The following is a 72,089-nucleotide window of genomic DNA, read 5'->3' as shown; positions in this document are numbered from 1 at the left end:
GAAATTTATTGAAAATATTGTAACTCATGAGTCAAACCATTTTCACCCATGACCAATGGATAGCATGGATTAATGAGAAAAAAGATTAGAAAATTAGGAGAGAATTTTATGCTAGGATTGAATGTAGTTAGGACAACTAAGCATCATTATTTTTATTTATTAGTATAGTAAGATAGTAAGATAAGATAAGATAAGATTTACTTACCATCTACCCTTGTAACATATGGTACAATACTTTGTTTACAATTAATCCATAAAAGCCTAAAATAAACTTTTGAATTAAAATTGTAAATCAAACAAGGGTTGATGGCGAGTAAATAAAGCAATATATATGTATTTGAACGTATTTTAGGCCAAGATTAATCCGAACTCATGAAATATTCACAGACATTCCCAACTTTGAACGTATTTTCCTTCAACAATCCTAGTGTTACTTTTCGGTTAGTACTAGATTACTAGAGGAAAATACGTTCAAAGTTACTAACTATTCACCCATCAGCTGATGTCTAATAATGACTCAACCATCACGCCGATGCTCCAACAACTAGATACTCATTATTTACTATTCAGCCAAGTGAAGAAGTAAAGAACCCTTTTGAGAAAACACGACAAAAGTTGGATGCTTATGGCACATAAGGAAACAAAATTCGAAAATTCATGTTACATATGTAGACATTTTTACTTATGACATTAAAATGAAAACACGAATTCGAAATAGGTGAATAAATGTGGCATAATACCTGGAGAGACGTGAATTTAGATTTGCCTTATTGCAACATGTTAACTAGTCAGGGATAGTGATGATGTGCTTATAGACGTGTTTATTTGTTCACTTTCTGTAACGTCCGACTTTTAGAAATAATAAATAAAGTAATATTTAAATAAAGTTTGTTATTTAATCGTCGTATAATAATAAGTCATAAATTAAAATGAGAGATGGTAGGCTTAAATGGATATGGACTTAAAAAAAATAAAACATGGACTTAGTAAATTAATGGGCCAAAGGTCCATGAGATAAGGGTATAAGTACTCATTAAACCTTCCCTAAAACCCAAGATCTCATAATTCCCTACCTTTCCATTTTTACCAACACACACTCTCCATACTTTGAACGAGATCCAAGTCATTTTAGTGATTTCCGCATCCAAACAACAAGAAGAATCAAGATCTAGCTCGTGTCAAGATTAAGCTCTAAAACGAATTTCGCTATATGTACGTTTGTAGTGTAAAGGTGGTTCATTTGGTGTCGGTTCACCATGAAAATTGGTAGAACAAAGGATCGGGGCCTAAAGGTTAATAAAAATATAAACTTGACGTAAAAATGTGAACTTTGAGGGTCGGATTCGTTTAACTCGTTAGTTAAGTTCGGCTCGTTCATGACTTGTAGATCTAACGCGAGTTTGGCTCTTTGCAAGCCTAGAATATAATATTTGAAGCTTGAAACTAACCAAGTTTATATTTTAGTTGTTAATATTAATAGAAATAAATTAATAAAAGTATTAATAATAATACTAATAATAATATAATAATAATAATTCCCGTAAACAAAGAAGAAAGAAGAAGGAAAAAGAAAGGAAAAGAGAAAGAAAAGAAAAAAAGGGAAAAAGAAAGGAAAAGAAGCTCATGATAAGCAGCCAATGTGTGTATAAAAGGTTGGGAAGGTAAACATTAAACACACACACATGCTGGCTGGGTGGATAAGACACGAGCATGGGAACCGGAGGTCACGGGATCAAATCCCAGCTTTCGCGCGAAATCTTTTTATGCGAAGAAGGCTATGCGAAACAGACCAGGTCCAAGTGAAGCGAAAAGGTTCATGCGAACTGGGCCATGCGAAGTTGGGCTGCAAAGAGAATGGAATTGGCCCAGCTACTAATATAGTTCTGATGGGCTTGTTCTAGCCAAGCCCAAGGGTTAATAGGCATATTCTCTAGCTAATCCAAGATGAACCAACAAAATAAACTAACCAACCTCGTCACCCCCGTATAACCCGATATATATATATATATTTTAGGAGAAATAATCTGTTAAAGCAAAGAAATATAATTATATATATATATATATAAGATTAAATTAAAAGAAAGGTGTATATATATATATAATAATGGGAGGATATGAACGCAAAACAAAGACCGTCATTAAATGAAGTTATTTCGTTAGATTTGTTAGCCCAAACAAACGAGCCTAGCTTATCAAGTACGCAAGATTAATAAATACAAATTTAATTAATTATGTTAGTACATGGTTAATTAATGAATATATATATGTTAAACAGTTAGTCGCGCACAACTCAAGAAGGGAATTACTATAAACAGTGAACGTAACAGGATCCAGGTGAGTTCTAGCCCCTTTTATGTGTTATGTTTTCGGGGCTGTGTGCATACTACGATGTGTTTAGAATTATACACTTAACTTAAATGGTAAATGTATATTAGATATATGTTTGTGTATGAATGTGAATGTTATGGATTGATTAACTAGTATGCACGTAATGTTATATTAGTTATGATTGAAGGAATTAGAAAGGATATGTAATGAAGTTAAAATGATATGGTATGTTAGAGGGCACCGGGCCCTAATAATAACCGAGGTATGTAGGGCACTGGACCCTTATAATATCCAATGTAGATAGGGCTGGACTCTGAGGAGATCCAAGGTATGAAGGACACCGGATCCTTCTAAATTCCGAGATATGTAGGGCACTGGACCCTTATAATATCCAAGGTAAGTGAGGACCGGATCTTTGTAGTATTCGAGGTATGTTGCTAGTAAGAAATATGAATGTATGAATGTATGTATGTATGTACGTATGTATGATTGAATGATAGACGAATGAGTAAATATCAATACGTATCTTCGGACGGTATTGGTAAGTAAGTGAATGTAATGTACGTTAATTAACTAGAACTCACTCAGCGTAGCTGACTTTTAGTATGCATGCATGCATGTAGAATGAGGCAAATTGCTTGAGGGGGACACATGGCAATAAGAGGAAGACTGGCATCGCTATGAAGAAGACACCCGTGTCGTTTACATTTTATGTTTCAGACTTATGTTATGTTATTTTAAGACAAGATGTTTATAATATGTTTGAATGAATGATTTTTAATTCCGCGAAATATTTTAATTAACTCTGATTTTACGAATTACGTGAATGAGTAAATCCAACCAGCGAGAAAGTAGGGCACCCGGGTCGGGGGCCTTACACTTTCATGGTAAAGATTTCTTATCTTCATGATTCAAACTCACATCACCTAAGCTTTGCAAGTGATTGAGATGATGCAATGCTATGGTGGAACCAAGGAAGAGTTAAGAGGGTTCATTGCTATGTGAGCGAGTTGGCTTTTTTATCGGAGAAAAAAATTTAAGCTAGACAGACCCTTTAAATTGTCATATGAGAAAACATTTTACATTATTCATCATAATATTCTACTACCCTTATGAGGAAAATGTACGTAATTATGTTTTGGAGAAAAATATTAAACTTTTATATACAATACATAACATAAAATTGTATGCCAAGTTTTTTAATTAGGTGAAGAGGTAGGTCCCAGCAGAGCCGAGTTGGACCCGCAAGACTCACCTTGAAGAGGGACGTCTGCGCAAAGACCAACTGGTTCCGCAGGACCCACCAGGCTCAGAGAGATGAAGACCTTACGCGCAGTACGCCAGCTGTTCCCGCAGGAAAAGCCTCCTAATGGTGAAGTACCCCGCCTGTTCCCGCAGCTGCGGATACAAGCCATCAGGGAAGGTTACCCGCACTAATAGCAAGGCTACGCGCACAAGGCACTAACTCTCAATAATTCAGTAGTCACCTGAAGAATGAATGAGCAAGGCGAGAATACTCCCGCCCAAATGAGCCAGTCCGTACGCTTCTGGAAGATCTTTTGTACTATACCTACCAAGGTATGGACAAAATAGACAAGATCTGACCAAAGCAGCCCATGAACCAATCACAGGGTGACAGCTCACCGACAACAGTACGAGGAGGAGCACGCTCTAGTACAAAATGTCACTATCAGCCGCTGCCTACTCACCAACCCTTGTTGTGGCACGTACATAGCCTGCAGTTGGTGGAAAAGGAATAGTACACAGCCGGCCATGTCACTATCAGCCGCTGCCTACCCACCAACCACCAGCATGGCACGTGCGTAGCCCACAGTTGGTAGAAAAGGAATAGTATACAGCTGGCTGTACCTGCTTGGAAACCTGCCTTCGGCTATAAATACTCTAACACCTTGGAACGGTATGATCATCTCATACTCACATATCTGCTCTAGCTATTTCTCTTAATATACACTTATATTCAGAGCAATCTAGTCTGATTCTCACGCCGGAGGGTGGTCACAAGGAGGAACCCCCCCCCCCCTTCTCAGTGACGAGCTCACGGTGTCTGTTTTGCAGGTCATCAGAAAAACAACCATTTTTGCCAGACCTAACCCTCGTGGGAAACATCTACTTAACCCCCAGATTATCCATAATCTGCCGGAGTCACTTAGTGTTTCTTCATTGGCGCCATCCGTGCATAGAAGCTAGAACTAATTCTTCTTCACTTTTTTTCAAAACCTCTGGAAAGATGGTTAAGGTTACTCCGGTTCCAAGGCCAGCGAGTGACCAAGAAACTCCGGTAACCACAACCCCAGCTACTGGGGGGAACACCAGCGAATACACAATTTTTACGAACACTACCCCGGTTACCCAAGCCGGGGCAAGTGCAGTAAACAATCCTCCACTGGGATTCACCGATACCCAGTTGGAGAGACAACAGACGAGGCTCCCCCGCCAAACACTTGATCAAGTTAAAGCGTGGGCGGAAGCACGTCAGAAGGAATTCCAAGCTGAGTTGGATGAACGCTTACGTTCACTCCAACAGGCTGACGAATTCGGAAGCACTCGACAACAGCTCAACATGAGCAATGAGTGCGAATACTTGGACGATGATTGGGAGGAGTCCGACAGTGACGCAAACCCTCGTCATAGGGCGAAAGGGAAGCGTAAGGAAACGGACTTCCAACCAAGAAGGAATTTTGGAGAAACCTTCAAACCAAGGAACGCGGGGGGAAACCCACGTGACTTCTCCAAAACCTTTAGACCAACTGTTGCAAATGCGGGAACGTCCAAGTTTGCAAGGGACATTGCGGAAGCAATCGCCCCGAAGAGTGCCAAACAGATGTCCAACATCGGCACTTATGATGGTATATCCGACCCAGACGATCACTTGAACAGATTCATAGCGGGGGCAACCGTCAGCAACTGGACGGAACCCACGTGGTGTTATATGTTCCAAATGACGCTGGTTGGAGCGGCCAGGGCGTGGTTTGATCGTTTACCGGTCCACCACATCTATGATTGGGCGGATTTCCAACACAAGTTCAGCCAGCACTTCAGTCAACAGAGGAAATATAATGAAGAGCAGTGGACGATCCTCAACTGCGTTAGAGAGGAGGATGAATCTTTACTAGACTTCATCACTCGCTTCAACTCGAAGAAGCTGAGTCTGGGCACCATAAGCGAATATCTTGTTCGCGCCGCTTTCATCCAGGGCACCGAATACCCAGAGCTTATCCGCACGTTGACGGGTAAAGACGGCATGCCATCCACATGGGATGCCATCATGACAGCAGCTAAATGTTTCGCGGAAACGGAAAAGCAACTGGGTAGAGATCTTCCCCAGAGCACAAACCTTTACACGCAGAGGACTAGAGAAAACAATGTCCGGACCGCCCGGCACAACAAAAAGAGGAAGCTAGGTATTTGGCAGTCAAGGGTAAACTTTGACACCTCATCCGGCTCACACCCTCGGTTAGGCGGAAGGGATAACATGCAGTTGTCGAACCGGAACTCCAGATGGACGCCACTCACCAAAAGCGTCACCGAGATATTCGCCACCGAGAAGCTCCCATGGCCAGATGCTCCAATTATCCGACAGCGTCCAAACGCTGATCAAAGCAAATCCTGTGACTTCCACAGGACAAAAGGCCACACCACCGAGGAATGCTTAGACTTGAAGGACGTCATCAAAGCATTTGTCAGAGATGGGAAACTCACGCACCTCGTGGCGCAATGAACGCTGAGCAGGCTAATGCGTGTAGAACCCCAGTTGGGGAAAACACGAATGAAACTGCAGCTTCAATGTTGGAGACTACACACTGCGTAAACAACGAGATTCCGAACCAGGTGCATATCGGCTCGAAAGGCTCGATGACACCCCCATCCCAAGAACATGGAAGGGAGCTCAATTACACAGGTTGCATGTAGATCAATTCCAAACTTGTAAAGAAAAGGCCCAGAGCCACTTCTAATGGAAATGATTCTCCTTATTACATTGACGCTGATGGTTTTACATTTATACTTATTAACATTCCACACTGATGCCGGTATTCACCGCATAAATAAGTGGGGAAGTAAGTCGTTGCGTGTGGACGGCGGCAAAACCCGCATAAACACAAAACGGCAAAAATTTCTAAGAGATGAGGACAACCTTCACGCAGGTCAGTTATAGGTAAAGTTTGGTCATCCCACTAAATGAAAGTGACGGTCCTACCCGCACAATCATGATAGAGGAAACTGAACATTAACCTATTGACAACCGCGCGTCGAAAGGTTTAACTTATTCAAAACACTGATATGCCGGTATTCACCGCATAAATAAGTGGGGAAGTCGTTGCGTGTGGACGGCGGCAAAACCCGCATAAACACAAAAAACGTCAAAATTTTCTAAGGAAAAGATGAGGAAAACCTTCACGTAGGTCAGCTATAGGTGAAGATTGGTCATCCCACTAAATGAAAGTGACGGTCCTACCCGCACACTCATGATAGAGGAAACTGAACACTAACCTATTGACAACCACGGGTAGAAAGGTTAACTTATCCAAAACACTTGGAAAATTGCTAAGTTAAACTAAAGTATGCACGAGCGAATCATATATTGTTTATGAGGCACAAGTGCCAAATTAAACTATAATATGCATGAGCAAGTCATATAACGTTTATAAAGCAAGTCATTAAGTGAAAGTGACGGTCCTACCCGCACAAACATTTATATTTCATAAAAAATTCAAACATTACAAGAATGGCCAGGTATCTACCCGCCTACAGTAATGTAAATCTATCCTAACGGTGGGAAGGGATCTCAAGGTTCAAACTTCAGGACCACTCCCTCCAAACCCACTCGAACCCGCACCATCAGTTGGCTGTGGCGGTTCAAGGAAAGTCTTGAGAATGGTTAGCCCATCATCAGCAGCAACAATTTCGTTCACCTTCTCCACCACTGGATGCGGGAAGGCAGCATACTGGTTCACTGCTTGGTCATAGGCAGCTTCAGTGTCCACGTCATAAAGAGGGAAGTTGGAAGGCGGGATGCCCTTCTCAACAAACCCCAGACCAAGCAGGAAACCAGCCTTTTCCCCATCCTCATGGGAAGCGTTGAGGGCTGCGCTCATGGCATCGTCATAAGATGTGTTCGTGAAGATCCGATGCACAACCTACAAAAATATATATATATATATAAAACTTTTCTAAGTATAAAGAAAAGCGTAAAGACATTATGAAGCTACGCATACCTGCGACAACGCTTCTCGTAGAAGCCATTCCTTGGTGATCAGAGCTTCCTGGAGGGCAGCTTGAAGCTACGCATACCTGGTCACGGGCGCGTTCGGCTTCACTTTTGTTAAGGTTGGCAAGCAACACTTCCTTAGCAGCAGCCTCTTCAACGCCCTTCAGCTTACGCTCAGTGTGGTCAAGCATACCCCTCTGGTCCAAAATCTCTTGGAGCTTCTTGGCGTCTTCCATGGCCAAGGCATCATGAGCCTGCTGGAGCCTCTCTAGTTTGGCTTTAAGCTCCTCATTCTCGGCGCCCAGAGGCTCAGCAACAGCTTCAGCTTTGATGACCCTCTCGGTCGCATTCCGCGCAGTTTCCTTAGCCAACCTAAGCTGTTCGTTAACAGCTTGGGTAGCCTTGGAACGGGCCTCGAGCCGGGCCTGAACTTCAACCTCGAGGGCCTTGAAGGCCTTTTCCTTATCCGCAGCAATAGCGGCAAGTCTCCTGTTCTCCTCCCGGATAGCCCGCGCCTGAGCCACTTCCTGGCTACGAGCCGTCTTTAACTTGTCGTTTTTACGACAAAGCAACTCGACGCGCGGCTGCATCCGGGCAAGGAGAATCCGAAGCTCATTTGTCAGCCTACCCTCCTGGTAGCTAGACATGGCTTCCCCCAACGCACCACTTGGGGCTGCGTGACGCGCCCACTCGACTCAGTCCACAGCTGTTCGAAGGGTTGTTCCCCGGCGGATGTTCCACCGTGGAACATACACCTCATTGGAATCCGAAACTGTAAAAACAAAAAACAGTTAGTAAAAGATGATATAAAAAAAATAATAATATTAATAAGCCAAAATAACCCTACGCACCTGTAGGGTCGACAACAGGCCGGGAGCCGCCAAACCCATCACCCGAACCTAAGGGATATCCATCCAAGAGGTCAGGGAGATGGGAAGGAGGCAAAGATTGGCTAGAAGCCCCAACCCTGAACGCACCTGAGGGACCGGCCGTAGTCGCCGGCGCTGGAGGAGGCATTGTAGAGGCCCCTGCGGTAGAAACCAACGGAGGTGAACTCACTGGAGGTGAACTCACAACCGTGGCCGTAGCTGCGGAAGAACCCGCAGGATAAACCACCGCCGGCTCAGTGAAGGATTCCGTTAAGATGGCACTGACAGCCGGCGGGGATGATGTTACAGTTGGAACAGTTGCCTCAACGGGATGAGCAACTGAATCAATGCTGCAAACAGGCGCAACCGCCTGTGTCATCGCCTCGGGTAGGTTGACCAAACCTACCGTCATGGGTCCAGAGACGCTCCTTCCCGCTCCACTCGGGAATGCGGTTGCATCCACGCCTGCACGAAGACGATATATAAGTATGATGGCGGAAAGATATGCAGTTAAGCTGAATATAATTTATACTTATGAGTTTTCTTAAGCTTGAAGGTTCTGACAGGCGGGGACGAACCCGATGAAGCCGGCCTCTTCATGCCGGTCATCGTCGTCGTACTGGGCTGCCCGGAGGTGGCAGCTGTCTCAATCTCCGGAACAGTGGTCTCACCACCCCCAGGGTTCCCCGCCGCCTCCTCGCTTTCAGTCTCGGAGTCAAACTGATTTCCTAGGTCGACGGCGGAGGTAACCTTCGCCTTGCCCTTCGCGCCAGTAGCCTTCTTATTCCTCACGAAGAAAGGACCATCTGCGGATTCCTCATCGGAATATGACAAAATTAGAGGAATTCCAGCAGAGGTTTGAGCATTGAGAGGGCGAGGGTTAAAGAGTCCCTTGCCTGGCCGCGTGGCGCTCAGAATCTCGTGGTCCGGAGGGTAGACCTCCACAAACCGATCCGCCGTTTGCTCCAGGATGGGCAACTCGTTCTCGTCAAGATCACGAGTACACAACCGAGCGGGACCACCGCTCTCCCGCGGCTGCAGAAGAGACTGCAAGTTGTTTCCCTCTGAAAATAAAAAGAAAGAAATGGTTAGAACAAAAACCCTAAATTAGCAAATAATATGAAGCATACCGTAAGGGATAGAGTTCAAACCGTATTCGAGGACGATGGGAATCTGTGGCGCCTCTGCCCCAGCATCTTTCCACACCCGGCTCATACCGAGCATCACCATCCCAGACTCCGCAAAGCGGTAAACCGGAGTCTGGATCTGGGAGATCTTGGTGAACCATTCCGCCTCTTGGTAATTGGAGGCGTGAAGGCTAGGGAGCGCCCTCCCGTTCTTGAACGTCATCGCAATGGGGACGACGCGAGCGAAGATGTAGAAAAACTCCCGCTTCCAAGACCGAAGACTGCGCTCGGTAGCGCATATCTTCAAACCCTTGATCCGAGTGACCAAGGTATACCAGCCTTGGATGCACCTCCAGGAGTAGAAGGTCATCAGGCGGTCGACGCGGGGCTCAACGCCCAGAATATGGCACACCCATTCAAAGTGGCGAACCTTAGCGATCGCCATCGGGTGCACCTCCGTCAAATGTACACCGTGTCTCTCCAGAACACGGTATACGAACTTCGTTAATGGGAATCTGAGATTCCCATATATGAAGAATGAGGCATAATCCCCTATCTTTCCCTTGGGGGCATCGTACACCGTCTGGTGAGGCTCAGGAAACTCAGGCTCGAAAGGCTCGAGCATGAACTTCTTGATGATGTACTGGTACAGGTCGACGGTAAGAGCACACTGGCACTCGCCAGCAGTACTCTTATCGTCCTTATCAGACGCGGACATTGGGTTCTCGGTGTACACCTCAGACTCCTCGGTAGTAGCCTCAGGATCATGAATGGAAGACATGTTTTGGATGTAAAGAACGATTTCAGGAGAATGCTCGACGGAAAAGTTAGAGTATTCGCCGGAAATCGTTTAGAAGAAGAGTGAAGTGAATGTGTGGATTAAGATGCACCCTCTCCCCCTTTATATACTCATCGCAATGAATGCGATGAATTTAATGCGGAGGAGAGAGAAAGCGCAGGTGCAATGAAACTATGACACGTGGAAAGAGCAAGCTGGCAACAGCTGTTGAAAGGACGCGTGCCGTAAAATTCGCGCCCACGCGCCTGAAAAAGCGTCTGGAATGACCATATACCGTCACGTCACTATAACTTCCTGCACGTCCTGAAACTGTCAGAAGAAACCGTCGGACGACGCTAACGTCCCTTCAACAGTTTGGACTGTTCTTATCCTTTCACCAACTCTTCGAATTTCAAAAACATTCAAAAAGATTTAAAGATTCAAAAATAAGAGGGAATATACCCTTACCTTGGAAAGCGAGAAACCATAAGACGAGTGCGGGTATAGTGTCAAGGCGAAACCCTTCACATACTTAGCACTTGCAGGGAATCAAAGCTAACAAGATACCTTGGGAAACAAGAAACCGTAAGACAAGTGCGGGTACAGTGTCAAGGCGAAACCCTTCAAATACTTAGCACTTGCAGGGAATTGAAGCCAAGAAGGATCTTATGGACCATGCTTGCGGAAAGGGAAATAGTACCTCCGCATAGCGGGAACGTTGAGAACTAGCTTGTTTGAAACTTCAAGGCGGAATTGGTAGTTTAACATAACTGATCACTATGTCCAAAACTACCAAAACCTCGTGAAGAATCTATGCAAGTGAAACGCAACGCTCCCGACGTGCGAAGGGGTTAAACACCTACCCGCATCATAACCAAAGATCAGGCAGAAAAGTCGGGAATTTCTGCGAGACATTAGGAAAAAACGGCGGGAAGAATCCCCACGGAAAACCTTAAAACTAAAAACCATTTCCAAAACTCTTTGCTTAAATCCAAAAGTTCACCTCATTAACAATTCATGAGAACATTGGACTGGGGGGACTTGAAGAAGTAGGTCCCAGCAGAGCCCAGTTGGACCCGCAAGACTCACCTTGAAGAGGGACGTCTGCGCAAAGACCAACTGGTTCCGCAGGACCCACCAGGCTCAGAGAGATGAAGACCTTACGTGCAGTACGCCAGCTGTTCCCACAGGAAAAGCCTCCCAATGGTGAAGTACCCCGCCTGTTCCCGCAGCTGCGGATACAAGCCATCAGGGAAGGCTACCCGCACTAATAGCAAGGCTACACGCACAAGGCACTAACTCAATAATTCAGTAGTCACCTGAAGAAGGAATGAGCAAGGCGGGAATACTCCCGCCCAAATGAGCCAGTCCGTACGCTTCTGGAAGATCTTTTGTACTATACATGCCAAGGTATGGACAAAATAGACAAGATCTGACCAAAGCAGCCCATGAACTAATCACAGGGTGACAGCTCACCGACAACAGTACGAGGAGGAGCACGCTCTAGTACAAAATGTCACTATCAGCCGCTGCCTACTCACCAACCCTTGTTGTGGCACGTACATAGCCTGCAGTTGGTGGAAAAGGAATAGTACACAGCCGGCCATGTCACTATCAGCCGCTGCCTACCCACCAACCACCAGCATGGCACGTGCGTAGCCCACAGTTGGTAGAAAAGGAATAGTATACAGCTGGCTGTACCTGCTTGGAAACCTACCTTCGGCTATAAATACTCTAACACCTTGGAACGGTATGATCATCTCATACTCACATATCTGCTCTAGCTATTTCTCTTAATATACACTTATATTCAGAGCAATCTAGTCTGATTCTCACGCCGGAGGGTGGTCACAAGGAGGAACCCCCGCCCCCTTCTCAGTGACGAGCTCACGGTGTCTGTTTTGCAGGTCATCAGAAGAACAACCATCTTTGCCAGACCTAACCCTCGTGGGAAACATCTACTTAACCCCCAGATTATCCATAATCTGCCGGGGTCACTTAGTGTTTCTTCATTAGGGATTATGGTTTTGTCAATTATGCAATGCCATCGTTACAAAGGAGTAAAATTTTCATCTTATCACATTTCTTGTAGTGAATACATAAAATGATAACATTGTATGTTAAGTTTTTTAATTAAGGATATTGGTTTCGTTAATTATGCAATGTGATCTCCATAAAGAGTAAAATTTTCATCCTATCATATTTCTAGTAGTGAATAGAGCATCTAGATCCTAGGTATTGTTTTGATATTTGTGATAAAAAAAATTGTGTAATAGGTACGAGATATAAGGAAATTGTGATATCGTAAAGCATAGGTTTTTAACTTTTTATACCAGTTTTCAAATTATTTTAATTAAGTTAAAAAATTTACGGCATAACCAAATAAAATATTATTTTACATGAAAGACATATAGGGATTTCAAAGGTAAAAAAAAAAATAAATATTCTAGCACAGGAAACATATAATATAAAAATGGTGGGTCAACCTCATTTATAACCGAAGCATGGTCAGTACAAACCTTATTGTAATTTAATGTCCCATGCACCACCATTCATTATGCCTTGAGATCTCGAATTCTCGATCACCACCATATTGTGAGGAACACACAAAAATCGATATTTTAAGAGGGAAATTTAAATGTTTCCAAATTTGGCTAGGCAAACTTAATTCTTATTTTGGCTTGTTTTAGAAAATGTTCAGTTTCAAAACTATTTATAGGGCCTCTTAGTATTCGGGAAATCGGGTTGAACTTGATTTGAGTCGTGTCAAGTAACTAGATATCTGACTTGGGATTGACTAGAGAACTGACTGATTAAGCATATTGGGTTTGGCTCTCGTTGCAACTTTTGAGGGTGAATGACTTTGGTCCGGGTTTGGATTCGTCAAGATCAGGATAAAAACTAAAAACCAAAATGTGAAACATTATAGCCTATAAAATATATATTCATTCCAAGCACAAACCAAAAAAGACTGAAACCACCACCTTATATAGCCATATAGGTCCATCTTTGATTTTGATTTTGATTTTAGGTTCGGTTCAGTTTTAACCCAAAGCAAACCCCTACTTACTATTTTAGTTTGCCTTAATAGTTTTTGCTTTCTAAAACTATGTGCTAATAATAAAAATGAAATTAACATCTAGTCATTATATACAATCAAATTGAAATTAGTAATTCAAACTACACGGTCCACTGAACGATAATGATGCATACTGATAATATGACTAATGACATCATATATACTTTTATTTATGTCATTTTATAATTTACAACATTTTGATTGTGATAAAAATCGGTCAGTAGTTAGTTAAGCACATACATTGTTACTTCTATGTAAGATTGTAGAGGTGTGTGCGGTGTGGTTTTAAGCTAACATTGAATCGGATACCAAATTTTGGTTTTTTGTTTTTTCAAAATCGTTCGGTTTCAGCTTACGGGTTCAATTTGGCTATTGGTTCGGTTTTTTCGATGTTGCTAATCGGGCTAGTAGTTTTGGGGCAAGAAATTTGACACATAAATTGGACATACTAGTTAAAAAAATAAATAAATAATATAATATTAAGAGCGGATAAAAGATATTACATTTAAAATAATTTAATCTCACCCGAATTGACAATACACAACCGATGAATGTTAAAAATAAAACAAATATCCAAGTTTATAAAACATAAACGATTCAACAAAAAGTTATTCAGCAAATCATTTTTATAGGTTTGGTTAATTTTTTAGGTTTTTTCACAAACACAAAACCGAACCAAAACTGAACACTCGATTTCTAATTTGGTTTGGTTTTTCAGTTTCGTACACACCCGTATAAGATTGTAATTGTTCTTGATGGCAAAAATGAATGTTTGGGTCACCAATAATCACATTGTCAGTATCAATTATTATTAGCTAGTCGGTAAAAGTTTGAATTATAACTCACTCTAACTTTTAGGTAACTATTTATTCATGAAACTCTTATATATGTAATGCATTAACTATTTATTTATGAAACTTAGAATATTTGTCTGGTGACACTTATTTTGGGATGTAGATGTGATATTTTGGTTTTAAATAAAGTATATAATAACTAGAGATACGTAAATAACATTGAGGTCTTGGTTAGTCTTGGTTAGAATTTATATATCGTAGTACTTGTTAGTTGTGCTAGAATTGTTTTTTAAATATATATAAAAAATTTGTTAGTTTACTAGTGTAAATGTTTTCTTATAAGTTATAAATAGATTAAAATATGTTTTTAAATGAAAAAGGAATTTCACAAACAATTAAAAGATATTATAATTTGAAGAAAAAAACAAACACATATATATAAATCTGAACTTTGATTTAAGGACGCTGTCTAAATTTACTGATGGTGGGATCTGTATTTGACTTCAAATATTATCGGGGCCATATATAATATATAATGGTCCAGAATTTTAACTAATAATAGAACCATTTACGATAACGACTGAAATATAAAGAAATATTATTTGTTAATTTGGTTTGTATTTCGGGAACTAAAAGAAGATATTAATAATTATCAAAAATAGCATGGAAATAATTTTAAGAGAAACTTTTCATGACAATAATAACATTATAAGTGATATATATATTTAGCATGTATATCTTATGTACGTAATGCATGAAATTATTCTGTAAGTTATCAGCATATTACCACAAATAACTTAACATTAAATATGTATTCAAATTTATACACTTAAAATGTAATATAAGGTGATGGTTATACTAAAAATAGTTTAAATTATGAGAAGTCATCAGAGCGAAACATGTGTATCACAAACGGAGTGATAATTCCGTCAGACTAAAAACGTAAAATCTGGTAGTATGTATATATAGTCGACGCATCGTTATAGTCGGTTAGTAATAAAAGGTTAATAATATATAATTTTTAAGATAAATTAATATTATAAACTAAAATTAGTTTTGGCTCAACCAAATATTATTTATGTACTTAATTAATAATTTCTAAGATAAATATTATACACTAAATTTAGTTTTGGCTCAACCAAATATTATTTATGTACTTAATTACTAGATATAAATTAATATCTTGTCCAATATATATCACATAGATTTATTTAAGAAACTGGTTAATGTTGTGATTTTTTACCCAAATATAATCCTTATGAAAAATATGTAACAACCTATCCTCTATTCTTCTCTCTAATATTATTCTCTTGTATCCATTGTTAAAATATTTTTGTTAATATATTATGTCTATACATATCCTTCTTTCTATATTATTTTGGTTCAATTCCCATTTCACATACCCTTAATAATTTTATGAGCTGCCTCGGTCGGTTTCTGATTGCTACCTCTTCTCTCTCTATATCTATATCTATATCTATATATACATATATATCTAACTATATGCACTATATATAATATAAACTCCTCTCACACCAAACACTTGTAATACTTGTGGGTGCATTTATTTTTCGTACCTACATTTCATACCCCCCCCCCCTTTTCTCTTAGATCAAGCTTCTTAGAACTCACAATGGCAGGAAATGATGTAGTCGAACAGCCCGAAGTAGTCGAACCAAACCCGAAAAGAGCGAAGAGGGCACGAGAGAATTCGGATGACAATGCAAATGCGAATACTAGTAGTACTACCCCTAACAAGCCAAACAGCAAAAGCAGCAGCAACAACAGCAACAACAATAATAGTAATAATGGTAAGCATCCGGTTTATAGAGGGGTTCGGATGCGTGCATGGGGTAAATGGGTATCCGAGATCCGAGAACCCAAGAAAAAGTCTCGGATCTGGCTCGGGACGTTTGCTAACCCGGAAATGGCCGCACGTGCACACGACGTTGCCGAACTTTCCATCAAGGGGAACTCGGCCATCCTTAACTTCCCCGAACTCAAACATCTTTTGCCACAACCCGAATCGTGTTCGCCATGTGACATTCAAGCCGCAGCTACCAAAGCCGCCTCGATGGAACACCTTAACCCTACCACCACGGTAAAGTTAAAACTCTTAAGTGTGTAAATATTCAGGGCTCGGCCATCGTCTAGAGCCTGTTTTCAATAGGGCCTAAAACTTTTTTGTAAAACTATATATTTATATGTATTAAAGCAGTAAAAAATTTGGGCCTTTTTTAAACTATAAATAACTTAAGCTCATATTTATAATAAGTAGTAAAGTTCACAATAATTTTACTTGTTTATTATTTTTACAATTATCGACGATTTATATATATTATTATTTTTACTTGAAAGGGCATTCAAAATCTTATAGACAGTCACTATGTGTAATGAATGTGAATTGTATAAAGTTGTATTGATACTTTTATTCATATTTACATAATAATATCTTTTTTCTAATTACATTGTGTCTAGCAGGTAACAACTCTGCCATCAACACCTTCCACGTCATCCTCTTCCTCGTACTCTGCGGCGTCCACGTTGACATCCTCGGCATCTACAACCTCGTTGTTTACATCGGATGAAGTGTCGACAGCACCAGCTGATGAGTTGGGTGAGATAGTTGAATTACCTAGTTTGGGAACGAGTTATGACTCGGTTGAGTCAAGGGATAATTTCGTGTTTGTGGAATCGGTTTGGGACTACTACTCGTCGCCGCCATGGCAGTCGGATTATTATTTTGGCGGCGAGCCGCCATCTACTTCCGGTGGCTTGTTCTTTGATGGCTTGTTATGGCAGCATTAATAAAAGTTAAAAAGAACTCAAAAAGAAAAGATGGTTTTGTGTGCTTTTCTTTTTTCTTTTTGTTTGGTGTTTTCATCTTTTGTTTATTTGATTTGAAGGTTTTGTTGCTAGCTCCACTTTTGTTTCATCTTAACTCTGTGAGTTGTATATATTTATGATTATATTTGACAAAATATATTTGCAATTTGGTATATTATATTTGATTACTTTAATGATCATGACACCAAACTAAAAAAAAAAAGAGATAAATGATATGAGGATAATTATTATTTTGATTCATTATTTAACATAACTATTTTAGATTCTCTCCAAAATAGTGAAACCATGACACCACTAATTTTGTATTACTTTTTTTTTATTTTTAGAATTCGAAATCAAATTCACGTAGTATTTAGTTTTTTTTTTCTAACTGCTAAATTACATTATATCCGTTTACAACGAGGCTTTGACATCGCCCATTTGCTACAATGAGTGACAATGATTTATGGAAAATGAACTTTAAGTGGCATTAACTATTACGAATGACCTAAGTATGAGATTGTGCTAAACATATGGCGTTTTATGAAAGATGAAACTTAGTAAACCAATAAAAATGAGTCTATATATTTATTATTACATGTTTGTTTATAATATTTGGTTAAAAGGTAAGATTTTATGCGATTTTTCTTTTATTATGATATATCATGGTCCATATAAAGACACCATTCCTAAATATAGAAAATATCAATAGCCAAACTTTGTTTTATTCTTTTTTTTTTTTTCATGAAAGCAAAAGTTTCTTTTAGGAACCACCAACATAAAGACTGCTTTTTGTTGCCTTTCAAAAACGGGAAAATACTGAAACCTTTTTATTTGCACGTAGCTAAAAAGCCACATGTCTTCGAAGTTCGTTCTTTGTTACTACCAAAAAAGGAAGCCGAAAGGTATATATTTTTATTTGTCTTGGAAAAACTTATGTTTGATAATTATTTATAGAGGTGGGCAAATAAACCAGTTAACTAAACCGACCCGAAAACTGAACCGAAACCGAACCGGTTTGAAACCAATTACATAGAAACCGGTTTGGAACCGATTAAAACCGTAGGTTAGGAACCGGTTTGTAGTTTTCTCCACCAAAACCGGTTAACCGAACCGAAACCGGACAAAACCGGTCAAAACTCGAACCGAAACCGATCATATCATGGTAAGAAACCGGTTTCAATCCGAACCAAAACCGATCATAAACCGGTTTTAACTTTTGTTGACCAACCCGAACCGGTTTTAACCCGAACCGATTTTAAGTTTTAAACCGATTTGTGCACCTCTAATTATTTGTTTCATAAAAACATTACCCGAGTTCGAACTCCAAGACAAAATTTCAGTTGTCCTTTATTAGCTTGACGCTTCAAGCATATACACTGAGAACCTCCCAAAAAGAAACCCATCTGACTATTTGACCAGAGGCCTAACGTCCGGTTTGCAATTAACTAACCAATGATAAAACTAACTACAAGTACAGTATATAAGAAGGGTTCTTACCCAGCCAACAACCCATTGTAAATCTAGTTTACCACAATAACCAATAACTAATTAAAGACTAAAAAATGATTTTTTTTTTCTTTTTACACAAAATATTATATCATTTCTGAATCGCCACAAAATCTAACAAGCCATCAAACACATAGTCTGGAACACCCGTAAAACAACACTTAATTGTTAAAAAAAATAGTTTTATTCGGGTAAAAGTTTTGTTTATATATTATAAGTTTACTACATTTATATAGCATGCCAATTTGTAGATTACCGTTCATCATTCATCATTATAATGTACGATTTTCTAACCGGGAGAGGTGTTTAACAAAGTTATTGTTCAAAAAAGAATGTCCCGCAAGCGGGTCACCGCTTATCACACAACCGATATTTTGATCCATTACACGGCCTACCTCACGAACCCATTTTGAAAAATAAACAATAACAATTATAATAAGCTAAGCTAATAGTGACACTCGTAGCAGGGTTGAAACTTGGAAGACAAATGTGTCATCTTGTATGCCGACGAATCTCCATGATAGTGATAAATAATAACATTAATAATTCAACTGTCTATATAAAATTTAGTGTTAAAAATATGAATAATTGTATCAAGAATTTCTCCTTAAAAGTTGTATTCATGAAGTGATAAAAATATGTATAGATCTCACAGAATCTATATATATAATTACCTAGAAAAAGAAAAGAAAAAAAATTAGACAGGAGTCTTTCCTCTTACGGATTTGAGTAGCAGCGCGTTCATAGTTAGTCAAAAAAATATTAAAAGTTGCTTGCAAAGTAACCAAGAACGAGAAAACATGTCTTGGCAATCAAAACATGTTTATGCTCTTCACATTCGAAACTTTTGGTTTCCTAGCGTCTAATGCTATGGAACTACTTAGTTGTGTCGAACGGCTCATGCATAGTTTCTATGACCTCCACGATCTATGAATGTTATTTTTTAAACCGCTTAGTTTTCTTATCAACAAAAGGGCTAGTTGCGCAACAATACAAGCGCTCTACGTGCAATCTTTCATTTTCTTTTTATAAGACTTATGTTGCAAAACTTCAACGTACCATATCCAAAAGTTACGTATAACGAATCTAACTATCGCACAAGAGTAGAAGTAATCAGTCCATAACGTTTAATCAGTCCATAATGTTCAAACTTCTTATTAATTCAACACTAAATTACCAAGCAACCCGTTATACATTTTTACTTGATATTTAAAGAGAGTGAAGGTGTTTTATTTGAATGTATCTTCTTAAAGTATTGGGTGGCAAACATTAATGTCCTTGTCTATCATAGGCATTCTCATTCCTTCAAAAGATTCATCATAACAACCATTTTTATAAAAGTCTTTAAGGTAATTATATAATATTCTTCTTATAAAAGTCAGAAGATCGAATAGTTATTTCTTTAGTAATTCAACGGATGTAAGATTTCTATTTTTTTTTCTCACATTTTTCTTCAAAATTGTGTGGTGAGTCAAAGTGACTCTTCGTATCTTACATGTAAAGAAAGAAATATCAAATAATAGATAACACTAAAAGATTTTTCTAAAGTCACTTAACCGTATTCCTGACATTTTGGTACGTCCAAATTCTAGTGTTGATCATAAGCTCATAGCAAGGTTATTAAAGACTCGTATCAAGGATATATGCCACAAGCATGCATTTTTAAAACTTTCTTAAAAGACAATGGTTCGATCCATCACGTCCGTATAAAAGTAGAAGTTTCTATAGTATTGCTTGATTTGTATACGGTTTTATACCAATCTAGTATTTATTCTAATTAAAAATAAACCAAATAACTAAAACCTTTGAAAATTTTCAAATGGTGAAATATAATATGTTTTAAAGTTATTTTATATAGGGTGAGGCATGAGAAGTAAGAAGCAAGTATGTTTAGCCTTACATAGGTTAAGGTTAGATTTAGGAGCATAGGAAATATTATAGAAATTCACATCTGTTTATCAGTACCTTAATAAAAATAGTTCCAGTTTGTTTATTATATTTCACGTTTTGAACTACAATAAAAAAACTAACCAATAAATTCTTTTTATTTAGCATAACAAGGGGATTTCACACGTGGACATTAATTATGAAGTTGACCTTCTCATTTTGATCACCAAGAAGAAGGAATTAATAGGGAATCGCATAGATAATTCACACTTTTCCTCCAAATTTGTGATGCAGAATAAATAATTAAAAGTCCTAATCTAAGAATAAATAATTAAAGGTCCCAACATCAGGTTAATGCCTTTCGGAGATATTTTTTTGTCACGTCATCGTTACTCTTTTCAGTTAAGAATGTGTAATGGCTAATGGTCGTTAATAACCCTTTAAGCATTACCACTTCAAGCCATATACATTAGCCCGCATTTGCTTGCTTTTCGAACTTACTTACGGATTTATACCCAATTTAACTGTCTTCTATTTATTGCATATATAATACAAAATGTGGTATAAGTCACAAATGACAAATGTGTATTGTTCAAATGCAACTAGAAAGTCGACAAGTCAATTTTGATCAACCAAACACGTTGGGTCGGTTTGAGAATGAGTTGTGTGCGCACATCCACTATTTGTAGCCATGGGTCGGCCAACAGAATCATGTGGCCGCTATAGAGAAACTATTGGTAAAATGTCGCTAAACTTTCTCTTTGTAACCCTTCAGTACCATCCCTCTATGGTCCCTCGCGTGGTAGTCAAATCACGTAGGCCTATAATATTTTCGACCCGTTAGGGATATACCCGGGTATTGGGTATATCCTCAGTGAAACCACATAAGTAATATTGGCCTAGGTGATTTGACTACCCGACTATGGCCAATACCCGGGTATTGTGGTGTCACTGAGGGATTACTTATATTTCTTTTTAATATATTTTTTTCTAGTCATGTTTGGAACCATCCCAATACCCAGGCGAGTCTTTCTGAGACAAAATGTCAATCGTCTATATTGATTTTGACGTTTTAAGCCTAACCCACCTGAGAACACCAACTAGAAGGAAACGAACCATTGTGGGAAAAACCCTTGAGTCAGATTCGAATTTGAGACCTTATATTCCAAACCTTAAACGTTACTTCTATGTTATTAGACCAGAAAGCCAGCTACAATTTTACGATAGATCTAAACGCAAAAATGAAATAAAATAAAAGGCCACGTTATTCATGAATTATAAAGCTTCTTAAATGCGCCCACAAAAAGATGGTAAAGCCGGAATTTATGTAGAGTCTTAATACGGTCAAGGTTACTGCTATATCAGAACAACAATATATATTAGGTGTTGTACTTAATTTTCAATACTTTTATGAGCCCACATATTGGTTAGCTATTTTAATAATCTGAGTAACTCGTTAGGTTTTTGGAGCTTGAGTCTGCAGAACATACCATAGCTTTATTGTTGATAAGATTTGCTGAATACGATAATGATGATATAATATATTTTTCATCACTTCCCCTCCAAATCATTACTTCCCCACTGTGGTAAAACCTGAGCTAACGAGCCGAGCTGAGTTTTTTTTCAAGCGATCCACGATCCAATAACACTATCAAGTTCCATGTGTCATGATAATATGTCATATTGGTGGGATGAGTTGGAGATGAAATATTGGTTAATGTATTAATAAAAGTTATCATATAATATGTCTTCACACCCACGATATGCTCTATGGGAAAGAGGGTGGTGCCCTTTAGCGTGGCCATGGAAGCGATGCTTCGCTCCCACAAGGTTGATGTGGCATTTATTCATGTCCACTCACCTATAACGCATAATTTAAGTCATGAAAAATAAAATATAGAACAAAATGGACTCCAACCTGCATTGGACAAAACACAAACTTCTACATACAATGACCGTTCAACTGAAATTAGAGGGAAAACTATGATTTGGGAGGGAGGTTGCAAGGTCTAGAGTTCGAATTTGATTCCAATAGAGTTTTACCTCGGTAGCATTTAGGCGATGGGTTTACCCGAAACAAAAGATAGTGGGTCTGGACTACCGGGCGCTGTCTGTGATCACAGACTAAGTGGCTCACCTTTTGTTATTGGGTTACGCCGGTTATTGGGAAATTATTAGTTGGTCGTTTTAAAATAATAATGATAATAGAAATAGAAAAGCACCGACCTTATAATATTAAAGTAGACCCCTTTCTCTTAACAAATAATTCCATAGTATATGACACCATGCATGACACATTTGTTAATTAATTAGTAGGGTAACACAGTAGTTTTATTTTCTTTGCCTTCATGATAAAAGATGCCTATATTCTTTGTTTTAATGGTAAATTAAATATTTGAATGTTATGCAATAGCACACATTGTGATTTAATATATTATTCTTACCTTTTCTATTATATCTGAAGTAAATTTATTTTCTTATATAAGCATGTGATATTGGTCTTAAAAACGTCTAAAAATGTCTTTAGTCACCTAACAAACAAATAACACACCCGCAATTTGTTTACAAGGAAATAATCCAACCAAAAATATTATTGCAACTTTCACATTATCAATAAATTTAACACGTGTTTTTCGAATACTTAATTTACCACTAAACTTTATTAAAATTCTTTAAAAAATCCTTAGATTTTACAAAGTTAATAAATGCTCACATTTTTTATAAGTTTACAACTTTTAAAAGTCACAGATTTTATAAATTCAATTAAAAAACCGCAACTCACCTTTTAAAAATAAAAAGAAAACATATAAGAAACACAAGAAATAATAATAACAATAATAATAATAGTAATATAATAATAATCATAATTGAAGGGTTCACACATTTCACTTCACAGGCGTCCGCGGTCCGTCCATACGAACGCCATATCCGAACACACCATAAATAGATTCGTTAGAACGGGTATCCGAGGCAAACATTTAATCTAGCCATCTGTGGCTTCTCACAAACAACGTACCCATTATTGATGGTATAAACAAGTTGATCACAAGTCAACCTATTTAAACATAAAACTAATTAAAAAACATAATCTGTAAGCTTAACCAACTTATGAGACATTTGTATAAAAGAATGAGCATCAACACTCATCCTATTTTGATACATATTATAATTATGGGCCCAAGTGCTTAACTATAAAAGGTTAGAGAATTCTTTAGAGGAGTAGGTGCTTTATGATAACACTATTATACTTCTTAGTTTAAGGTACACATGTGTTGGGATCAATATTATGTGCTTGGCTTCAATGCTTCATACATTGTTTTATGACATGTTTCATTCATCTTTTTTGGCTATGTAGCCCTGGTATTTTAATCGCACATATTAGTCTTGTTTATATAACTAGGTTACCTTGTTTCCGCTTGTTTGCTTTGTTTGGCACTTTTTTCCTTTTATGGTTCATGCCAAAAAAGACATCGAATGCAGTTTATTTGTCATTCATTATCTTAAGTTCTTAACATGAACGTGTTACGCATGTTATGTAGATATGAGTTTAAAGCATATTCAGGTTGAGTTGATATCTTTAATAAGAATAACTGTACTAAATCGTGTCTGGATTTATCAGTTCAACGCGTCATCCCGAACCCATTCATTCATCAATTTGAATGATTGAACTTTGGTATCCTATGTCTATGTTTTTATAAATAGTCGATAAATGTATCATAAATTTTCTTAGAAAAAAGTAGCCTGCTTTTTCTTCATTCCATCCTAATCACTCATTTTCTCAAACATCACCGTCACTAATCTCACATCTTCCTTGTCTATGTAACTATCATTACTTTAATTTAGAAGATTAATATTATGTTTTTTTTTTGTGAAAGTAAAATTAAAATAAAAACAATTTTGACTTTAATTATTTTGAAAATTTGTTAAGAAAAGGTATTGTTTATGATGTGTACAATGACTATTTTGTTACACATGTGGCATATGGTTGTATATGCACACAAAAAGGTTGATCGAACGAACAATACTAGAGATGAAATAAAGTAATTGACGAATGCCCTAAAGTCAAACTACATTATTATTTTAAAAATACCTTTTTTGAAAATTTCCCATAAATAATTGATCACATAAAAAGAAATAAAAAGGTGATGTTGATACACAATGTCTACTTCCATACGAGATAGACACTTCTACCACTCTCTTTGCCGACTCTCCTATTTTCCTTCTTTTCAATACAAAATGGAAATTGTTTTTATCAAGGATCCCTAAACATATAAGGAGTATTATCATCGATTGCAGAATTGTAATAGTTCACTGATAAAGACAAAGTCTCTTACTAATATCCAAAAATAATGGATTCATGGTCCAGAAAGTAAAGAAATTTGTTTTTTTAAGAAAACAAATGATGGTCAAAGATTCATTGAGCATTCGATATTATATATTAACAATGGGTTTTTTACTTTTTTAGAAAAAAACATAAGTTGGATCCTTTATATTGTCACTAAGAATAAGCTATTGAAGTTTTAGCAAAAACATGGATTTTAATGGAGGAATGCTTAACTTTTAAAATAAAAACATCAACTTTTAAGCGGATGTGAAAATTTTGAATTCGCAAATTTCAAATTGAAGCGTTAGCATTTTTTATAAATACGACATGAATAAGTTAATATATATTAATTTAAATTTAAACTCGTTAATATATGCTATAAATAATTATTAATTTAAATTAGTTATCATAATTTTGGGAGTTTGATAAGACTTTTGAAGACACCAGTAACAAATTAACGACTGAAATGACATAAGCTGAAAATGAATTGACGGGCTACACCAATGGGGAAACATCGTATGTGTAAATTGTTCGTTAAATAGATGATTAAGACGCTTGGTCGTAAAAGTTTGTACTTGATTGATTAATTAAGAGATGAAATTGACGTTCTTGATTAATTAAGAGATGGAATTGACATGAAAGATTACGTCTTAATGTACTTTAACATTGTGATTTGGTGTGATTTGGTGAGATTACTGTGTGATTTGAGATTATTGTCAAATACATAATTAATATGATTGCCACATATTAGCTTTATAAGGAATGGAAAACATGTACATATAGTTATGGGCATAAAGTTAGGTTCAAACTTATTAGGAAAGGTTCCATACAAACACCAATAATGTATATGTAAAATAGTTGAAGGGGAATAAAATAATATATTATAGTTTATAACTTTATATAAAAATTGAAGTTTTAAATTCATTTAAAATATTTACTATCGTACTCCTCAATTATACAATTAGCCACACAAAATTTGCATACGTTAACTCTTAAATTTCATTAATTACATAATTAATCGTAAACACCTATTTACTTATGATACCCCACAACTTATTAACATGGTAACCCTCAAGTTTCATTACTTACACAATTAATCTCATAACTTTTTATCTGATAACCCTTAACCCCGCAAGTTTTTAACATGACGTGAACTGATACCCACGAACCAAACTAATACCGTAACGAACGAAACCGATATTGACCAAGTTCCCACTAGTAATGTGTGAGTTTAAAGCTAATAGAAAGTACTTGTAATTGAAAAATAAAAGGTTACCATTGCAAACTACAAAGTGTGATCGATGTCATAAGTTGCCATTTTGGACCGAATGAGTTATATGAGAGAAACCACAGCGGTCAAATTCGCAACAAACTGTAGTTTTGAAATCCATGTAAAATATTTGCATATTGTATCCTTCCAATATTGATTACTTACACAATTAATCACACGAAATTTTCATATGCTAAGCCCACACACTTCTTTATAAATGGTACCCCATAACTTCCATTTAATGGCACCATTAACCTTACCTCTTTTTTAATATGGTAACCCCATCTTTCATTAACCTACATAAACAACCATAAAAGTTTTCACTACGGTACAGATTGATACCGACTGAGTTTCTGTCGTATAAAATGCAGGTTTAAAGCAGTCAGTTTAACGACAATTGACAAATCAGTAATCAGAAAATTATTAAAAGAAAAAAATTACCATCACTTATGGCCTAATGGTAAGAGGGTTGGATTCTCTAATGGAAACCCAAGCTCAATCCCCCCACCCCCCAAACACCCCTTGTGGTACTTTTGGTGGATTATGGCAATGAAGGATTTGAGCAAGGCCTTTTGCAATGTTATCACTTATCAATTTGAATCCTGAGCCCACCCGGCTTTTCGTCCCACCGTGATTTACGCTAGAGAATTCTCCTCTTGTGGCAGCACAACGACTGACAAGTAGTAGCCGACTGTCTGGTATCCCGGGGGAACGGCCAAGCCATACTCTGAAGCCAATGCGGGCTCGATTAAAACATATGGTCTGGCCAGAGTAGGGTATTGAGGCTCTCCAAATTCCAGAAGGGCGGTAGCTGAAAGCCTGAAACACAAGAAAGTCACCGTTTTTTTTAAATAAAAAAACCTGCCAAATGGTAAATTTATTAGTCAAACCGACTTAAATGTGAGACTTAATATTACAAGTTTACACTTTACACTAATTTCCAATGAATAACTTTTGAAGGTGGGATAATGACAAAGAAATCAAGCATTGGAACAAATTTGACTAAAAATAAAAAAGGTCAAAGAGATTATATAAGATAAGAGATATATGCATATGGTGGTTGTCGGTAGGGAACAGTGTCGGGTCCTCCACCACTTGGCGTTTTCCGGCGGGCCTTTGCCGCCAAATACATACCACACATTCATGTATCTATTTTTCTAAGGACAACCTGCACGTGCAGACGTGTATAATTCGTCTTGTCTTGTAACAACATGACGGTGGCCGGAGTTAGATGATCTCTGACTGGGATTATTATTATTATTATTATTATTATTATTATTATTATAACTTGTGTTTTAAGTTGAAATAATATTAAGGAAAGTAATTGGACTAATTAATGCAAGGTTAGACTTGATTGGAAAGTTTAAGAGTCTTCATCAACGGAAACCAAAAAAACAAAACTGAATTGAACTGATAATCGATTGTTTCGGTTATGTATTGCTAAAAAATAAGCCATACCGAACTGATCCTATCTCGAAAAATGAATTTTAGCGAACTTGCTTGAATATTCGTTATTGGATTTATGTACAAATTGTTATTGGTCAATAAAAAGTTTAGGTCAGAAGTTAAACATTAATATAAATTGGATGTGGTTCAATGGTAGAGCAACCACTAACTAGTGAGAGGTAGAGAGTTCAAACCTCATTATCACCAATTTATATAGGAGATATGAGGGATGACCCTGGCTTGCCAGGGTTCGAGTCCTGATCTCACCCGGTTTTACCGGCTCCTCACTGTCGTGCCATTTGGCGGGCGTGGGGGTCGGGGTTTATCCGGGGAATCCCTCAATAGGTGGACCGCTAGGGGCTCCGTCCGTCCGGACTCGTGGCCGGCTCGGGCTACCTTTAGCCATTGGGGGCCACGTACGGAGTACCCGACGTTACTTAGTTGGTCGTTCCAAAAAAAAAAAGAAGTTAAACATTAATGATTGGTTAATAAAAAGTTTAGGCTAGAAGTTAAAAGGAGGTTGTGACGCAGCTTGTTGCTCATTTGTCTGCTACTTAATAGCAATCGTTTTGAATTTAATGAGAAATAACAAATTATTTTTGTTGAGAAGTTAAAAGAACAAGAGAATATTTTGCCTAATAGTAACTTATTTTAATAACTACGATATAGCTCGTGTAATACACGGGTGGTTTAAAAAATGCAACAAAAAAATTAAATTTAATAATATACTCCACATAATAGCATATCTTATGGATTCAAATATAAATAATGACAAATAAAATTTTATAGCTTATAATAAATATCTAAAAACCTTATTTAATACAACATTTAAAGTTATATTTGTAACTTTGTTAGTAATTATATAGATAAATGGTAATTGTATTAAAATTAAATAGCTTATCAGGTGTAAATTATAATTTTAGAAATTGTTAAGGTGCAATCCTATATAAATAGCTTAATTAAATATAATGTGGAAACTATATTTTGTTTTAATATAGCAGTTAGATGTTTTAGTTATTAATGTCACCAACTTTTTATTTTCTAACTAGAAAACCACTGAAGTTGTTGGATGTGATCATCGAGTCTGAATTTGCACCTGACATGAGAATGAGAATGTCAAAATTGCTAGAAATATTGATGTGATATTAGTCTTTTGGGATCATGCAAAGTCTTTAAAAATTCCTTTTCAAGTAACGTTGCACCTTAATTCTCAAAATCAAAATAGAAACGTCTTAAGCGTTTAAGTAAACTGAGCATCAAACAAATAGCATGAAACAAGCTTAAAAGTGAGCCGGTGAGAACCTGTAACTAGACACTCAGCTAAAACTGTTGTAAGCATTAACTTTCATCAGCAGTAACCTGTGACTGATATCAAACCATTCCTATAAAATAAATGCGGCTCTCGAACGACTCTGTGAGCATGTTGTGGTAATGCATGCATGCAAAGAGCGCCATCAAAACGTCACTTTAGCTTATACTTCACAACTAATAATTTGCTTATTATATATTAAGTTAAATTGATATATACATATAAAAACAAATAAAGATAAGATGTTGATAATATACGATTGCCTAAAAGACAAAAACATCATGATCGAATTTCCTTTCCCAAAATACGATCCGTGCAAATAAAATTGTCACAGTATGATGCATGAAACAGTAAATATATAATCATTGTAACAAAATCCGACCCTACAATAAACTTTTAAAAAGATATTCATGAAACTTATACAATTATTATTATATTATTATACAATATTCATAAATGAATGATGACATATATTTTTGTTTTATTGAATATTTTCTTATATTTAAAAGTCCAGCTGTTTCATATGACCAATTTTGTGATGGTGAAATGCTACCAATATTTGGTTTGAAATTAATAAACATAGTGGACAAAAATACGACATGTAGAATCATATTGAAAGCTCCAAAGATTTTGCATAAGACCCCCGAATGTACGAGCAAATAAATATTAATTTTGATAATTTGAAAAAAAATACGGTTTTTGAGTACGGAAACAGAGCCGGTCAAATTACGATACTGATAGATAATTTGTGTTTGATTCGCTAGTATATATCAAGTGTGTGTGGATTTAACAGGGGTTTCTCCTTTGGTGGGCTTAGGGAGTAGTGGTTTCGCGGTCGGTCAAGCCGCATTAAAAGCTGCTTTAGGTAAGGTGGCAAAACATGAAAAGGCGTGTCTTGACAACCAACATGTATTTATTCCTTTTGCTTTTGACACTTTTAGTTTCCTCGCGCCTGAAGCTGTGGAGCTACTTACCCGTGTTCAGCGGGTCATGCATAGTAATGTTATGACTACAAGATCAGCAAATATAGTTTTTAAAAGATTGGGTTTTGCGATTCAAAAAGGGGGTAGCGGCGCAACTTGTTGCCCGCTTGCCTTCTGTTTCGATGTAATCCAATAAACAATTTAAAATATCAAGTTAAAAAGTCAAATTACAAGAAAGTAAAAAGTGTCTGTATTTGATATGTTTATTAACAAAAAATTAGACCAGTCACGGTGTTATTCACTTGGTTACTTCATGATTCTAGCTCGGTTTTGATTTGAAAACTAGAATATATGAATAAATGGGTTAACTGCATCATATGTATAAATAAATGGGTTAACTGCGTCGTATAACATTTTTCGATCATGTTAAGTATTTATAGAAATACACGTAGTTAGTAAAGCAATGAAAATATGCTACCTTTTTAATGGAGAATTGTATTGTATATGATAATGATGAGTGATGATATCAAAAGGGATATTAATGAGGATGATAATGGGCTGGATCAGGAGAGCAGGCCCAAGAGGATTAGGGTCATGATATGTCTTTTTTAAATGAAAATGTACTGGAGGTAGAGATGGCCAAAAAAACCGGTTGGGGAACCGGTTTACCGGTTTAAACCGGAAACCGGTTTTTTACGAAAACCGGTTTTTTAAAAACCGGTTTGACCGGTTTAGAAACCGCCGGTTCGTCTTTCGGTTACAAGTTCTAGATCCAAAACCGGTTAACGAACCGGTTAATGGAAAAAACCGGTTTTTTTTATTAACCGGTTATGGAAAAACCGGTTAACCGGTTTATAAAAAAACCGGTTAACCGGTTTATAAAAAAACCGGTTTATAACGGCTATATGCCCGTTTTTTTTGTTTTTGGACCGTTTTTTTTTTTTTTTTACCATTTTACCCCCACAAATATCTATATATAGTTTAGGTTGGGTATTGGTTAGATCACACTCGATTATACAACTCCAAACGCTCTAAACGTTTATTTCATACGCGATTATTTTGTTATCTCACGCTCAATTATACCACATTACCACTCCATACGCTCTTATTTCGTAGTTGTTTATTTCATACTCGAGTATACCACTCTTATTTCGTAGTCGATTATCATAGCCTCCCAAAGTGCTGCTTCATCCGTCAACATGGGTGCCTCGAACACGGGAGAAACGGTCGTTCGGGTCATCCCCACGAAACGAAACCATGATGTTTGGCAACATTTCGACCTATGCGAAATGTCTAACGGTAGCCAAAAAGCTCGATGCAAACATTGTTTGAAGTTTTATGGCAAAGATGCAAACTCCACTTTAAAAGCGCATGTACAAAGGCCCTTTTGCAAGGCCTTGAAGGACGAATCGGGAAGTAGTTCGCAGCCGGAGATGACGAATCAAGGAGCGGTGTTTACGTACGACGTTGAAGCGGTACGTCAACAGTTTTCAAACTTTGTGATTCAACAAACACTTCCTTTCAACCACTTCGACAACCCTCAATTCACGGAGATGATGCAAAACTATGTTCAACCACGCTACCAACACGTAAGTCGTTCGACCCTTAGAAGAGATTGTCTTAAAGCATGGAAAAACGCTAAATCCGAACTAATTTCATACTTTTCAAACTTACAAACTGGTGTAAACTTAACAACGGATGTGTGGTCGGTACCTCATGGTTCGCCCGACTCATACATTTGTGTGACGGCTCATTGGGTTGACCCCGAGTCGTGGCAAATGATGAAACGAACCGTTGCGTTTCAATTGTTTGATTACCCGCACACGGGTAGAAATATTTTTCAAATCTTGGATAAAGTCATTCGACAATACAAGATTGAACATAAAATCTTTTCAATTTCGTTTGATAACGCGTCCAACAATACGGCCGCGGTTGGCCATTTAAAATTAAAGTGTAAACCTATTTGTGATGGAGCGTTTTTTCATAGCCGATGCATTGCACATATTATCAACTTGGCCGTGCAAGATGGGTTAAACGTGATCGAAACGCAAAGAAACAATTTTAAAAGAATGTTACGAGATGTTTTTAGCAACAATAAAACATTTTCAAGATACAAAAAATTTTGTGTATAAGCTAATTGTCAATGGTTGGGGCCAAATTGGGATTGTCCAACAAGATGGAACTCGACTTGTAATATGTTTGAGAAAGCCATCCAACAAAAAGAATCATTAATTGTGTTTCATCAAATTTTGTCAAGTAGGGGTAAATGTGCACCGTACGATCCTAGAAACTGGTTATTGATTGAGATCGTTACGGAGGTCCTTCAAATTTTTAAATCTTGCACAACTAGTTTATCCGGGGTTTACTATCCAACAAGCCCCATTGCTTTACCAAAAATTGCTGTCATGTGCACAAAGTTGAGTGAACTTCATTGTAGGGGTGCACCTTATTTTGAAATGAGTGTAAAAATGAAAGAAAAATTTAGAAAATATTTTCAAGAACTACCCGCTGTTTTGACATGTGCTGCTGCGTTAAACCCTTGCATCAATGTTGGTGGTGTTGAAGCTTTAATAGAAAAAATTTGTGATGAGCTAGGGTTAAACGACGATCAAAACCCCTATTATAGCCAAACTTTAAAGAATGCTTTCAACACCACCTTGTCAAACATGTATGATGTCTACCTTACAAAATACGGGTCGTCTTCCCAAATTCATGACTCGTTAAGAGCTGTTGCCCAATCCCAATCCCAAACCGACCTTGAAATGAGGATTTACTACATGATTTGGGAAGACGCCGGTAAACGTCTAAAGGTAAACACCCCAAGCAGTGAACTTGGAAGGTATGGTGGTACCAACTTTGTGAAACACATGACTCCAGATGAATTTAGAAGTCTTGATTTGCTGGCTTGGTGGAGAGGTAAGGAGGATGAGTTTCCGATCCTCGCCGCCATGGCCAAAGATTTACTAACGGTCCAAGCTTCCACGGTAGCTTCGGAGTCTGCTTTTTCTGTTTCTGGCAGGGTTATATCGATTAGGAGGACTCGACTCACTGCACCAGCTATAGAGATGTCGATTTGCTACAAGGATTACTTGGACTCTTTAGATAGGGCACAACATCAACGCTCACTCGAGGGGGAAATGGAGTATGAAGCGGGCTTGTATAAAGACGAGGTCAATGAAGGACACACTCAACCAATGACCGATGAAGAAGCCGCGTACGACGATTACCTAAGAAATAGCTCGGGATCGGGTAGCGAAGAAAATTAGTTAAAGAAACAGCAAACATGGAGGCAAATCATGAGTAAGAAACAGCAAGTTGTTCATGTAATCGTGTCTGAGCATTCTTTTTCCTAATATGTGCTCTTATTTACTTGTTGATTTGGATTTTTCTAATTTAGTTAAAGAAACAGCAAACATGGAGGCAAATCATGAACAAACTGCGATTGGGAACAACAGGAGCATCTGCTAGTTTACGATTTAATGTTTGAATTTTTGAGTTAAATCATGAACAACAGTTCTTGGCAGAGATTTCTTCAGTGTTAATGATTTAATGTTTGTATTTTTGAGTTATGAATATGCGATAACGATTTAATGTTTGTATTTTTAATGTAAAAACTATAAATGAAAGTTATGTGTTTTTAATCTTTGGTTTGTTGAAAACACATTCACCAACACACACTCATACTCATCTTCCAAGCAAAGAACCCTAACAACGAAAGCAAAGAATGGCTTCGGTCAGTCCGTTTTGCCTTGTAGTTACCGTTTTGCCTTGTAGTTACCGGTTTGTTTATACTGTGAAAAAATAATGGTCTTCATTAAGTACAAAATATAAAAAACAAATATTCGTATTTGAAACCGCGAAATTTAAAAAAAAAAAAAAAAAAAAAAAAAAACCGGTTAATAAAAAAACCGGTTTAGTAACCGGTTCTAACCGGTTTCTAAACCGGTCCTAACCGGTTAGACCGGTTAGGGTTTTGACAGCAAAAAACCGGTTATTAACCGAACCGGTTTTTTTCCGGGCCAAAAAAAACCGGTTTGTGCACCTCTAACTGGAGGTGTACAAAACCGGTTTTAAACCCAAAACGAACCGGTTTATAAACCGAATTGGTTTGGTCAACGGCTAGTCAAAACCAGTTTGACTCAAACCGATTCGGTTTGTAAACCGGTTTAGAAGCAAGATAGGCCCGCCTGGTCCAGGTAGGTTGGATCCGGTTTAGAACCGGTTTTCCTCAAACCGGTTTGGTTGTTTTAAAGGGGAATCAATACTAAAACAGTTGGTTTTGGTCGGTTCATGAACCGGTTTGGATGAAACCGGTTTTTTTTCACCTCTAAAATGAATTATTCAAAATTATTGTGAATTAGTTTGGGGTAGAGGTGCAAAAATCGGGTTTTTCAAATACCCGGGTTCGGGTATGGAACCGGTTCGGGTATGACCGGGTATTGAAAAATCGGGTATTGGTAATACCCGGGTCGGGTTCAGGTCCGGGTATTGTCTCTAAAAACCATACCCTATGCATCGGGTTCGGGTCGGGTATAGAACCAGATATTTTAAAATCTTGTATTTGAATACCCTATTTCCTGGTATTGAAAAAACCTATTTTTGGGTTTTTTTTCGGGTATAGATTGGATTTTTTTAAGTGGTTACAATTTTTAGGGATATTCTTGGGTATTTTTCAGGTATTTTCCGGGTAATTTCGGGTATAGATCGGGTATTTGAAAAACCCGGTTTCGGGTATTGGAAAAACCCGGTTCCGAGTATGGAACCGGTTCCGGTTTTCGGGTATTACCGGGTATAAATCAGGTCCGGTTCCGGGTACGGGTATTGGTACTAAAATGCATACCCTATCCGTACCCTACGGGTAGGGTCGGGTACGGGTTCAGGTATTAAAAACCCGGATATAAAAAAAACCGATTTCGGATATTTTTTTCGGGTCCGATTCCGGGTTCAGGTTTTTTGTGCACCTCTAGTTTGGGGCATCAAATTAAAGGCATCCATGCTTTTGAACCAGATATTTTAAAATCACGTCTGGTTTCTTTTCTCAATTAAGCCTATTTTAATTAGTTCTTTTATTTGTTAAGAGGAATGGTTTGTTTTCATCCCATCTCTTTAAAAGGGTATCAATACCTATGCTATGAATAGGATTCTCATAGATACGCTTTTTTTATGGTACTTTTAGCGAGAAAGAGATCAATCAATTTAGACTGCATACCAAAAAAGGAAAGATTATGAAGCATACAAGTCACTTCCTCCGTCTCATTAAAAATGTCTGTATTTCTTTTTTTATTTGTCTCATTACAAATGATTACTTTCAAAATTTATTAGCTAATTTTCAAGTTTACTCTTAAGCACAACCAACTATCATTAATAAACAATATTGATGGACCCAATTTTTAAGAACATTATTGTCATTTGGAAAGCAAAAAAAAAAAAATCATTCAATCTACTTTAAATTTTGTGTTGCTCAAACCATGACACTTAGGTGCTGTTTGTTTTTGCAGACATAAACTGTCTGCAAGCTGATTTCATCTGTTTTCATGTCTGCAACTGAAGATGTGGTCTGAAGATCTGCAAGCTGAAAATATAAGACTGTTTGTTTTTATAAGCTGATACTGTCTGCATAACTGTCAAACTTATCTCACAAGATAGAAGTCATTTATTCAAGTTACATAGAAAATATAATAATAAAATTGTGGCGGCGGACGGTGGGTAGTGGCGATGGATGGTGGTGGTGGACAGTGGGTGGTGGTAATGGATGGTTTTGGTGGGTGGTGGACGGTGGTAGTTGACGGTGATGGCGTCCGACAGTGGGTGGTGGTGGTGATGAACGGTTGTGGTGGGTGGTGGACGGTGGTGATTGGTGGTGGCTGTGATGGATGGTGGTGGTGGTGGTGGTGGTGGCGGACGATGGGTAGTGGTGGTGGATGCTGGTAGTGGCGGCGGACGGTGGGTAGTGGCGGTGGATGGTGGTGGACGGTGGCAGTGGGGGATGGTGGTGGTGGCGTACGGTGGTGGGAGGAGTGGATGAGAGGGTGGCTTCAAAGGGATAAGAGTATGATTTTTTTGCGAAGATGTTTTAAGCAAGATTTCTTTGCTTTTCTTTTAAGATGAAAGAAGATAACTTAAGATCTGTTTTAAGAAAAAAAACAAACAGTCTTCAAGGGTAATGTCTGCGCGCGTGCAGACATTAGCTCCCTTGAAGATGTTTGAAGAAAAAACAAACACCCCCTTAAAGAGGGACGAAGGAAATATATAGCATTATTTGAATTCAAAGAGACGTATACAACAATATATGCATCTTCTTGAAAATAAAACAATGTTCTTTATTTGTTGTAATTTATTTATTATGTTTCCAAACTTCCAACATCTTTCTATTCATTGCACCCTGCAAAAAAATTCAAGATTTACCACATTAAATGAAAACAAATTTTGTAAGAAAAATGAACAAAATGTTCATTTGACCCGTTTTTTCTGATAATGTCCACCCTCAATCTCATTGACCTGCAAACATTTTAATCATTACCGGACGAGATTTTTAACCAACCATATTCTGTCACTTGTCAAAAGATCTTTGCCAGACCCTAGAAAAATCTTGATGGAATGCAAAAATTCGTCAGAAGACAAGAAAAATCCTGTCAAAAGACGAGAAAACCCTCGTCGGACACCGAAAAATTTCGCCTGCCTCCTAGAAAATCATGTTGGAACGCCGTATCAATCTCGTGGCAGAATCTGGTTGGTTATAATCAGGGCCAGCTCCGAGAAAGCGAAAAAAAAAAAATTGGGCCAAAAGTGAATTTTTTTGGGTCTTAAGTAAAAAGAGTATTTTGTTGGGTTTAAATAATTTAATTTTGATATGGGCTTACTTGGTTATAATTTAGGTTGTGTAAAAAACTTTTGTATAAAAATATGATTAAACATGTTTCAAATGAGTCAAGAACCCATAACCCTTTGGTTGGAAATAATACCCATTTGACACTAGACAAAGCTAGTTGTTATGTAATTGTTTTAATAAAAATACATATAATTTAAAAAAAATTTCGCGGGGTGTCGAGCTTGTGGCCGTCGACCACCCCGCCACACCTTATGGCCGGCCCTGGTTAAACTTCTCGTTGAGTAATATCAGGTTGACGGGTGGACATTTTATTTACTTTGACCAGTCACGTCAAATGAACATTTTGATATTTTTCCGAATTTTGTATGGTTGTATGCATGCATTAAAAGAAACATACTTGTCCAGGATTACAATTTATAGATCCATGTCCTATGTGTACGAATGAATATTAGGAGGCGGCCTGGTCTAGTAGTTTAATGTTAATAATACCGTGGAAATGGGACGCTATGTAGAGTAAGAAAAACGAAACTAGCGCATTAAGGGTGAATGCGTGTTCATTGCCCATCGCCTGAACCCATTTGACCCCTTGAAACTAGCTAGGGGTGTTCAGGGTTCGGTTTGAAACCATGAAACCGCTCAAACCGGCCATTGGTTCGGTTTCACGGTTGGTTTTTTTATCAGGTTTCGGTCAGTCGGTTTCATAAACTCCAAACCGTAGCAAATGGTTTGGTTTACGGTTTGTACGAAAAACAAACCGTATAAAACCAAACTGGACCGTGTAATTTGATTATATAAATTTTTTATGCGTTTTATATTATATCAATATTTGTATTAAATGAAAATCTGTAATGTGTCTAATATATACATATTAACTAAATACTAATTGATTCTCTAATTGCATAACTTCGGTTCATCTTTATGTGGTTCAAATTGTGAGAGTTTTGATTAAAGTTGAAGTCTGGAGTTTGTATAACATCTTTTTGGACATAACATCAAGCCAATACCTTTATTTTGATGAAACTAGGCCCATTTTTATGTATTAGGACTGATATGTCAATTAATTATTTTGATAACTAAATATTTTTATATTTTCAAACTTATGTTTAAACATGACCGTGGATGAATTTATATTTAAATAAGTTAAACTTTTGCAAATCATTCACAGTCCAACAAGCTTAAACTGTTAAACCAAACCGAAACCATCTATTACTAACGGTTTGGTTTGGTTCGGTTCGGTTTAAGAGTTCAACGGTTTGGTTTCGATTTACAAGAACCTAAAACCGTTACTAACGGTTTGGTTCACAGTTTGACCTAAAAACTGTGAAAATCAGACTGTGAACCCCTTCAACGGTTCAACCCTTAATTTTTTGTCACATCATTTCAACCATCGTAACTGTTTGCATGGGCGGTCGTCACTTAACCCTTCAACGGTTCGACCCTTATTTTTTAAATTAAATTTAAATATAAAACTAATAAAATTAATTCGTAAAATTAATAAATATGTAAAGCAAATAATGAAATAAAACACAATTTCGTTAAATAAAATAAATAACAACTACAAATTAAATTTTGAACTAATTATTGGAATTGGAAATGTTCAAATTTTGTTGTCTACTAATGTGTTCCACAAGATCACAGTGCTTCGACTCCTCCATTTTTTTTTTTGGGAAAAAGAAGTTTAAAAATGTTGTAGTAGAGTACAGTGACGGATTTAGGAATTTTTTTCAACGAGTTCACTGTTTTCAGATGCTCCAATTTAATAAAGACCAGACATAAAAAATTTAGATTGGTTCGATTCGGGTCGCATTATCCTAAAATTCGGACCTTTATAGAGTAGCCAAGTGATTATATGTGGCAGAATGGATTGAGCAGGCCGGCTGTGCTAACAAGTAGTTTTAGTACATGGCAAAATTTCTTTGGGGTAGGAACGCGCTTAACAAAATAATCACATGTCGGGTTAGAAAGAAGTATTAAAATGACTAAATCATCAACTTAAAGTTACGAAAAAGGTCATCAAGTCATCACTAGAAGCTTTACATTCTTAAACAATCAAACGCCCAAGATCTGAAATCCCAAATATGAAATTGCAATATTTTTAACGTCAATCGAGTTACAGAAGAATAAAATAAAATCAGATACTTTACTAAAAGAACATAACAAAATTAAAGCTATATCATAGTGTACTGAAGTCAGGACCAATTACAATAAAGCATGAAAGAGTGTAAATGAGGGAGACTGGGAGAGCTTACAATAAAATTAACATGCATGACGAGAATCGAACATGGTCTGTGGCTGTGCCTGTAGGGAGGCAAAGGCTTAAGATGCTCCCGATTCGAACATGGGCTGTGGCTGTAGGGATGGGTTGAGAATGCTCTAAGACCAGTGGCCCAAATACAAGCCGAAGCCAAACAAATACAAACATGTATGAATCTTTCTTTTGAATTATTCTAAATGTAAGTTTTATATTTGTATTATGTATTAATGTTATATATTGATTTAGTAGACGGATGAAAAGTTTAAATCAAAACTACCATACGTACTAAGACATTTTTTAACATGTAACCTATCCAAACTATCTCATTGATACGGAGCCAAGCCAAAAAAACATATACTTAGTCAGTTCTAAACAGATTTACATCAATTTTCCAAAACAATGGAGTGGTGGCTAATTAGCAAAAACAAAACTTTTAAACACCTAGGGGGTTTTTGGTACAGAGAATGGAAATGGAGAGAAAATAGAAATGGAAATGGAATTGTAGAGAAAGAGAATTGATATGGAGAATGAGAATCATTTCTCTTGTTTGGTACACGAGAAAATAAACAGAGAACTCTACCATACCCAACCCCAACTCCACCCAACCTGACACCACTCACCACCGCAGCCCCACCACCACTAGCACCACCACCACAGCCCCACCACCACAGCCCCACACCACCAGCACCACCACCACAGCCCTTTCTTCAACCACAGCCCACCACCACCGGCTGCCGCCACCAAACCCCCTTCTTCAACCACAGTACACAAGAAATTAAAAAGATTCAAATTTTTGGAACATAAGATATAGAAAAAGGAGGCTCAGATCTGTCATCACTGCCTCTTTGGAGATTTTGTGGTGGTGGTTGTGGTGGCGATGATGATGATGATAATCAGAAGCCACCTGCAACCACCGCCGATTTCCACCACCACTGTCACCCACCTGCGACCACAATCAACCGGTTACCATCTCTGTGTTCACCACTGCGAACGGCGGAGACGGGGTGGTGGTTGCAGACTTGGAGACGAGGTGGCGGTTGCAGACTTGGAGACGAGGTGGCGGCCGGAGACGAGGTGGTGGCCGGAGACGAGGTGGTGACATGCTATGAGGAGGCTGCTGAGAAATGGATTTCTCTTTGTTTTAAAGAGAAATGGAATTCTCTAGTTTTAGAGAAATAGAAAGAGAAATAGAAATGAAAAGTGGAAAACAAACAAAAGAAATATTTCTAATTCCATTTCTCCCCAATCAAATCCCTCTACCAAACACCCCCCTAGGGTTTTGAGACTGAGGTCTTGGGTTCAAATCCCACAAACGACAAAGATTAAAAAGAAATTTGTTGTTCAAAAAAATAATTAAAAAAATTAAAAAAAAACGCCCAGCTTATATATAAAAGAAAATACATATATATATATATATATATATATATATATATATATATATATATTTTAATTTGATATATAACAATTTTTTAATTAAAGAAATTAAGCAAGCTAACTAATATACCAATAATTGTTCCAAAGATATGCATAGCAACATGAGCCAACTAATTTTTAGTTTCTTTTTTTTAAGTGACAGCATTTTATTTTTATGGGCCATTATTTACTTTTCAAAAAAAAATTTACTTTTCTAAAATATGAGATTAAAGGAACCAAAGTTTGATGGTGGATTATGAGATTAATAATCCTACAGGGTAGGGTGTAAATGACAAATAGGGTGGGTGCAGTTAGAATTATTCACTGTGGTAGATTTAGACATTTAGAAGAGGAGTATAATATACTCCACCATATTTCAAGAATTATGATAAAATGAAAGTAAGCAAGAAGAAAAACTGACTTTGTCCACTATAAAATCAAGATATGTGACAAATTATAAACAGTTCTTCTCAATTTTTATAAGTTGTGTTTTATGTGATAAATTAATAGCTTAGGTGAATTCCAACTATTGTCAGAACATTTATTTGTTTGTTGTTTTAAATGTCAGGTAATACTATTTAGACACCATAGAGTTAAGCATGTCTGGGTGGTTGTTCATGAGTCAAGTCGGACCAAGAGAAGACTTGCTCGTTGCTTGGCTCGTTTACAACCGAACCGAACCGAGCAGTTGAAATTCGAAACGAGCGAAAAACAAAACAAGCTAAAATCAAATCGAGCATTATTCGATCGAACATTGAGCAATTTCGAGCATTTTTTATTTCTTTTTCACTTTAAAACTTTCAATAAGAAACAAGTTTGAAGGCTACAAACAATATATTTTGTAAAAATAAATTAGTAGTTTTTAGACAAATAGGTTGTAAATTTTTAAAAGAAAGAAGTTTGATGTGAGATATAATGAATACATAAACAGACTTTTAGTACTCTGAAAACTTGAATCGAACTAATAAAACCATAAAATTGACGGAAATGAATAATTTAAAAGGGTTTAAAAATATATGAATAAAACTATATATTTATATATTTGTTCATATAATTATATATATAATAAATTAAAAATATTCGAGCCGAACCGAACAGAGCAGACCTTTGCTCGTTGCTTGGCTCGTTTACAAACCAAACCGAGCAGAGTGGCTTGTTTACAATCGACCAAAAAACTAGCGAGCATTTTCCGAGCAGTTTTCAAGCGAACGACGAATGAGTTCGAGCAACGAGCGGTTTAGACAACCCTATGTCTGGTTGAGGCTCTGAGAGTAAAGATGCATAAACGTTATCGAGCTTAGCCAGAAACAGCCCGGAAGAGTTTTAACCCCATGTAGGCAAAGCCGGTTATAGGACGGGTCAGACCCGAAATTCCTGCCGTAGAGGCCCGGCTCTGCGAGCACAATATGCAACCATTTTATGAGTTAAATTGCTTTAACATAAAATTTAAAATAAACAACCTGGCGTTGATCAAGAAGAGTATCGGTTACAGGAAAGAGTTGGGTATTTCTTAACTTTGGCCTGCCAGGCTACAAGCCTACAACTATATTTGGTATATATTATTTAATATTATATATTTTTGTTAGCTAACAAAAAGGATAATATCAAATGTCTCACCTAGTCATTTTTTAAACTGTGGTTTAAAAAAAATCCTCCAACCATTATAACTGGCTACAAAATCTTTGGTTTGTCACAGCCGATTCTACAAATAATAACTGTTATCACATATAATATTAACTTCTAATGCCATGGATTTTTCTTTATCGTTCCACTTCTAGGTGTGGCGGAGCTTGTTTTCTGCAATAAATTTTTGTACCGGTAAGCCGATAAAAACGCATGGGGTAAATGTAAAAGACAAATAAAAAAAATATGAAATGTACCGATTTAGACTTCTTTGTCTTCCCTCTAATCCTGTTCTTTTGAGGTTTTACTTTATAAATCCGGACCATCCAATGGTGAGTTGTGAATACCTACATACAAGTGACAATTAGCAACGATAAAGTGTAGAAACTCTTTTAACTGGCCGTTTATTGCAAGGCTTTTACCATAAAATAACATGACACTGAGCAACATTTCTCGCAATCAGCTACCAAAATTGCAAGAAACAGAAAGGTTTATTTATTTATTTATTTACCGGTTAAGCAGATCATTTGTCCTTTTTCGGTTTTTATTTCTCACTTGCTAGGAATTAAAACTAAAAGAGAAATTCCAAAGAAAATAACAAAAATAACCTCCTGTATCCGGTTAATCATGTAAGATATGGCTGTTCATGGAAGATAAAGAAATGAAAGTTGGTGTGCGGTTTTTGGTAATTTTGGTTGTCGTTTTGTGGTTGCTAGAATTAGGATTTTTAAGGCATAGAATATTTGCTATTTTAAGCAGAAAGCCCTTTATTCTTCGTTCTGTTTCGATGATATATGAAAAAAAAAGGATTTTTGAGGCTTGTTTTGACTTACCTCCTCAAAACGAGTTAACTTAAAATGCTTCTTTCCAATTTCGGTCCTTCTTACTCGATCGTATCCTTTACCACCATCAGTTTCCACAAACCTAGATTACAAAAGCAACTCAAGTAAGAAAATAGAAGGAAGCTACTTCATATAAATATATATTTCTAAAAGAAGAAAATTTATTAATATCATGGTTAACTTTTTAAAACACTGGTCCTGTTCGTTTCAAGGATTTGGAAGGAATTCTAAGGAATGAGATTTTAAATCCCATGAATTGATATGTTCGTTTCATTAAATGAAAGAATGGGAATGGAAACTAAATCCCATCAAATCCCACATTTCATGGGATTTTAAATCCCATGAATTGATATGTTCGTTTCATTAAATGAAAGAATGAGAATGGAAACTAAATCCCATCAAATCCCACATTTCATGGGATTTTAAAATACCACATATTTGAAAGGATTGTTATGGAAAATAAAGGATTTTCTTATTAACAATAAAAGCCCCTCAAAAAAAATTCAAAAAAATTAATAAAAAAATCATAACTCAATATACATATAAAAAACGAAAAATGTAAAAAAAACTAAAACGTTTCAGCCTTTGCCCTCGTTCGTAAAAAAAAAAAGAAAAAAAAAAGTCGACAAAAACGAAACACAAACCAAAACTGAACCGACCAAAAACAAACAAAAGAAACCGTAACCCAACCCGTCCAGTGCTCCAAAACCAACCAAAAAGAAATAAAGGAAACCGAAACCCAACCCGTCCAGTGCGAAAACTCGTGTCAGCTCGAAACCAATTCCAATTCCAATACATATTAACCAACCAAACACATGATAGGGATTCTCAAACATTCCATTCCATTCCAATTCCAATTCCAAATCCTTTAAAAAAAGTCCGTGAAACGATCGCGCCCTAAAAGAATCATATATCCTTCTCATAGTCTGTTTCACTGAATAAACAAAAAGAGACACGCATATTCTTCTCATTCACTGAGATCATCCATAGCAATAATGTTGTTTTCCATGTCGTTTAATCAGTGAAACACATTGTTATAAGTGACAGATTTATTTTATAATGGAATGGACAAATACGTTACTTTTAGCGTTTTGAAAGGGTAAATATGACGCTATGAAACTTATAGCATACATAAAGTTTTGAAATATTTGAGGGATGTATATGAATTAAATAATTAATGCTTTAAAGTTTTGAAAACACCATACCTGAAATAGGATAGCTTATACATGAGACTGTTAAGCATGGTTGGAGTGGCTTGAGAGTCAATTCGGTATTGACCATCTCTCTATACAAAACAAAGAAAATAAAAACTGTTACGATGATATCTAATAAATCAAAATGAAAATTTAGCAGTATACGTCAAAAAACCTTGCTAAATGAGGTCTGATACCACGATAGATATACAAGGTTCGCTTTAATACAAGTTGATGTGCATGGTGTTTTAACATATATATACTTACCAAATAATCAGGTTCCTTGATATGCGGAAACACACCTCCTCCAATACGCACCATCCATAAAAATTTATTAATGTCATCACTCGGGTAGCCCACGAGACCTAAAATTTGTAAATTTAAGGGCTTCAGTTTTTTCCTTAAACATGTTTTATTTAATTCTACTAAAAAAAGAAAACCAACCTCCAAACACGACAAGGACATATTTCACATCCAAGGAGTTGAAAATTTCCCAAGCAGCCTTTTCAGGTGATGACATGGCAGTACCAACAGTCGCAATATGTGTGTTGTTCCACGTGTTGTTGTCAACAATGACTGTACGGTTAGCCATTGCAGTTGTCTGGTAACCATAGTCCCACCATGATGCAACCTGAAAAGTCAATGTATCGTTTTGTTGACCGTTTAGAAAACTGCAGAAAAACGATATTAGAATATAATATATACCAACTTACTTTGTCATCTACTTCAGTGTTATGACTTAGCCATGCATAGGCCTCTCTAAAATCATCAAAAACATGAAGTCCATCATGTGAATGCGAAGTAAGCACAATTGAAGGAGCTGAATATGCCTCTGCAGCAGCCCAAACACTATGGACCTACAAGAACAATAAGCATGCGTTCAAATTCAAAACAACAGTTCTAAAATAAACAGAAATTTGGATTTAAGTGATAAGTTTAAAGAAGCATGCAAAGTAACATCATGCTTACCACATAGAAACCACCCAACAACACGGTCAAGAAAAGAGCAAAGAAAGATGCTTCAACAGGCAAAACCAGGGGCTTTTTTTCTGTTTTGGACTTGACAGATGGCTTTTCAATCTCTTTTTCCTTTTTCTTATTTTTTCTAGAAGGGCGTTCTTTCAACGAGTCTTCTTTTTTGTCATTTTTCAACACATCAATTTGTGGTGCAGCGTTGTTACCAGGTACAGTATCCCCTGCCTTGTTGGACAATAAAAGACAGAATTTTAGTCAAATCTGCATGTCATGAAAATTGCTACAGATTGCCTTTAAACCCTTTTGGATTATAACTTTTTGGTTCACACTCCTATCATATATTGATTAATTGTTAAGTATGCAACGTAAAATATGAAAACAAATTACACAAAATATATTATTAATGTCTCGCTGAGATTTATAAAATGGACATAATATTGAATATAAAAATGAACTTTTTATTACCCAATTGCAACTATTACTACTAGTTTTATAATTTCATTAGTTTGTTAAATAGTTTACATATATAATATGTTTGTAAATTACTAAATAATAAATAAATTAATATATAAAATAATCGTTGTTGTATATTTTGATGCATACACTGGAGATCAGGAGATGCCCTTAATCACATTAAGTACTTACATCAATCTGGAGAGACTCAGATAGGTTGGTTATGTAGTATTTAATGGATCTTGTGAAAACATCAAAAGCTTCAGAAAGAGCAATTCCAGACATTATGCATGCAGCAGGAGCAAGCACAAGCATTAACCGTACCTGTCATGCCATTTGTATAAAAATGGTATATGAATGATGGGATATAAATATATAGCTTATAAAGTAGATGATTATGTAAATACTTTTGTGCTGCAAATACTCACCATGACACCAGAAAAATATACTGACATTACTAAGTAAAGGATTACAAAGGAGCTTGCATCAGATAGTGGTGAAAAGCATGCCTGAAATATTCCAGTAATTTTAGTTGACAGAGATACATTAATTGAAGGTCAAAGAGGAACATAAATTTAGATGGCATAGTCAACTTACAATAATTCCAGCAGGGACCAAGAATGCTAAAACATTAAGATCCATGAAGTATGAAGGCCATGTTGGTGGTTGATGCTCACTGACACTTGCAATGATTGGTATGTACTTGCTTGCATAAGTTCTGGCATAATAAAAAAAGGGTCATTTGATCAAACACCAAATACTATTATTATAATAGTAATAATAACATATTATCTAATATGGAGAGATGAGAAACTTACGGATCAAGAAGACTCAAACTTCGTCCACTCCATCCCTTTGTAGGACTAGATGCAACTACTGCTACTAGTACTGCTACAACAGCACAGCATACCACCCTGAAGTATGGGAAACATTTATAGATATACTTTTACTTTTTAGAGGAAATTTTAGTTTCCAAAGCTTGAAACCAATGGCTATAATTTAAGTGAAATAACGTCAGTACTGGAAATAATCAGATGTCTGTGCTTCAAATTTATAATCTTTTTAACCCAAGTAAATTCAAGAAATTAGAATATTGGTTTGTTTTGCTAAAACAAAGGCCCGAATTATTTAATCTTTTTACTTTAATGGAAATTGCTATAATTATGAGCAGCAACAAGTAATTCAAGCTTACAGGCCAACAGATACTACAAGTGTAGCAGCTACTTTGAACATCTTTGGAGAGAGTATTCCCTTGATATAGTATGCAAGAGCCACCACATGGATAACAATGAAAACCTACAATGAATTGAATGGAATTAACAAAAACAGTGTGTGTAATTAGTTCAAATTAGCAAGGATAATTATATGACCATAGATGATAAGATATACAGCCACAAGGTGCATTTCATGCATATTAGAACAGTGAGAGTGCAGAGAAAGCACACAACACTATAATACTATACTAACATAAATATATCCAAAGCAAACTATAACTTTTGCTGATTGAGAATAAAGAAAAAATAACAGGTGTCCAGAAGTCATTATATGAACCTTTGATCAGTGTCTCTTTACACTACATACTGGATCCATGGTAAATGGTCTAAAAACAGATTGAATTCTTTGATCATAAAAATACAAGTACCATAAGCAAGCCCTAATAGCTCAAATTCATCAGTGGAACTCACCAAGAAGGATGCAAAATGTTCTGATGTCATGACCGCATTGAAACCAACAACAGGCACCAATGCTGCTAATAATGTTCCCAAGACAACCTGCATAATAGCAAAGATGTTCATGTAACGAAAACAGCTTTGACAACAAAAAGAAAAAAAAGAGATGAACAACTATGCGTAGATATTTATTTATATTCAAAACAAACGTCTTGGTTTTCGTTTCTTTATAGAGTCATGATCAGGATGTTATATACTTACAAGCGGAGCATAGGCAATGTATAACCGAGACGAATAGCGACCGGTCACAATGCAAAGAAGCACATGCATTGGTATGAGATTAATGATAAAAGTGTACCCTCCCCAAGAGCAGACCTGAAAATATGCAAAATAAAAAAATAGGATAACTGAAAAGCAAATCATTTTTTTTTAAAAAATGGGGAATTTTAAGTCTACCATGTAGAAGTATGCAATGGAATTTAATGTTGCATAGAAGAGGGATCCTGTGTTCAACGTCTGCAAATAATGTTAGGAATTAGTTTAACATACAAATCACTGTGTTCCAATTATAATCAAGCAGCATGAGCAATACCCAAGTGTTAAAAGTGTTGACAATCATTTTCTCATTAGAGAGGAAAATGTGAAGTTGAATACTTGTATTAATAACCAACCTTGACGTAGAGGTAGAAGGTAAAGATTAAAGCAAAGATAGCAACAGCTTCATTGTCATAGCTCCCAGCCACTGATCTAGATATGTAGGATGGCACCTGTAGGATTTAGAATAGAAACACAAATAAAGGGTCATTGACTTGCGTCTTATGTCAGTTACTACCTGAACTTCTTTATAAAATAAAAGAGTAAAGAAAACTAGGTTGGAAAGAAACAAGATTATTATCCAGAAAACAAAGGAGAAAAAGGAACAGAAAATTCTGGGGATTCTGTTTTAAACTTCTATGCAAGTCAGTAACATGTGGCTTAGAGCATACATCAATACACAAAAAAAAATCATACAAAGGAACAAATAAACTATCACAAATACCAGTTATATGATTACCATGGCAAGAAGAACTGCAGCAGTCAATCCAGCACCTGTTCCCTTAACTTCCTGCATAAAAGAAAGTGACAATGATTGAAGGGTTCCAGTACTTTATTAGACCAAAAATGAATCTAGAACCAACTATTATTACATTAAGTCAAACTAGTAGTCATATAGAGAAAACCTTAGTCAAGAGATATGCTGCCCATGAAGCAAAGGCAGAGAATACTGGGGCGGTAAATACACACACAGTTTCCACAGAGAGGGGAATATTTAAGGATTGAAGCACCCTGAATTTTAAGAACCGCTACTAAATTAACTGTAATATTGATAATTAAGAAAAACAACAAATGTACTCGAATACGCACTTCCATATTGTTCCAGCAGTCAAGGTCAACCCCGGGTAAACCGTTCCACCAATGACTCGTCCAAGAGGATACCTTCAAATAAGTAAAAGATACTGTCATGTTTGCTTTATTGAGTGATAAACTCAATTGTAAAAGGGCACGAAAGCTATAAACATACCAGGTACGATCATCAAACCAATTCCAGAAGTCATATATTCCATTTTTTGTAAGGAACTGCAATCAAAAGAGAGACATGAACAATACATAAAAGCATACATCATATGCACATCCACTAAGGAGTGTGAAAATAAAATTCAAAAGTCGCGAAAGATGATTATTAAAATCAATAACTGCACATGATCAAAGCATTTTAGTGTGGTAGGGCTCGTTTAGAATTTTCTAAGAGAATACAAGTATTATGGTAATCAGGTCATAGTTGCAATAACAATGTTTCAGCATAACTTCCAGGATCATATATTGAAAGATCAGAACCTATATTTCACCAAAATTCACATCACAGTTACATTTGTGGCTCCATACAGATTACAAACCCTAACAAAGAAGCTTTTAATCCAAGAAAACCTTCAAAATGGACAAATTTATGTAGCTACAAGAGATCCCAATGGAGAAACATGAAGAAAGAGAAAATCAGTCAACTACATGGATTTCACCATTTGCTCTCATTTGCGCTATTAAGACAAAATATGTCATAGATCATGTTTATCTTTAAAATTCAACTAGTACAATAACAATAATATGCCACAATCCAAATTTATGAAAGTGCTGCCCTAAATTATTGAAGTTAAATAATAAACTAACAAATATGACCATTCTTGTTTTACAGATATTGTCTCTGCAATTAAGTATGATTCAAATTCTCATTGGGATAACACAATAACAACGATAAGCCGCAATCCAAATATATGACACTACTGCCCTAAATTATTGATGAACTGAAATAATAACCTAACAAGCATCATCTCTAACCCCCTACATGTAAATATCACATCCTTGAACATGACCTACTTACTATTAGCCTCTCCAGAAAATTCCTAACCAAATCTGTTCTTGTTCTACAGTTATTGTCTCTGCAGTTGAGTTTAATTCAAATTCTCATTTAACTGATAACACAATAACAACAATGATATACTGCAATCCAAATATATGAAACTACTGCCCTAAACTATTAAAGTGAAACAATAACAACATCCTTCATGTAAAAATCTCATCCTTGAATACTCGAATCCAGTGAATTGTAGCAGAGTACCGAATCATAAAAGGCGAATTCTCATTAGCTGATTACATAATAACAATTAACAACAATGACATGCAGCAATCCAAATATATTAAAGTATTGCCCTGAGTTATTGATGTGAAACAATAATCTAACAAAAATCATCCCTAACATCCTGCATGTGAAAATCACATCAGTGAATACTCAAATCCAGTTAATTCTTACTGTCCCTACAATTGTGTATAATTCAAATTCTCATTCAACAGATTATAAAATAACAACAGTGATATGCCGCAATCCAATTATATGAAACTACTGCCCTAAAATATTGAACTGGAATAATAAACTTAACAAATATCATCCCTAAAACCCGACATATAAATATCTCCTTGAACATAACCTACAATTAGCTTCTCCGGTATATTCTTAACCAAATCTGTCTATTCTCGTTATACATATGATTCAAATTCTCAGTTAACTGAAATAATAAGCTAACAAAAATCAACTCTAACATCCTGCATGTACAAATCACATCCTTTAATTGCAGCAAACTAGTGAATCATAACAGGCAGCACATGAATAAACTAAATCGATCAACAAAACCTAAAATCCAGACCTGAGTGACTCTGTAATTGAAATACAGATCGAATTCATGAATCACACTCTCATACTTAATAACAACAATGATATGCAGCAATCCAATTATACGAAAGTACTGCCCTAGGTAATTAAAATGAAATAATAAACTAACAAATATCATCCCTAACATCATGCATGTAAATAACACATCCTTGAACATAGCCTACTATTAGCCTCAATCTTAACATATGAAACTACTGCCCTAAATTACTGAACTGAAACAATAACCTAACAAAATATCATCCCTAACATCAAGCATGTAAACATCACACCATTGAATACTCAAATCCAGTGTAATTCAAATTCTCATTTACCTGATAATATAACAACAACAACAACAACAATAATAATATGCCTCAATCCAAATACATGAAACTGCTGCCTAAATTATTACTCAAACAATAAACTAGCAAATCCTGCATGTAAACTAACATAATAAATTAACTAAATCGATTAATAAAACCTAAACTCCAAACCTGAGTGACTCTGTAATTGAAATACGGATCGAATTCATGAATCACACTCTCATACTTAATAACCTGCAACAGAACCACACCAAAACATATCAGTTTACACAAATCGGATGCATAGAATATAGATCCAGTGAGAATTTACCGAAAATAAACGGATCGAGAACGCAAGGACTCCGATTAACAACAAAATGACGAACGCGAGGACATTTCCAAAGGCGAATCGTAGAGTTGAAGATACCGGTTGCGTAGGCTTGTTGTTGAGATTATCAACGGCAACCGCCATTAATAAACGACGGCGTTTTAGTGCGTGTGAGATTTGGAGTCAATTTTGAGAGAAGACGACTTTGGCAAAGAAAGAAACAGAGTGAGTGAGAGTGATGAAGGCGGAAGTTTTACGGATTTACCCTTTGTACACGTGGACAGTTGGAGGTTTGTGATTGGTGGAAGGGGTGGGTTTTGGCATAATATATTTATGATTAAAAATTTTAACTCCAGTTGAATTTATTAGTTTCGACATGTTCGTCTTATAACCAACTCGGTTTGAGTTTAAATTGGGAAGATATGCAATTCTTATTGTTAAGAAGGGATATATGTATATTAGTTTATTAACGGTAAAACAGTTATTTAGTTAGTTAATTTTAATGAAATGTGAAGATATGTAATATATGTGATTTATGAAGAAGAAATATGTAATAAGAAAGGTTAGGAAAGGGATACATGTGACTCTAAAATTAATATAAGATTTTAAATTTGAATTTTAGTCGATGAAACCAAATGAGGATGTCTTTTGATATATTTTATGCTGAAAACACAAACAAGCCAAAAAGAGACTAAGAGTATTTCTACAAATTATGTGAAGGAGTTCTCTATTTTTTAGAGATGGTAAAAAGTGGTTGTGAGAGGAGGAGAGAGAAAATGTTACTGTTCATGGTTAAATTTGGAGAAACACATTGTTGATCTCTATAATTTTTTAATATTTTTGAAAGTGGTTGTTAGTTAATGAGAGAGAAAAAGGGAATGATAAAAGTATAAAAAAAGTATTATTTAATTGAAAATGAGAGAGAAAATATGAAATTTTTAGTGTAATTATATGATATATATGAATATAGGGTAGGGAATGGGTGGAGAATGCTCTAAGTGAGCATGCCAAGATCAAAGAGGAAAGTATCATCCACACTTTATGAAATACAAAATTGAATCCTACCATTTTTCATTTTTTTAATAAAGTTACAAACTTTTAATATAAGTCAAAGACGTCTTTTTAAAACATCAATATATTGCTTAAAACTATTTTAAACTAGTGCTTTACCCGTGCGGTGGACGGGAATGTCAACACCGGAATATGAGGACTACATTAATTCAGTATTATGAAGGTCTGGATGAGATATTGAGACCGTACGAAATACAAAATACTTTTAGGCAATAAACTATAGGTGATTCTGAAATTGAAATCTAAACCAACTTAAGTTTCATATCTTTGTTTGTTTTGCTTCCCGGTTCCTCCGTACTAATCTCCATATACTTGAATAAAATTAGTGGCAGTTGCAGGTTGTTAGGGTCTTCCTGGTCACCATTTTGTGAAACTTTTGATTCATTTCCTTTTGCATAAGCCCCCAATCTGCAATAAAATGAAAATCTTGTAAAAACCAAATTGGGAATAATCATAAACCTATTAACGCGAAAAGTGGTTAACCCATCAATTGATTCTTGCAACCTTTTCAAAACGTCAAAACAGAGAACAATATGTTAAGCCATTAAAAGATGTGCCTTTTATGAAACAAAAACGTATATTTTTAGATTTTTGTATCCTTTTTCAGTTTAATTATATTTTGAGTATTTTAAAAAAGGGGAACTAAGTTAAAAAAATAAAAATAAGTAACTCCTAAGTTAAAAAATAAGTCCCAATCTAGAGTATCCAAGACCAAATGCTATAAATATAAGTATATAACTACAAAATATTGGTAATATACTTGACGGTTCAAAACATTCATTAACTTGTTGAATAAAAGGTTTTAATGAGTCACAAAAGTTAATCCATAAAGAGATATTTTAATGATATATCTAAAGACAAATAGTAAATGACCATGTGACCTTAAAGTAATGACGGACAAGAAACTGGGCAGTCATTCCCTTGAGCATAACTGATGCTGCTACGGTTGAGTCGATAAAAGAAAGGGCAGGTGCAACTTTATTTGTGACGAGTACCTACTCTTCAGCATATGCTCCCATTGGTTCCCTGCAACTTGCTGCTCTTGATCACTCCCTGGCAACTGTTACAATTTCCACTGCCTCCATGCCTTCACATAGAATAGAATAAATTTATACACTTAAACTTCCAAGGATATTAACATGAGATCCATAGTTTATCCATCTAAAAAAGTTACAAAAAAAATAATAATAATAACCCAGTTCATAATGGTAATATTAGCAGGGGCAATTTTAACTCATCTATATACAAATGAGTCGATTAGGGTTACTTTATTTGTAACCAAAAAAATTTGTTGAACTTGACCCGTTTCAGCCCAGACATTATTTTATATACAATTTGTTTTTAACCTGAACATATTTTGATTAGAACCCGTTTTCACTCGATATTGGAGCTGTTTTAAATAAGCCCAATCTGACTTGAGTCCGTTCTGAACTGTTACCCAACCCGACCCAAACCTATTTTGTTCAGACCTGTTTTGACTCGAGTCAAATTAGACCAGTTTCAGATCAGCTCGCCCTGACCGAACCCACTATGATCCATTATGAACTTGTTCTAAAGGACCTGGGACCTTCAAATTCAAGTTTGTTAAATACTTTTACCTCATGAGACCTGCATATTAATCTTTGCTAAGTATTTCTTTTCATTAACATTAAAATGCAAAACATAATTACATATTTACCCCATCTAGAACATCTGGAGCCAACATTCCAAAACATTCCAGAGATCCATCAAAAGATCTTTTTGTTGGACATCTGGCAGAGCTTATCCTAATTGCCTCTTGCACGCCCTATCACAAACAAACAAAAAATATCCTTTTGAACAAATTTAAATAGACCATTAATAGTCTAAAACAAACTTTAAATAAAATATAATATATATTATTTTATTTTATCATAATCAATAGTTTTATAATTTTATATGATTTTATATGTACACATAAAAAAAGTGTTACTACTCACCACTATGATGACATCACATTAAAGCTTGCTTTCATTATGTGATTCCAAATGGCCACCAACACCACACATCCAACCTGAAATACATCAAGAAACCGTTATCAATTAAGCATAGGGTGCAAGCATATAATTGCACAAAAAATAAAAGCACATATTTTAAAAATTAATCCCAAAAAAATTAAAGAATACCTACCATAGGGATGTTCTTTAAATACCCCTCACTACATCGCAAACAATCAAAAAGATGAAGGCCATATGATGATTCATCAATTTTAGGTGGACTTAGCCTTACTAATTTGATATGTCAAGATCTTCAAACATAACATTAACATGAGTTGTATGACTCAAATTGAGTTGTCAAATAAAAGGAGTTGATACGTTTTATAATAAATCATGAATTGTGTGACCCAAGTAAAGTAAATTAGCTAAAGTCGGATATGTACGAAATGGGCAAAGCATAAAAAGGAAAAAAAAGAAAAAGAAAAAAAACATGCTAATTAACAAAATATTTTTAATAATGAAACAAAACAGTATCATTGTAATCATTATAAAAAACAAATAAGAATACAATATCATGCAAAAAGTCATTGCATACATGTAGGATGTGAGCAAGCAAAACCTCCATCTTTCCTTTTTTGCACGACTAATTAATATTTGTTCAAAGCAAGCAAAGGTTTCCAACAAAACTTTGAGTGATCAACCAAAAAATACAATGTAACTCAAGAATTCAAATTACCGGTGGTGCAAGAACGACATAGACTCTCAATCATAAGATCCTGTAAGTTCTTATAGGGCTGAATGAAGAGGTGTTTGTTTTCCTGCAGCTTTGATGGCATCATGAAGTTATATATAAGTTCCTAATTAACTCATACATGAACATTGCCCTGTTCCATCCTTGCAAAGCAGCTCTGCACCTGCAAACACGTCTCAAACATCTCAAATTCTCAATTATGATTACAATACAGTAGTAATTTTCACATTATGGTTGATACTATTAAATAATTATGATTAATCTTACCACACTTGCAATAAGATTAATAAAAATTATATAAAGATAAAATGATTCAGGCATTGAACGATTACATTTCATGGAACTCATATTTGAAAAGGGGTTAAATGAGCACATTGATTTTCAAACTATTCGAGCCCGTGACTCCTCTATTATCCTAAGAATAGAAATGAGCACATTGATTAAAAGATTTATGTAACTTTGAAGCTACATTTTTATCCTACCAATACATGTCTAATCTCTTAACTGTCAAGCTATTATTGCATAAAATATTTGTAAAAGAATTTAATCATGCCCTTAACCTGTCTGATAGCGTAGATGAGTAATGAGATAGAACCTTGGAGCTTCGGTAAGAAGCTTATCATCTTCTCCTTTTGCTCCACTTCATTAGTTTAGACATTATGAAACCTGCATCCACCGAGTAACATCACTGCTCCATTATGCTCAACAGCTCAATTGTAAGTTGTCAGATGTTTTCAACACTTAGTAATATGTAAACCTCTAAAAGCCATGTAATACGTACTTTCTAATCGCATGTTTTTTCTGATTATAAGAAAGAAAACTGACCATTTTCTTTGTCTCTTGCAGTTGTTATGTCAAAACAATTTTATGGTTTCCGGGTGGTTAGGATTCACCAAACATCCAACTTCGAAGTAAAATAATCAAAATGTTTGTGATTTGAAGGATTCTTGAAAGATTATACAATAAAAAAAATAGATGAAATTACAATAGTTGCAACAAAAAGGTGTTAATACATTCATAATAAAATTGAAAGCTTTAAAAATCTTACTTTTGGTCTTCAAATCACAAAAACAAATTACTCCTTTCCATTAGGCCTCCGCTGACAAAGCAGACCATCAGAAACAACAACCCAGGAACCCAAAAATAGAAGAAAAAAAAAGAATAAAAAATTCAACCACAAATAGGTCATGAAGAGGTAATATTCAAAAAATCAGTAGCGCGAACGGATATTACTTTCATTGCCGTGATCCGCCACCTATGGTGACCGCAAACCGCCGCCGGAAAACCAAGATCATACCTCGCCGCCGGATCTGAGTTGAGCACTACCCTTATCATCTCGGAGACCATCTTCCATGACATTCTTCATCACCGCCGTCGCCACCAGAAACCCTAACGGTCGGAAGGTGTGAAATCCGTCGTCACAATTGGCTCGTCGCCGTGTTCGACGCCGCTGTTTGGCTGTGGCATTCAGAGAATCAGCGAATTAATTATTGTCAATTCTAACTGGAAATAACCTCCGCAAATTTTAGGAACTGCAATTTAAGTGAGGGAGAAGAAAACACGTTTTGGTTGAATTCGGACGGCTCATATCAAATTTCATTCTTCTGTAACCTATATATATAATAAGCAGCTTTCTTAATCTCAAATTCTGACATCGAACAAATCCCTATGAATTATGAAGACGACGAAGATAACTGTGAATAAATTCCCGATTTATCGAAACTGGTTGAGGAGAGATTCCACAGAAAGGATGAACTCCGATGATGATTTATATGTTATTTTTTATGCTTGATAAACGTGGGAGAGATTGATGGTAACCGCCTGGAACCGCCGGAAAAGAAGAATTAACACGTGATGAAAGCAGTAACTGTTACTGGCTTATCGGAGGGCTGGTTCTTATCGGACTGTCAGATTTAAATTTCACTATAGGCTTATCGGAGGGCTGAGAATCAATCTTGGATTTTTATCCAACGACCATGTTTAATTACACTCTATGGTAACTATATATATAATGACAGATTTGAAACTATATCATTTACAACACAAAAGCATGAAAAGAAGTGGTCTAAGGCGACCATGAGATCGACCGTGAACCAGTGACGGACCCATAAATAGTCTGTTTGCTTGTGTCTATTGTTGCGTTTGAAATGAAGCATTCCGTATCTATTTCCCTAACCATCTTTTGCTCAAAACACTCTCATATACATATCTAGATTTCTCTATCTTAAGTTTCTTCATATTCAATCATCATATTGAAGAAGATAGATGATAGACATCTCCCATACCAACAACGAATCATAGCCGTTAATGATGATGGGACTAAAGACGTGTCAGTGCAGTTTGGGTCCGTTTGACCCAGGTGGATCCTTACTTATCTTATTAACAAATGACGGCAACCCGATCCACAACAAAGTTATTGTTGTCTTAGTTGTACCACCAGAACCATGCAGGGGCGATATGGTCAACTCACTAATTAGCAGCATGTAAAGCCACTCCACGATTTATTTGCATTGATTATCTATGTTTTGTTTTCCATGCATTTTTAATTATTTGTAGTTTGTTATTTCCATTTTCAAATGTCTAATTAATAGCCATTAGTTTAGGAACGTGGGTGAGTTGTTTCTTTTATTTTCTCTTATGTAATACCGTCAAGGAGGATGAACATGCCTAACTATAATGATGTTATCATTCTTTTCCTTTCTAAAGAACAATGATACATTTTATTTATTATTTTATTAGTTTTTTTTGGTTTCTTGTAAGATTTGTATACTAGTAACATCTTTTTATATTTTAGTTTTAGGGTTTTAATTTTGGTGAAAAGATGGCGAAAAATGAGTGAAAACGAGCTGAACCAGTGAAACGGACCATCAAGAAACGAACCGGACCAGATCAGAAGCGATCCAGACCGGCTAGGCCGGCCCCCCCTCCCAACTACCGGAGCGCCGCGCGGTGGGGAGGCCAAGGCCCACCACGCAGCGCGGTGGGCTCAAATCCAAAATGTTCCATCGTTTTTAGGGTATTTTCCCTATATAAAGCCCCCTAAACTCAACCTTAAACATATCCTGAAATGCCATCTGATTTTGGGGAGTTCGGAGGCTTACGAGATCAGCTTTTGGCAGCTTTGGAGTCGAAGAATCATTCGGTGGTGCGCGCATTAGTTGAAGACGAAGAACACGGGTTTTATCTTTTGTTTCTTTCGTTTTCGTTTATTTACCGCTATGAATTCTTATTTGTTTGTTTTATTTGAATTTAAGATTGTAGGCTAAATTGCATGAACTACTTAGGCTTATGATGAACCTGTTTTGATGTTTTAATTTGACTTGGGATTATTTATCGTTATGGTTTTTATGGTTTAGTAAAAGATTTATTTATATTAAATTGATGCGTATGGATGCTTATGATTGTTTGATGAGTTTTATTCCATAGTTTTCCTTGATTATTGTTTGTCATATGATAGGTTGCTATTAGGTCAATTACTTTGTGTTTTTGATTATTTTATGATTGATTTCTTGATAAGATCATAGGAATAATATTGTCAAATAAACCTAAGTGTGCTGCTAACCTAAAATCTGTAAAGTGCTAGGTTATTGATAGATCTTTACTATTTAATCTTGCTAGATTAATTCTTTGTAAGGAGTCCGTCTATGGTTGATTATTTATTATTGTCTATCAAATCAATTAAATATTTTGAATTGCCTTTGATTTCCGCGCTGTAAGGTAGGATTTCGTATAAAGGACTAAATCATAAATTAATTAGGTAACCGTGAGGGAACTTGATTTTTAATACTGGTGTGTGTTAAAACTTGTTAGAAACCCATAGGTGTCTCTTTAGAAGGGTCAGGGGTCCTACTCGGGTTTTCTTTTAAGTGTCTTTTTACGATCCCAGTCCATAACTAAATATTTTTTCGGTTAATTCATAACTGAAATTTAGGGGATTCTAGCCTATGTAGTTTTCTTATCATCATCTTATTTTAAATAACAAAACTTTTGCTTTCGTTTAAATTACTTATTTTCTTAATTAGTTTTTAATTATAGTATTGAATTAGTATTTTAAATAACCCCCCCAAACAAATATAATTTAATAAGTCGTGTGTGTAGTCGTGTCTAATTAGCCAATAAACATAATTTAGAGAGTCTCGTGGGTTCGATATCCGGACTTATTTAGCTTTACTAGAGTCGACAGGTTCACTTGCCAGTTAGTAGTTTGGTCGAATTTTAGAGAGTCTAGAGTATTACTTAGTGTTTATTTTTAGTTAAATTAGTTAATAATTATTAAACTACTTCAAGCACATCAAACAACCAACAAATAAAGTCCGACTATCTAGGATAATCTAATGACAAAAGTCAATCTCATACGTTCACGATTGTAGACAGCCTTGGTGATGTTTTTGGTCAACATGACCCATCGTACCTAGTTCAATGTTTTTACATATGTCGTTCGGTTTTCTTAATAGTTCAAGAAAGTTACTAGTTGTGGGAGAAGGAATGTTGACCGAAGGCGAATGTCTTCGAGCATATAAATAAACGATTTTACACTATTGTCACAACGTGAAGGTGTCAATACTAGTTATATATAACTAGTGTTCTTTCCGGCGTGTTACGCCGGACACGTTGGTAAAACATGAGCTATGGTAAACCTAGGCGTTGATGCGGTAAGTCGTCACGAATTCGGCTATTTCGGTTACGTGTGTTATTGTACCGGAACTAAGACAACAACATAAAACAAAAAAATTACAAAAATAGGGGTGGACCAATGGTGTGGCAACGGTCAGTATAACACGGTCATTCGTAAAACCCCGTTATTGATCTCAGACGTTGAGGCGGTTAGTCTACGTGAATTAAGTCGGTTTTTGTCATGTTCATTACGGTATCGGAACTAAAAAAACAATATCAGCATTCAGTCGGTTTTCGTTACGGTACTGGAACAAAAAAAAAGTGCGATGAGTTTATGCGAATTCGGTCGGTTTCCTTCACGTTCGTCACGGTACCTTAACTCAAACAAGATAAAAAAAAGAACAAAAACAATATTGGCATCCAGTCAGTTTTCGTTACGTTTGTTACAGACCGAAACTAAAACAAAAACAAAAAAGGAAAAGCAAAAAAGAAAAAAAATTCCATAAATTCGGTGCCACAAAGTAACGCAATGAGTAATTTGCGACACCAAACTTATAAATTATTATTGCTATATAAAATAATTCTTATTACGTTAAAAAAATATAAAACAATCCTAAAATACTTATGCTTAATGGTTATTGGTTGAAAATAATAATATATAAATTAATAAAAACACCGACTTATCGTGCTTGAATTAGAAGCAATCCTCTCGTAATATATAAATAGGTTAATAATAATACCCTGAGAAGATCATCGATTCTGAAGAAAATGGCAAATTCGGGCCATCACAGACAATGGTTTATAAAATATAAACCGTCACAACAATCGGCTGATTTCAATTCGGGTGCAAACCATTGGTGGAGATACTGGTTGACCCGTTGGACCCACCTAAGCTTAAATACAAACGGAGCGGGTCGCCACCTGTCCCAGTCATGCGGTCCCCACCTCGACCCGTGTCGGTTAAAGACCAACAGGATTGGAAAATCCCGCCGTATGTTTCGAACTCGAAGAACCCGAAAGGGTACGCGATCTCGCTTGATAAGCGGGTGGTCGTGGGATTCGAGAAGTCCGGGTTAATGATGGGTTTGTTAAGTTTTCGGAAGCCGAAAGAATGGCCCGTGAGGAGGTCTCCTTGCTGTCCGAAAGGAAGTGATGATGAAAGAGAAAGAAAGAAAAGTGGCTAAAAAAGCCCGGTGTGAAAGAAACGGGCCTGATTGGGGGCAGGACCCACCTAGAGAGACGAAAAAGGAAAGAGAAGAGCAGGCTCAGAGAGAGAGAAAAACGGTTGGAAGTAAAAGATACATTTATGAGAAAAATGAGTAGGAGGTTGGTTGTTTAACCAAGAAAGGGGTATGGATTCGGGTTTTGGAAGTGGTGATCAGTATAATGTGTATGATAAGGGGTTGTTTACTGCTCAACCGACTCTGGCCACTTTATATAGACGGAAGAAGGATGGTGATCATGAGATGTATGTTGGGGCCGCCGGATAAGGGGTTCACGGGTGCGGGTAAGAAGGGTAGTTTTAGAGATGGACCTGTTGAGTTTGAGAGGGAAGCGATTGAGGATGCTGATGTATTTGGTTTGAACGAGTTTATAGCGCGGGTTAAGGGAGTGGAGAGAACATGATGGCAGGCCGCGAGAGCCGGGTAGGAAGCATATTAGGGAGTTAGTTTAAGTGGCTGGAGTGTTGGTTGCTTGATTGAAGTAAACTTGGATGGGTTTATGGTGTTTATTTTTACTATGGATTCTAGTTTGTTTTGTTTTTATTAGTTTAAGGTGAAAATGCCAAATGGAAATCATAGTATTATTTGTTATATTATTTTGGCATTTAATGTTTTTCATTACTATGAAGACCATAATATGCTCATTTTCCTGGTTTATAGCTGAAGTTTTTCTCTCTCTGTTAGTAGCATTTGTGACAGGAGTTTTAGCATGTTAATTTGCTATAGATATTCTACTTAATGTTTAATATTTGCTTTCATTAATGAGTTTATTTTTTATTTTCTTATGTTTCATTTTTAGCTTTTGCTAAGTTATGATAATTTTCAGGACTCACAAAGGTTTGTAAGCAGAGAAGAAGGTGCTGCACTTGCAAAAGAACTTGGTTGTTTGTTTCTTGAATGCAGTGCTAGAACTCAAGAAAATGTAAATCAATGTTTTGAAGAGCTTGCAGCGAATGTAAAGTTGTTTTACTTAGTGACATTTTACATAATTTAATTGTTAAATAGGGACCTACTGCCTAAACAATATTGCTACCTATCTATACAAATGCGCTTATGAACATGTCTAATACGCGCAGCACATGGCAACAACTTGGCCCGCCGCAACGCGCGGGTACAATTACTAGTTTTTCATAAGGCATATGTTATTCCCGCACCACATAGGTTATTCAAACACCAAGTGCCTATATACGAGTCGTATAGACGAGCCGTATAGGGCAGAATTATGTCATAATGCGTCGGAGTGTGTCTCAGTCTATACGGGTCATATAGACCCTGTACGATTCGTATAGGGGCTATACGGCTCGTATACACTGAAAAAGATGTCATAAAGTACATTTGTCAATTATGCAGGGGCTATACGACTCGCATAGCCTCTATACGAGCAGTATACACTTGTTAACACACCATGGAGTGGTGTTTGAATATAACAACCCTTTCATAAAGTTACAAACTTTTAATGTAAATGAGTCTAAGGCATCTTTTCAAAAGATCAAATTTTGGCTTAAAACATGTGAAAATGGGTTTTGAATGACAAATTTGAAACTACATAACTTCACCCCACAAAAGCATGAAAATAAGTGGTCAGGGTAGAGACGAGCAAATGTTATCGGGTACCAGTATTAAATTGAGTACCACCAGTATCAAGTCGGTATCAACTTTTTCAGGTTTCAGGATCGATACGATTCGACTCGGTACCGGGTTTTTACCGAATTTTTGCCTTCGGTGCTGGTAATGTACTGGGAATTTTCGATCCCAGTATCCTGTTTTTGCAAATATCAGTAGTCTCATCCCTATCTATTTTCCGAACCATCTTTTGCTCAAAACACTCTCATATACACATCTAAATATCTCTAAGTTTTGTTTATATTTAATCGTCAAATTGAATAATATGAAGATAAGAATCTAAGAGCAAAAATAGAAGAATTGTACTACAACTTTCATTTTATTAATTATTGTGGTGTAACTATTTGGACCAAGGCACTAAACTTGCCATGCACGCTACTGTTTTAGCTTCTATTAACCGGTTGATAACGTCATGTAACAACAAATCACAAAACAAAACTTTTGAATTATAGGAACAAAAAAACACTCACAAAATGAACATTGTGTGTGCGAGTGTATGCATTACATGTCTGCATTATGTATGAAAATGTTTTTTAGTCTTCGTATATCTATCTACGTTTGAGTTGGGGGTCTTGCCGAAAGCAACATCTCTATCTTTAGGGATAGAGGTAAGGTTTGCCTACATCCCATCCTTCACAGACCCTACTTATTGATAGCCTATGCTATTTGTAAGAAAAACTGGGTATGATTGATTGATTTGAATATAGAAGATCGCTCAAGATAACTCAATTTTGAATAATCCTTGTAATAATAATACAACAATATTTTGTAATCAAATACTCGGATGTTTAATTCCCGACTAAATTTTAATGTAAATTAATATTTTATTAAGTCTTTCGCTAAAGTAAACCCGCTACGAAAACATGTACTTACCTACCTTCGAGTTTAGTTTAGCTTTTACGGTTATGTTTTTGAGGGATCTATCTGTTTGTTAATGAAAGCACAAAAAATACAAAGACATATCTAAGTATGTATACTAAAACCTAAACTTGAACACTAAACTAACTTGTTTATGAAAAATTGAAAACAAAATTTTAATTTAAAACATCTAAACACAAACACACACAAATAAACATTTTATTCCATAAATAATATGTTTATGGAAACAAATCTTATAACTTAAAACATATAAACACTAACACACACAAATAGATTATCTCTTACACAAGACCATACCAAAACCAAGAAAATAAGCGCATCTAAGGCGATAAAGGCATGCGGCTAAGCCCAACATTTTCAGGAATTCCCGTCATCAAGTTAAGATTTTGTAAAGCTTGACCAGATGCTCCCTTTACAAGTTTATCCATCTGCATAGTTTTGAGATTAAAAAAATAATTAAAACAATAACAAACTAGTTTATATATATTTTTAGCAAAAAGCATGGTTTGTGTGAGGCATACAACTGATATGATTATAGCCCTCCCAGGGATACCATCACGAAAGACGTTTATATGACAGCCATTAGAACCTCGCACGCCCTCGATGTGTGGGGCTTGATCACCTGCAAGCAGCACTACAAATTCTTCCTTCTACATGAAAAACAAAATGCAAAATTTAAAGTGGCAACTTTAACAAGCCAAGTTTCAAATTAAATGGTCAAATGGGAAAAACAAGCGGGTCAAAAGTCGCTTCAATTCGGCTAAACTGGATTCTTTACCTCATAAAATCCCATCAGGTGTTGCTTTAAATCTTCAACTGAAGCTCCAGGAGCCATTCGTACATTTATTGTTAACTCCATGCCTTGGCTCTGTAAGTTGAGACAGGTGAATAAAGAAAATGGGCTAGTTAATGTTGTTGATCAATCACTTACGTTGAGACCATGAAATATAAGTAAGAAGAGCAATCCTTTTTAACTCAATGAAGTAATATTTACCATTAGCTTTTGAGTAGAAATAAAGCTAAAAGTTATTTCTGTATTAGCAGTTTCTGATAATTCTTGTTCAACTTCAGGCACTGAAACCAAGCCACAGAAACAGAAAACAAATTATCACTGCATATAATATGCTGGCGATAACGATAACAATGGTGATGTCAATTGTTATCAGCAAAAATAGCATGAAGCATCCGTATGCCAGTTTAAAGAGAAAGCACTTATCATGGCAATGCCTTGTTAAGCCATATGGAAAAAAAATCCCTTTAGACGCTTCTTTGTATACCAAACATCTAGAGATGACAGTGAAACCCAAACCCGATGGGAAAACCCAAAACATTTGGGACGGGTAAATGGTAATACTTGTTCCATTAGGGTATAGAGCGGGGTTTGGGATTACTTTTGAAAAATTTCTTGGGTTTGGGATTTGTAATACGCCTGATTATCGGAGCCGATTACCCGACATCATAGCCCCATTTACCCGATTATATACGTGAGTAACCTGACATATAGTATATTTAAAAAATAATTAACTTTTTGATGGTATTGTTTTTATTTTTATTTTTTGGTAGAATTAGATGCATCATACGAAACTTGGAGCATTACTTATTCGTCAAAACTTGTTTATAACAATTATTTGTTGTAATTGATTAGTTATTGGCAACATTTCATTACCCGAAGGGTAATTACTTGACATATACCCAATGGGTTTGGGATAGGCTTTACTAACCACGTCTGGGTTTGGTAATGCCTAAACCTGACCCGTTGTCATCCCTACAAGCATTAAGAATAATTCTAGATTTAATATATTAGCCTGGGGGGGCACCTTCTCTAATCAAACCGACCCTCAAAAAACTTAACTCTGACCTGCATGAAAATTTCACACTGGCCCCATGAAAATTTGACACCAACCCAAGGAAAATTAATTTATAATTTAATAATTTTGCATATGTAAACCCAATAACTATTTAAACAATTAAGCTCATTTTTTACTAACTCTTAACAAGTCATAAACCAAACCCAATTACCCAAATACCCAATAACTATCTTAACCCACAATTAGATTTAACTCAATCATTAAATTATTGAACAAAACCTAACTCCAAAAATTCTATAAGGTGAAAAAATACGCACAAGATCAAAACTGTTGTTTAGCTTTCTGTACTCACGTTCTCTTGGTTAATTACGACTTGTGTTTAATTACTTGACTGGGTTTGGCTTTACTTGACTTGTGTTTAAATTTGATTAACAATGCATTTAGTTTGCTATTCAAGAAATTATATACCTGACCAGCGGTTTAATCCACTGGCTCCGATGATACCAACTTTGATTGATCGATTCATGTAAGGCTAATTTAAGTGACTTGCGATATCAAATGACGAAACCCGTTATATATTTATGGTCAAGATAATATTTAATGTCGACGAGCAAATCCGGACACGAGACGAGAACTTCGGGCACGCGTTTAGCTTTAACGGAAGAATGCTTCTAGAATGTTTTAGTTTAGTTATAAATAGGACATGTTGTCTTTGTTTATGTGTGTGTTTGAATAGTGTTAGTCATCCACCCAAGAGGAGCTCACCTTGGGTGGGTCGGTTCATTTATTAATATATCAAATCTTTAACCGATAACGAGATTGTTCTTTATATCATATCTTTATATTATTTATGTTCGATCGTTTGATTTACCGCACCCATCTCGAGCACTTATCGAGAACAAAGCTGTTCATTTGTCGGATCCGTCACGGGACCTATAATTGGTATCAGAGCGGGTCGAATCTTATGATTCAACTTTGTTCTTGATATTCAGGTTCTTTCCGCTATTATCCGAACCGAGACGTTAATTTCTTGAAGATCTGTTGAAGTTTGAAAATAAAGTTGGAGGTTTGGAAATAAAGGTTGAAGATTTGGGGAAATAAAAGTGCTCGAAGTTCATGTTGTGAAATCTAAGATACGTTTCAGATCTGGAAATTGTTTTAAGATCTGGTGTTTGATTGTTCTTCATAAACACATTTGTGTGTTGTGAGGGAGTATTAAAAGAAATCAGTTGAGAAAGAAGGTGGGCTGACCACCACTTCCGGCCGGTCTCCGGTTGTCCAGAACGGTTTCTGGTCGGTTCTAATGGTCGAGGTGGTCGCAAGCTCCGAAGAGAAAGAACATGGAGTCTCATCGTCGATCCGGCTAAAACCAAACTCCATCAACCCGGCGATGGTTTACCGGTGACGAATCCGTTGCTCAGGGGGTTTTCTGATGAACAAAAAAAGATGGAGGCGGCGGTAATTGTTATGGCGGCGGCTGTGATTGGTGGCCGGAATTTATTTACCGGCGGACGGTGACCGGTTTTCCGGCGCCCTTGTTTTTTGTTATTACATATATATTGAGCTGGTAATTTTTTTTGGGCCAGATTCTTATTGGGCTTCAATGTTGGGCTGGGCAGAAAGTTTACTTAATTATTTTTGGGCTGGAAATATGGACCTGCCATGATTTATGCTTGGTTATCAGACTATATCTCAACTTTATTGCTACCAAGTGACACAAAATTTGATAAATGTGTGTTCCCTAATGCTAAGCAAGTCACGGAAGCAGAACCAATGAGGTTTACGTGTTTTAGTAAAAATCAGTGATCGAAATCTAAATGAGTGGCCCGACGCATGTAAGCAATTCTTTGAGGTTGATAAAACTCCAAACTAATTGCATCAAAATGTGGAATCAATTATAAGAGATGTGAAGTCAGATTATAATTAAGCTACACTGGTTTTTAATGACACAACATTTGATAAAGCAAAATAGTCACTCATGTTCCAAAGGGCATTCTTATAGATTTTAGCCTTAGAGTTCTGGCAACTAAAGAAAGAAGGATGCATTAATGTTCACAAGCTCAAACAGTTAATTCACATGTTTTTTTATCATGGTGAGCAAGAATAAACAGGTGGAAATCTAAGTACGCAGGTTTTAGCACTAAAAAGACCCTTAAAAGTTGATTTATAAGCGTGTGATCTTGCAAAGGAAGAGGGATCAGGGCACTCGACAAACTTAACATCACCCCAAGCATTCATCATTAACTTTTATGGTGGTATGATGAAAAGATCAAACCAATTCAATCATGAATGCAAAATAATCAAACATGAAACATATATGCGGTGTATTACTAAGTAGAAATTTATGGGTGTTGTAACTTGTAACTTAAAGGATGGTATTTTGGTCCTAATAAACGATTACTATCCAAATAGAAGTTTCAAAATTATGTAGACACTCCCCATTAATAAATATGTTATTTGACATATTTGACAAAATTATGTGAACGGGATAAGCTGGAAAATAAAACAAAGCATATAATGCACCTAATCACTTTCGTCATACATGGTATATATTTTAAGGATAGTGTATGTATAACTGTAATCACGCACATTAATGTGTCGCACACATGCAAAGACATACGATCTATACCTCATTTCAAGAAAGTCAAAAATAAGAAAACCAGCATGTTTTTATTTTTCAATCCATCACATAACTAACATAACATAATCAACATAACAAAACCAGCATTCAAGGCTACTCGTGTTAATGTGTTCATTTTACCTCATGTACCTATTGGTATCGTGTCAAACACGATTAACCACATAAATGTAAATTAATACCTGAGTCCAAAAAAGATCAAAGTACCAAAATCACGTAACTACTGAGTTTGGTTAAAATTTCTTACGAGATTGATGACTCCGCCTATAGGGAGCTCAAATCCAACAGCATTCATTCTGCTAACAACCTACAAAATGTAAGCAGTTAGGCTTGTAAACGAAAACACGAGCGTATAGTTCATGTTCATTCTCCTGACTTTAACCGAACGGCGGAGGTGCGAGCGAACGCCGGAGGTGCGACGAGTATGGTGTAGTGTGTGGGAGGAGTGCGAGTGTAGGTGAAGGAAGAAGACACAATATGAGTAGTAATATATGAAGCCCTATAGGTCAAATATTATAAAAATGTATTCAAATTTTTCAAAATTTCCTTTTCCTTTTTAGCGTGAACATGTTAGTTTTCTCCTATAGCGTGAACATACATACGGTTACTTTTTATTAATTTGTTTTTTTTTATTGAAGCGAATGATCATACTCATTCATTATATGATGATAATGAATAACAAGGATATAATAATTATATTATTACTAAATTTGTTCTTATGTCAATAATAAATAAAAGTTATATTAGTTTTTATTAATCCCAGCTATCGTCTTTTGGTCGCTACCGGTCCCAACTAACGAATTGGCTGCTATCCCAACTTTTAACGTATTTGTTCCAAACAGTCCGAAACTAACAGAATCCTAACGTCGTTAGTTTCAGATCGCTGAAAAAACGTTTTTGGCCGAAAAACTTAAATTTTTTCTCGAAAACTTATCATTTTCGCCCAAAGCATCTTGGTAACTTTGTATCGGACCTTTAGGAACTTTTTTTTGGTAAAGGCCCCAATTATTGAGGTCGCCGGAAACCCTAGAACCATCATCGAAATTGGTTGATGGTGCTCAAGTGATGGTAGTTGGTTGGCGGTGAGTCAATTGGCGGTGGTTACGGTGTCCAGGTGGTGTTTTCCGGCAACAAATTCGACTTTCCGGCGAAAAACGTTTTTCCGGTAACCTGAAACTGAGGATTCTGTTAGTCGCCGACCATTAGGAACAAATACGTTAAAATTTGGGACCGTCAGTAGCCAATTCATTAGTTGGAGCTGGCAGTGACCAAAAGGCAGTACATGGAATTAATAAAAACCGATATGCCTAAATAAAATATAGATATAACTAGCCTGAGATGTTTAACATGACTATTGAACCAGAACGCATAATGTATATGTTTTAACTAATTAATATCACATTGTTTAATTACTTGCATAGACGGACGGGTGAACGCCATGTTTAAATACAACTAAGTATGTCAATGGCACTAAACGGGCTTGCATAACATATTAATAAAATAATTACTTAGTTGATGCAGTTGTTAAATGTAGGGCTGACATTTCGTGTTTTAACGTGTTTAACAGGTTAGAGAAGATAACACAAGTAACAAAAATGAAAACGACTCGTTTAACACTTGACTTTGATGGTTTAAGTATAACAGTTATATGTTTTATATTGTACCAAGAAAGAGAAATAATGTACTCTAGCCTCTAAATTTTAATTATTTTAAAAAAAAGTATAAAATTGCACAGCAAACTATGTTGCTAAACAAGTCGGTTTTATCGTATGTCTAAACAGGTACCCATTATGTCAAGCCTAGTGAAATGGGTAATTATTATATATATGAATGTACAACGGACACAAAACAATAAAAACAAATATGATTAAGCTTTGGCTTGGGGAACAAGGGTTAAAAATGTATGAAATACAATATTAATAAAAATAAAAGCTTGGGTTTTATTTGATTTAATCAGATCACCGTTAGTATTCCATCAACTTGTATATACATCTTACAATATTCTGTCAGGTGCCCACACCCATTTCAAATCAACAAACACTTTCTCTCTATATATATTTCTGTCTCTAAATATATTTCTCACTCTCTCTCTCTCTCTGTCTCTCTACATTCCATAAAATTAACCTAAAGTTTCTTCATTTCATCTTCTTCAATGGTGAGTTAGTTTTGAGTGCTTTTCATGTTTATTTTATTCATCATCATCTGATAATGATGAAGAACAGTTGAACACTGTGTTTCTCTACGTACTGCTTCCGGTAACTGCAATTAAGCTGCTTATAATTTATTCTTACTATTTCTGTTTCTATTTCAGTATTTCTATCGATTAACTTAGCTTTATGTTTATTTTGTTCATCATTTTCCAGATCTGGCATTCTTATTACTCTCCGTAATACTCAAGCTGGTCCCGCAAGACTCACCTTGAACAGGGACGTCTGCGCAAAGGCCATCTGCTCCCGCAGGACCCACCATGCTCATAGAATCTTACGCGCAGTACGCAAGCTGTACACGCAGGGAAAGCCTCCCAATGGTGAAGTACCCCGCCTGTTCCCGCAGTTGCGGATACAAGCCATCAGGGAAGGCTACCCGCAGACAGCAGGGCTACACGCACAAGGCAATAGCTACTTCAGTAGTCACATGAAGGAATGAGCAAGGCGGGAACAATCCCGCCAAAATGAGCCAGTCCGTATGATTCTGAAAGATCTTTTGTACTATACCTACCAAGGTATGGGTAGGACAGACGATCTGACCAGAACAACCCATGAGCCAATCACAGGGTGACAGCTCACCGACAACAGTACGAGGAGGAGCACCCTCTAGTACTGTTTGTCACTATTAGCCGCTGCCTACTCACCAACTCTTACTGAGGAGCGTGCGTAGCCTACAGTTGGTAGAATAGTGTTACTGTTGGCCGTAACCTACTCACCAACCAGCATGGCCTGCGTATAATCCACAGTAGGTGGGACGTGCATAATCTACAGTTGGTGGAATAGTGCAGCCGACTTTGTTACTGTTGGCCGTAACCTATCCACCAACTAGTATGGCTTGTGCATAATCCACTGTTGGTAGAACAGGAATACTATTCAGCTGGCTGTACCTTCTAGGAAACCTACCTTCGGCTATAAATACTCCAACATCTTGGAATGGTAAGATCATCTGCTATCCTGTTATCTAGCAATCTCTTAATATACACTTATATTCAGAGCAATCTAGTCTGATTCTCACGCCGGAGGGTGGTCACAAGGAGGAACCCCCCCCCCCTTCTCAGTGACGAGCTTACGGTGTTTGTTTTGCAGGTCCCCTGAAGAACAACTGTCTCTGTTGGACCTCATTCTCGTGGGAAACATTACTTAACCCCCAGATTATCTATAATCTGTTCCGGGTCACTTAGTGTTTCTTCATTGGCGCCATCCGTGCATAAAAGCTAGAACTATTTTAGTTTTTTCACAATTTATGAAGAAATGGTTAACGTTACTCCGGTCCAAAGGCTAGTAACCGACCAGGAAACCCCGGTAACAACCCCAGCAACTGGGGGGAACACCGGCGGTTATACAATCCTTACGAACACTACCCCGACTACCCAAGCCGGGGCAAGTGCAGTAAATATTCCACTGGGGTTCACCGATACCCAGCTGGAAAAACGAACGAGGGTCCCTCGCCAAACACTAGATCAAGTGAAGGCGTGGGCCGAAGCACGGCAAAGAGAATTCCAAGCCGAATTGGATGAACGCTTGCGTTCAGCTCAACAGGCTGATGAATTCGCCAGTACTCGCCAACACCTCAATATGAGCAGTGACTGCGAGTACTCAGACGACGAGTTGGAGTCCGATACCGACGCAAACCCTCGCCATAAGGCGAAAGGGAAGCGTAAGGAAACGGACGTCCAACCAAAAAGGAATTTTGGGGAAGCTTTTAAACCAATCGCGGAGAGAAACCCGCGTGACTTCTCCAAAACCTTTAGACCAACTGCTACAAATGCAGGAAAGTCAAAATTCGCAAGGGACATTGCGGAAGCAATCGCCCCGAGAAGTGCCAAACAAATGTCCAACATTGGCACTTATGATGGTCTATCCGACCCAGACGACCATTTGAACAGGTTAATTGCAGGGGCTACCGTCAGCAACTGGACGGAACCCACGTGGTGCTACATGTTCCAGATGACTCTGGTCGGAGCGGCCAGGGCATGGTTCGATCGTTTACCGATCCACCACATATATGACTGGGCGGACTTTCAGAACAAGTTCAGCCAGCACTTCAGCCAACAGAGGAAGTACACTGAAGAGCAGTGGACGATCCTCAACTGCGTGAGAGAGGATGATGAATCTTTACTAGACTTCATCACTCGCTTCAACTCCAAAAAGCTAAGTCTCTGCAACATAAGTGAGGATCTGGTTCGCGCCGCCTTCATCCAAGGCGCCGAATACCCAGAATTTATCCGCACATTGACGGGTAAGGATGGCATGCCATCAACTTGGGATGCCATCATGACGGCGGCAAAGCGCTTTGCCGAGACGGAAAAGCAACTGGGAAGGGATCTTCCCCAGAGTACACACCTCTATACGCAGAGGACAAGAGAGAACAATGTCCGGATCGCCCGGCAGAACAAAAAGAGGAGGCTAGGTATTTGGCAGTCAAGGGTAAACTTTGACACCTCATCCAGCTCTCGCCCTCTTGTTGGCGGAAGGGACAACACACACCCTTCAAACCGAAAACA

General features: G+C 36.6%; 2 protein-coding genes and 1 pseudogene across 4 annotated transcripts; 1 reads left to right on the top strand and 2 right to left on the bottom strand.

Annotated features, from left to right (window-relative positions):
- The first annotated feature begins 15,835 nt into the window (after positions 1–15,835).
- Positions 15,836–17,010, top strand: LOC143548938 (ethylene-responsive transcription factor TINY pseudogene; annotated as a pseudogene). The gene is made up of 2 exons (XR_013138041.1): positions 15,836–16,303; positions 16,684–17,010. The product of XR_013138041.1 is annotated as an ethylene-responsive transcription factor TINY pseudogene (transcript).
- A 24,788-nt stretch (positions 17,011–41,798) lies between these two features.
- LOC143548948 (dolichyl-diphosphooligosaccharide--protein glycosyltransferase subunit STT3A-like) lies at positions 41,799–50,972 on the bottom strand. Of its 2 annotated transcripts, XM_077039982.1 has the most exons (23): positions 50,820–50,972; positions 50,681–50,743; positions 48,510–48,565; positions 48,353–48,424; positions 48,169–48,274; positions 48,003–48,053; positions 47,620–47,715; positions 47,405–47,464; positions 47,210–47,323; positions 46,964–47,050; positions 46,471–46,574; positions 46,097–46,192; positions 45,876–45,996; positions 45,707–45,787; positions 45,471–45,602; positions 44,820–45,050; positions 44,564–44,707; positions 44,295–44,481; positions 44,118–44,215; positions 43,863–43,942; positions 42,649–42,739; positions 42,073–42,162; positions 41,799–41,989 (listed from the first exon to the last, which is right to left on the bottom strand). In XM_077039982.1, exons 1-23 carry the CDS (start codon positions 50,958–50,960, stop codon positions 41,933–41,935), a joined length of 2,358 nt encoding a protein of 785 aa, XP_076896097.1. In that variant the 5' UTR covers positions 50,961–50,972; the 3' UTR covers positions 41,799–41,932. The 2 variants fall into 2 exon arrangements, with proteins under 2 accessions (XP_076896097.1, XP_076896098.1); XM_077039983.1 differs by lacking the exons at positions 50,681–50,743; positions 50,820–50,972 and adding an exon at positions 50,182–50,352.
- Positions 50,973–63,229: 12,257 nt separating this feature from the next.
- Positions 63,230–64,012, bottom strand: LOC143548918 (putative N-acetyl-gamma-glutamyl-phosphate reductase, chloroplastic). Its single transcript, XM_077039957.1, has 4 exons — positions 63,927–64,012; positions 63,711–63,800; positions 63,454–63,582; positions 63,230–63,360 (listed from the first exon to the last, which is right to left on the bottom strand). The coding sequence occupies exons 1-4, from the start codon at positions 63,927–63,929 to the stop codon at positions 63,253–63,255; spliced, it is 330 nt and encodes a 109-aa protein (XP_076896072.1). The 5' UTR covers positions 63,930–64,012; the 3' UTR covers positions 63,230–63,252.
- Positions 64,013–72,089: the final 8,077 nt, after the last annotated feature.

The sequence above is a fragment of the Bidens hawaiensis genome, unplaced genomic scaffold (genome assembly GCF_021521415.1).
Source record: "Bidens hawaiensis isolate Kalapana, Puna unplaced genomic scaffold, B.hawaiensis_p1.1 tig00015320_1, whole genome shotgun sequence".
NCBI classification, from domain to species: domain Eukaryota; kingdom Viridiplantae; phylum Streptophyta; class Magnoliopsida; order Asterales; family Asteraceae; genus Bidens; species Bidens hawaiensis.
The sequence above is the reverse complement of the archived record's forward strand: the minus strand, read 5'-3'. Positions and strand labels throughout refer to the sequence as shown.

Bases quoted from the DNA above. Each gene is read 5' to 3' on its own strand.
- LOC143548948 (XM_077039982.1), bottom strand. From the start codon at position 50,960: ATGGCGGTTGCCGTTGATAATCTCAACAACAAGCCTACGCAACCGGTA. The intron at 48,425-48,509 runs GTATGTTTATAG...ACTTATTTGAAG, and splicing joins TGGTTTGATGATCGTACCTG to GTATCCTCTTGGACGAGTCA. The intron at 44,708-44,819 runs GTAAGCATGATG...TTGTTCTTGTAG, and splicing joins TGTTGGGTGGTTTCTATGTG to GTCCATAGTGTTTGGGCTGC.
- LOC143548918 (XM_077039957.1), bottom strand. The intron at 63,583-63,710 runs GTAAAGAATCCA...TTTTTCATGTAG, and splicing joins ACCTGATGGGATTTTATGAG to AAGGAAGAATTTGTAGTGCT. The intron at 63,361-63,453 runs GTATGCCTCACA...AAAACTATGCAG, and splicing joins GGGCTATAATCATATCAGTT to ATGGATAAACTTGTAAAGGG.